Source organism: Chelmon rostratus, chromosome 16 (genome assembly GCF_017976325.1).
Source record: "Chelmon rostratus isolate fCheRos1 chromosome 16, fCheRos1.pri, whole genome shotgun sequence".
Lineage (NCBI taxonomy): Eukaryota > Metazoa > Chordata > Actinopteri > Chaetodontiformes > Chaetodontidae > Chelmon > Chelmon rostratus.
This window is the reverse complement of record NC_055673.1, coordinates 15,107,554-15,161,638: the sequence shown is the minus strand read 5'-3', so window position 1 is coordinate 15,161,638 and position 54,085 is coordinate 15,107,554. Positions and strand designations below refer to the sequence as shown.

Below are 54,085 nucleotides of genomic sequence, written 5' to 3'. Positions count from 1 at the left end.
TTATCACTCCAGATATGCTTGTCCTTTTCTTTTCTTTTTTCATAAACACTGACATTTAGAGTGACGCACTGGAATATTTCTGGCACCCGTTCTCATGATTTGGATATCACACAGCACTGATGCATCTGCCTGTGTACGTGCCTTCAATCTGTCAAGACAGTGGCATGGATTGTGATCTTTTTATCAATGAGAACTTGTGTTTTGCATGATTTAGAGTCAACGTGTCAAAGAAAGCGTGGAAAGGGGGAAGAAATAGCGCAACACTTTGGGGAAATTAGAAAGTTAGATGAGAGACTAGAACAGTCGGATTCAATAAATGAGATACAGCATGTTTGCTGCAAGTCAGCTTTACGTGAGTTTTAGAGGTGCCAGCAGGCAGATGTTTGAACAGAGCCAGGCTAGCTGTTTCCCCTGGCTTCCAGCCTTTATGTTAAGCAAAGCTAACGAGCTGCCTGCTACAGCTTCATATTACCCACACAGACATGAGAGTGTCATCAATATTCTCATTGTCGAAAGATTCCAGGAGGTACATCTTGACAAAAAAAAAAAAAGACAATGAAATAACATCCAGTCATTTTGGACACAAGACAGAAGATGATTGAGGAGTCGCTTTTAGGCTCAAAGAAATATCGAGCAGGAGCATGAACGGCACATCAGGGCCCTCTAAAAGACCCCCGCTGCTCACCATTGAACTCTCACGGGGCTTGAAAGCGAAGCCTGATGCAAAGCAGTAATTAAAGTAGCTTACTTTTTCCCTCCAAGGGCAGCTCTGTGCGCTGTGAGTCACTGTTAATTCTGACTTATTACAATATCCCCAGCCTACCAGACCACTCATTGATTTCCTTTGCCGTTCGGCTCTTTTTCATCCTCGTTTTGGCTCGTACTTCAAGTCTCTCTGTGACTCACTGGGTCGGCTGTAATACCGGGTGTAATCACCCCCAATTAAAGTTTTCCGTGATTGATTGGTGGCACCCAGGGAAAGCCGATATGCTGACATTGGAGATGGTGGCCAATAATTTCCTTCCCTCTCTAACACATTCAGTTTCTTTTTGTCGGCTGGTCGGCTCTTTGTTTTTCTCTGGAAATTTGGCCGTGCGTTTTGCGTTTTTAGGCCGGCTGCTACCTTGATGCTGTTGAAAACGCAGAGAGATGTTACTATTTATTTCTTCGCCATTTGTCATCACAGGAGTGGCGTTTGCACAAACATACTTTATGCATATTGTCTGTGAGACTTCAAACGCTGCTTTTTTTCAGCCTCAGCAATGATGTCTATGATCTTGGTTCTTATGTCACGCTGATGTCTTCTCCGTCTCCTTGATGTGCTCTACAGGATTCTTCCAAAAATGTTCTAAACAAGAAACACATGTTTCGTTTCTGACGTCCACAAAATCTAGAGCGAGACATTGAAATAGAACTCTTTCAGTTTATCATAAAGGGCCCTCTTTGCATGATAATACAGACCTCAGAGCAGGCAGAGAGTAGAAATGTCTGGGCCGACTCTTTCTGAGGGCTGTGGGGACTTCACAATGAGGCTTCAGGGGCTTGTTGTGCAAAGAGAGAGTGATTTGTAGCATAACCGCTCTGTTCTTGAAAAAGCCTCTGCTCTCGCTGACTGCTTTACTCTTTTCTCCTTGGTCACAGGCTTCCTTCCCCACTGCCTCTGTTCTCAATTTGTCTCTTATCGCTCCAAATGTTAATTGAATGTTTATTGTAACGTTTGCTCATTTTCTCCCCTTCCCTCACTCATTATTCCCTTTATTTCCATCTCTCAGATTTCTCTATTTTTAGCGTCCGGTCACAATATTAAAGGGCTGTAAGAGCGCTTGTGCTTCTATTTTAATTATCCTGCTGGCTGTTGTGCACGCTCGTGATAACAGCACCCATTTCTCTCACTCTGCCTGTCTCTCTCTCGGTCTGTTTACAGCTTGTAGCACCCAGACACAGTCCACTCGCTGACCCGACAGAGCGTACGAGGAACACTGTGCCCACAAGGGAATTGTAGTTAATGCCTTTCGGCTCAAGTCCAGCGACAGAATACTTCTTTAATTGCTTTCCCATAGCCCTCAGCTGCAGTATGCTTCCTCTCCAATTGCACATTGATGCAAGTTGGCAATGTAGGACAAAAGGCGTATCCTAATGGGATTTATATCGCAAGCAAAAAAAGTTTGTTGTGATCCTCAGTACATAGCAATTTATGGATTTTGGCCTATTCTATTATTCTATTCCGGTCTCTTAATATCGTTAATTTAAGCAGACTTGGGGAAAAGAAAACACAAAATGTAAAAATCTTCAGCCTCCAGTGATAAAGGATGTTGCTTGTGGATACGTTGATGGTGACTGCCTTCATTTCTCTCACTTTTTTCCCGCCAGATCAGCTCAGTGATTGATAGAAGATTAAAATTCTTTTGAAAAACTTCAATGTGGAAAAGAAGAGCAAAGGTTGAGATGTGGAGTCCTCCTGAGAAAGGGTCCTCTGATAATTGAGAGCATGCTGTGGAAGAATGTGCACATTTTTTATTCCTCTGGAACTGAAAAAGCAAGGTTATCTTTAAGATGTGAGTTATGATGTGCAGATGCAGAGGGGGGGTGGAGAGGGCCGTCCAGTAAGTCACCTAGATGACAGTGCGGGAATCGGCTCAGCCCATCTGTCACCGTCTGTCTTTGCTCTGAACTGGCTCTGAAGATCTCAAAGGGGATGTTTTCCTGTTTATGCAAATTCAAACTTTGACTGTTTGAAATGTTATTCTGAAGTGACACATGAAGGTGACTTTATAGAAAAACGGTACAGAAGACTTATCTTTGTGTGCTTGGAAGAGACTAAAATTCACAAAATAACAAATGATTTTGAACATAACAAGTATGTATGAATTTCTGCTGTTTTACACTGCAAATAAATGTTTATCACATCCTAAAAAAACACTTCTTATGACTTCTTTTATAGTGAAGATGTTTTATAAACCCCTAAAAAAGTGACTACACTGGAAACTACACTGGAACTACACTAGATCTCTTATAAGAGTACAATAACAATTTTTTTATGCAAAAAACGGGCCAATGGGTGCAGTTTTAATTACAGTGTACCAGAGAGGTTTTTGATGTGACCCCAGTTTGTACAGGCAATCTAGTTTAATTAATTATAAAGAGAGCCGTTAAATCTAAGCTGCAGTTTAAATGACAATTAATAGCTTTTAAAATCATCAGTGGGAATTGTTAAGCTAATTATCACAAATTATTAATCAAAAATTGGCCTTATAAGTCAGAGTTAGTTCAGTGTGTATAATTTGGTGGATAGAGCGAGAGGTTAAAGTTTTACAATTGGTACTTTGTGCTGATATAATTATTAGAATAACATTAAATTATGATAATCATAATCATCACAATCATGATTATTATTATTTATACATTTAAAAGTTGTCAGACATTTTTGAATCACATTTATGAAAATATGTATTAGCATTAGAAACACTGTATTATACAGGCTGTAATAATATAACATATTCATCTTCCATGAAGGCAGAAGTTTCTGAACCTGTTGAAAAACTATAGTTCAGTCAAAGTGTTTAACATGTTGTTTCCTCTGTAGGGAAAGTAGTAAAGTTTATGACCACACATTCTTTGTCACTATTCAGTCATAACACTGAGTAAGAATGACCCCATCAAGGAGACCACCAATGGTTTGATAGGTATCTGTCCAATTAAAAATTAACCATAAAGAGTCAAAAGAACTCCAGGAGAAGAAATTATACAGCTAATATAACGTAAAGAAGAGAACTGAAAGAACTCACATGTGTCAAGTTCCCACTGAGTTAATTACTAAATGAAAGGTTCGTAAGTCAGTCATGTTTTAATTGCGGTGAAATGTCTGTACATAAAGCAGTGTGGGAGCACTTACTTCAAGCACGTCTTCCTGCTCAAACTTAATTTTGATAGTGCTAATGGATTATTATGAGGCTGACTGTGAGAGAAACGGCACAAAACATCAGGCACATCAGTGTGCATCTATCCACTGATTAGTTAATATTGGGGCAATTTGCAGTGTACTTTGCTGGCCAGACTCTTCCCGGGCTCTAAATGGTTGCCATGAGCGTGGCACAGATAATGGTAATGGTATCAGACAGAGAGGAAATGGGAGACTCTCTTCACCTCTGTGAATATGTGACAGTTTGTGTGTGTGTGTGTGTGTGTGTGTGTGCTTCCATGAAGCCAGCAGCACACATTTCCTCTCTAGACAACCCACATGTGCAAAAAAATACCTTCAGCCGCCGCTGATAAGGACTCGCATTATGATAAAGCACTTTGAACTCGTCAACCTAATGAAAGCGCAGGCAGCTCAAGACATCCAGGGAAAGCTATTAAACAGATCTCCCACTTTCTTTTTGATATTAATGGTCTTGAATAGAAAATTCAAAGACGGAACGTTGAAACTGAGCCTGAAAGAAAGAGTGATTTCCTCATTTGGAGTTATTTTTACAGCAGTGGTGCAGCGTTACATTTAAAAGCAGCCGCTTGAGAATCAGGATTGCAAGTGCATTCGGGAAATACTGCAGTGGACAGAATGTGAAGACTTAATTGAGAAAATGGTCACAAATCATGCAAATGTAATTAATGAGAGGGAGCCAACTTTCAGGTGCATTCTGCATCTTGTCACTCAAAGCTGTGTCAGACTGTGGAATATAGTGATGCCAAATTGATGTTTAATGACACTTGCTGCACCCAGGTAGATGGAAGTGCGAAGAAAACCGAGAAAAAGGCTGCAGCTACTGGAGCAGATCAGTTTTCAGCGTAGAAATGTGCGTCCTCGCGTAGGAGAGCTGCATCCTTTCCATCCTCAATGATGTAATTAGTTCCATTATTCCGGGACAATAAAAATCGGCTCGGCCATGTCTGTTAACGATTTGGGAACCTTATCAACGTGGGCTCGCTTTCATTCCAGGCAATTGTGCTCAGGTGGCGGTGCTCAAGCATGTCATTATCCACTGCCTCAAATCAAGGATGAATTTATTTATTCATTTTGTTTTTTACAGTTTCTGAAAACTTCCAGCATTGTTTTCAGACTTTTTTTCCCCTGCTGCTCACCTGTCAGACGATGACATTCTGACAAACACATTAAGAAATATTTCCCTGAAATGGTTGTAATTATGGAAGGGATTCACATTGGGCTGAACAGTTAAAGGCAGCGAAGTCATTGGAGTTGTGCGTTTGTGTGTGTGTGGACATGTATTACTCATGGTTATGAAGACATAAATCTCACACTGGAGGGACCTGCCTTCCTTATGGGGACAAAATACAAGTCCCCATAACATAAATCATGAAATTTTAGAGTGAAGAGGTAAGGTTCGGGTTAAAGTTAGGTTTAGACAAGTAATGGTCATGTCTATGATTTGGGCACGTCTCCTGGAAATGAATGTAAGTCTATGTAATGTTCCTCCAAGTGATTGAAATGTGACTGTGTGTGTGTGTGTGTGTGTGTGTGTGTATGTGTGTGTGCATGCGTCTGGTTGGTGCTGCTCTGAAAATGTGCAGAAGAAGAACAGTTAAGAGATCTGCTCTGGTCTTCAACAGATTATCATTCTCGGGCTAAAAATAACTCCCGGTCTCCTGCGAGGGGAAGACGGAGTGTGTGTTTCAGTGTGTTTGTGTGAAAGCGATAGGGACGAGTGAATAATTGCCCTCTTTACCTCCAGGGTTCTTCATGTTCCTGTACGGAAGATCAAAGCCTCATTCTCACTTTATTCGGCTATCAACAGTTTACATCTGCGAGGGTTCTGTGCACGAAACAGGACATAATGTGCCGGTACAGACTTTAATTATTATATTAGACATTAGAAATATATGCAGAAATACAATGCTAAGTGAGTATTATCTGCTTATTAGAAAATATGAAAGAAAAATATTTTCTGTCACAATGTCACATTTCTAGTTGATACGAGTGGTTATTTTCCTCCCCTCAGTTTTGTGTTCAATAATAAGAGCTGACATTTCACAATGATACTTTCATAACAGCATTGTTTTCTCTGCATCAGTGTGAGCAGGATGGAATTGGTCATGGCTGTCAGTCACTCGTTTTTTTCAGCACAGAATAAAATAACAATCATAGTTTCAGGTTGAACTGAAAGCTTCACCTGTTGGCCTGCGGTGGCGACATCACAACCCCCCTACGAAAATATTTGTTATCGTGTTCCTGGCAGCTGTTGATTTGTCAGGCGGAGAAACGTATTTCTATTTTATTCAGAGGATTGGAGGCGAAACAAAACTGGCCACAGCATGTTATCTTACTCTCATTAAGAGAGAGAAAACTTTTGGCCAGAGAAATACAGCTGTGTGTCATCAGTGTAGAAATTATACAAGATGTTTTTCAAGTCAGAAATCTTCATCAGGACCAGAGGTTTAGAATTCATGTAGCAGTTTATTTACTGCATTCCCAGCCACTGTACATTAAAGACAGCTGCTTACAACAAGTAAACAGCTGTCCGCATTTGCCAATTACTTCCCATTTACTTTTTATCATTGTGAAGGACTTTTTGTTTGTCTTCATACATGATGTCCTCCGTATGCACAGTACATTTCTCTTCTTTGGCATGCAATCACACATAAATGCAGCCAGTAATAAATTTAGCAGAGCACAATTATGGATATGCTTATGTTGTGCTTTCACACACACACACACACACACACACACACGCACACACACACACACACACACACACACACACACACACACACACAGTCGTGTTTCCATCATTTTTGGTGACATTGGAGACTAACCATAACCATAACCATAACCACTACTTATCTAACCCTAACTTTTAACTCAAACCTTCACACTAAAATTTAATCATTTACATTACAGGGTCTTGTGTTTTGTACCCATAAGGACGGCAAGTCCCCACAATGTGACACACACACACACACACACACACACACACAGACAAAGAAAGAGAGACTGTAATCCCTGTCATTCACACTCACACTGCTCGATAACGTTCCGTCCTCCTCCTCCCCTCTGAAGTCATTTGCATACAGTTTACTTTTTGCTAAGCCTGAGAAAATAGAAACTAGGCTACTGTGTATTAGTCACCTGCAGACATGATGATGGCAGCTTTTCTTCACGTATTTTTGGATGATTGACCTGTGTTGCGCATACTTTTCTCTGCAGTTATTCTTCTTTCCATGGATGTCCTGACATTGTGGATTCTTTTCCTGCAGAAACAGAATGTCAATAATGGTGATATTGATATTGACACTACAGTAAATGTTTTGTATGGTGATGCACTGTGTACTGATTCTGGGAAAGGCTTACTGGCTTTCTTGGAAAATGTATTTCCATATCTGCTAAAGATTTTCCTCTGATGGAAACATGGCTGTAAAAAAGTTACAGAGAGGACTTTGGAATTTTGTATCCAGATTCTTTCGGAGTGTCATGTGGGGATGCGTTTCGCTGTCTTATTGGATCATGGAGGACTGATGTGCTTTGACTGAAATGACTGTGCTGTGTGTCTCTAATGTGCTTTCGCTGTGCCTGCTGTAACGGAGCTATTTCTGTCATCCTCTTTTTTTTATTTCCTCCCACCTAGCCTGATTTATCATGAAGAATGTTTGTTTCATTCACCCCGTGTACACCCCAGAGCTATTACTTGTTCCAATAGGTGCTGATCATTTTCCATGCGAATAAGCCTTTTCTGTCTGATGCTTTTTGAACTGTCTTGTTTGAGTCTGAGATTGAGTAGTAGGATCAGGTTGGATCTCTGCCCTTGGGGCCTCTGATCTTGTCCTCTGGGATCCATTTTCCGTCTGATTGCGATCCTTGAGCCAGAGGGGGTTATCTTTTAGTTTTGATTTGTAGCACCTCTTCTCTGCAAATGCCTCTAAGCTGCTCTGCACAGCCATATAGTACCTGTTACCTGCAGCTTTTTGCACTTTGATCCCTTTTATTATCAAGTAATGCCTTCAACGGGGTGCGCTTGAGTAAAGACATGACCCTTGATCTTGTTCAAGTGAAGGACTTCACGAGGGCTCAACGTGCAAAGCCATCAGGTGCTTATAATATCTGCAATAGGACGGGGAAACTGTCAAAAAAAAAAAAAAAAGAAATTCCAGATGGCTCCAGATGGTCGACATCAAGAGGACTTCAGCGATTCAGTGTATATTCACCTCCAGAATCTCAGTTATCCTGAAATACCTTTACAATTATTAAATTAACGGAAATATTTTGAGAAATAAACCTATACACTTTGTATACACCTATATATATATATGAACAGGAAATGGTGATAATTTCATTTGGTTGACAGACATGAGAGTGGATAAACATATTTCCAAAAATGTTGAACTATTCCTTCAGTGTTTTATAGAATTTGAGATGATTCTGAGTTTGAGTTTTCCCCACTCTCTGACTCTGAAACCAAACCTGGCAAAGGTCACACATCATTCGCCATCTGTCCTCTGCCCTCTTCGTTTAGGAAATGAGACAAACAAATGTCGTTGGTTGGCTAACAGATGACATGTACTCTCAGTGGAAAGTCAAGAGGAAATGAAGAGGCAGTGGAAAGGAAAGGTTGCCAGATGAAAGGACTTTGATCCCCTGAAAATAGCCTCCATTCAGTGGCAGATGTATGTAAGCACCTGAAGCTCTCCAACCCGCCTCTGAGAGGCTGGAGGTATAAAGTGACACTTAATCAGTTCAGGAAATAAACAAAAACTTAGTGGGAAGATGTCAGTGTCGGGGAGGGAGGTGCTCATCTGACAGAACAAAGCCTGAGCTCATAAACAGACTCTTTTGTTTACTGGTATCAGGAAGAGAAAATGCTGTTCAGTGGATTATATAACAGGTGGATGTATTCAATAAACCTGACAGCACAGCTGAGTGGTGTCTGTGCTTATTGGAAATCCTGCCATGTATAGTGACAGTCTGAACTGCAGGTACATTCTATTGTGAATGAGCATCATTAACTATGTCATATGAAATGTATATTAAAAGGCTTTAATATGCAGTTTTATAGTGGAGCCCTTGTTAGTATTGGCTGTCCGTTCTGACCGCCTCAGATTCCCATATGGCATGTGTCGAGGAAACGAAACCTTGTAAATGTCAACATGCATTGTAATGAAAGGAACAGCTGTACTCAAGATTGCTTATATTGTCTAACGGTGACACGAGATTCGAATGATTATAGCCTTTCTTAACCTGTACAGTGTGTGTGCAAGTTAAAGAGCGCTCCGGTGCACTGCAGCAGAACACCAGATAACGCTGGCATGAAACTAGGTCTTTAACCAAACGCCATCTCGGCAGTAACCCTCTGGGACGCGGTGACATTAGCGTGAATTAATCACCTGTATGCAAATCGAAGCATTGAAAACAGCAATCACACCAGTGTTTTTCTTTTGTCAGCCAGGCTGGTTGCATGGCTGACACTGTTTAACATTTGATCATTATATTCTCTAATGATCTGGCGCTGTTGATTGACACATTTGCGGCTACGGGGAAATTAGGAGAATGAAGTGCTGAGCTGAAATGATTAGATATCTATGATGAGCGGTGGAAGCAGCAACACCACTTTCTGCGCAGTATAAAGCAATAAGCTTGCAATAATCCTGTCAGACATACTTGGTGAAACCTAGAACTTTAAATGTGGACGTGGTAATGATGTCTCCCCTAAAGGTGCAGATTAAATTCAATTAGTTTATTTATTTGGGTGCTCTGTTGTGTGACACTGCATTATAAGACCTCCCACTCCAGCAGTATATTACACCTCCATTAAGTTTGGCTATTCCCAAGAAACTGATTTAAAAGAAAATGGTCATAATAGGAGAAACAAAAGTCCAGTTGTATTCTTGTATGGGCCAAGCTCCAAAAACACCGGATCCTACACTTCCCATAATGCAACCTGACAGCATCTCCCTGCCCGCCTCCTAAATGCCTGAAATGAGATGAGATGAGATGAGCGGTAGGCTACAAATGCCCCTTTAGTTTTCAGCCTCTCAAGCTGGAAACCGTATGTGCAACCCTAAATGCCACTTCAGTACCTTCCATTTATCACATGAAACACCCATTATCACCAAGGCGGTGGATCTCACTGTTATATGCATGTAATCATGTTTTTTTCTTGAGGCAAGGACCATTACTTCATGACATTTAAGTTAAGTTAAAGAGAGCAGAAAGAGGTTGTCTGAATGAGCTAAAGCCGGTCAGACAGTGGGATGGACTGGGCAGTCGGGCGGTTCAGCTGTAAATTGGTCTGAGACAGAAGGGAAATACTCTGGATCTTTTGGCTTTAGAGACCCGGTGGTCCCTCCGCAGATTAATTCAAAGACCACCGTGACTGTAGCCTTGAGAGACAGACAGAGAGTGAGAGAGAGAGAAGTGGGAAATAGGAGTGGGAGAGGCTTACAAAAAGCAGAGCATAATGGGTGCAGGTCCTGCCAGGATGAATATGGAGCGTGAAATTGAATGCAAGAAGGAGCTTGCTTTTGGCAATCAAGGTGATTCTTCCTCCTGACCTCAATTATTGTTAGAACTCAGTTTTAAGTAGCTATAAACAATATTTTTGCACTAACAATGGAGCATGTGACTGCTTGTAGTAACGAACCCACAGAGAGTTATCACACAGCTCTGCAGTTCCCCTCAGTTTTCTTTTTTTGTGTCTTTGAGCTCATTGTTTTGGTATTAAGGCCTGTTATTTTACAGTTTTGATTCAGTCTGCTCTCATTTTGTTATTTTTATTTGAAACAGGCAACCAAATGGCAAGGACATATATTTAGAGACGGTGGAACATAGTGGAACATTCTGGTGCCTAACTGCCAGATATTTCCTTTAGGGGCTGATGGAGACCAAACCAGAGCTAAATGGAGTTGATGGAGACCAAACCAGAGCTTGGATTCATCAGGTGGCAGCAACACGGCTCCGAATAAAGCCAATGTTTCTCCTCACCTGCTGGATGTGTACATCAGCAACTGTTTGCTCATAAGCTCTCCATGTCACCCTAAATGTTTATGGTCTGTCAGTCAAGTGTTTCGCAGACTGTTTGAATGTTTTATTCTTCATCCAGATGAGTTGATTTTATGTAGCCAAACGTTTTCTGTGACGAAGTGTCCATGAGCAAAACAGTCGGCACAACACACAGTTCCCAGACATGTTCCAGACAGATTGAATGTAATGCCCAATTTAGGCTCTTTTTGAGATGTGACAGAAATGGAAAAAGCAAGTTTGCTCGGGGATGTTACCTCACAGTACGCAGCAGTTATCCTAAGACGCATGGGCACACCCAAGACTGGTAACCACAGTTGAGTTATTAGCTGTTGGAGTTGAAAAGTGGCTCGGAGCGCTCCAACCTGTTCCATGTAGTCAGAAGTGGAGAGAAGGAAATGGTAAGATGGCTCCCATCAGTCTGCCTGGCAAACACTTAATAACACCAATTTGCATATGATGTATGTTTCTAGTACTCGAAATGTGTCCATGCCAGCTGTAAGAAAAATGAAAGGGAGGCGCCATACTTTAAAGCAACAACATGGGTACTGGATTAAGCTAATGTATCTGGATGAAGTCTAGACTATAACGAGGTGATATCCACCGGAGTCTTGTTGCACTGCTCTCCATGTTTCCTTTTCTAATCCTCCCTCACAATCCACGTCTCTCCCCTGTCTGCCCCTTCAGTTTCGCTCTGATCTGGGGGAGGAAGTGTGTGGGATGTCATGGCATTAGAGATCAGGTATAAATCAACTGTTTACACAGAGCCAGGGAGAGTCCTCTTATTACAGGAGGCTTGTTTTGAACAGCCAGAAAACTAGAGCACACAATGCTCCCTTCTTCAGTGCCCCCAACCATATTCCTGCCACATCACTGGTAAATAACAGGAAGGATTTGAGAAAGGTGCTTGAGCTCAGATGCTGGAAGGCATTTCGGGTGAGATGCGGTGGTAAATGTCTCTTTAAGGCAAGACAACAGAGCTTTTAAGAAAGGATGTTGGACTTCCAGCGAACATTTTGTGCACTTACTGGAGGGTAATCAATACCTTAAATTGTGAGAATGAAACAGCTTAAGGATGCATAACATGTAACTTGGATTAAACAGACTCACCTCCTGTAGACAAACTACATTATGCTTGAGGAGATAACTGTCCAATCAATCCAGACTAGAAAGGCTTTGTGTATTCAAATCATCTTAATTTGTTTACTCATCATGGAGATGAGTGTGCCTGTCATAATCTATTTGGTTTTCCACTGATCAACCATGCACATATTCTTGGGCTGTTTGGGATGCTAGACAGTAAATCAGGCCTCAACAATCCTTCACCGCAGCGGGGCCGTCATTGTAATGTTTGCTGTAGACCCATTATCATAGACAGAAATCAGCCAGAGGGTTTTGACCAATAAGCCACTAAGTCTGCATTCAACAGTGATCAATCAAAGAAAGAAACAAAGAAAATAAACATAGATTGTATGATTATCCAGTTATTTTCATCACATCAAACGCATTAGCCAGGCGACAACATTGCCTGATGGACTGTGAGCGTCTTTGTTTTGTTCCAGTGCTGAGACCCCGCTAACTAATCGACTGAGCTGAACACTTAGAGGGAAGACAGAGTGCAGACTGAAATTCAGTGTCCAGCGAAGTACGAAAATGCATAAATCGAGTCAGAAATTGCCGGGATTGGGAAAAATGTGCAAAATGAGACTGGCAGAACTTGACACAGCAAAACAAATGAATTATTTTCTAGGTCTCCATTAACTCCACAGACAGTTGTACATAGCTGTGCTGAATCAACAACTAGGAGGCGAGGCAGGACCATTTAATAGACGCCCCTGTTTTTGGAACATCATGTTTAACCCCCGTCCCCCCACCAATCATTTTTGCGTTCATGTATTTTTATTATTATCAAATTAGCGCAGTAACTCCATAATCCGTCTTCATACCCCCTGTAAGTACCCCTGGTTGGGGACCAATGCTCTAAAGGACACATCCTCAGAGGAGCCAACCCCTGACTTACTTACAGTACACATTTATCCTCCAGTGATCTCTACATGTGGACATGAACACATCAGATTCATGGCTAAACTTTAAATCAAACATTTTCAGAGGTAACAGCATCTTTGCATCCCAGACTTGCGGTACTGTAAACCTCCAGATGTTTTGTTGTGGTATTTTACAGTAAAATTGTAAGCATGTCCCCATTTATTTGGTCTTAACAATTCTACATTTTTTGATTTTCCATTGTGCAGCTTTTCTTTAAGCCTTTTAGTGGCTCTGTGTCTTGTCTGACTACTTGCTCATATATAACATAGAGGAGGTAAAAGGGCTGGGTCTATTCAATGTGAGTGTATTCTGTGCAACACAGACAGATTGGCTGAAAATATGATGTGTCACCATAACGGGAACCTGTTTAATGTTTAAAGGATGTGCTAGTTTGATGAATCTGCTGGATCTGCCCAGAGAGTCAGAGAGAAAGCTTTGAAAATGTTGCAGGAAAGGGGGAGAAAGAGGCGACTGGAGAGGGAAGGCAGAGCTTTTAAAGGTGGAGACTGTAGAAGAAGGGAGAGAGAGCAAGGAGAGGGGGAATCAGAGCGGGAGAGGAGGGGGGGCAGATGAGAGAGAGACAGAGAAACGAGGTGAGAAGGGAAATAGATTAAAAGAGAAGATATATGGAAGTGAAAAGAGAAAAGAGGCCAGAGAGGAAATGAGAATGCAGAGAAAATGGGGAAAATGTGGGATTTGGGTGAGGAGGGGGAGGTAAATGCATGTGAGGAAACGATCCGAGCTTGTTCTTTTTACCTTAATTGGAGAGACTGGCATTCGGTATATTTTTAGATAGATGATAAAGCCAAAAAACATGAAAAAATTTAAGCTGCAGAGCTTTCATCGCTGTTTACCTGTTTCACCTCAACACGAGCGTGACTCAAACGAAGAAATATGCTCGTTTGAAGAGGCGCTGAAAACCGAGCAGGGTGTTAGAGCCGACTGTTAAGTCCACACGACTTGGACTGATGTGAGTCTCACTTCTTTGAAGGGCATGTAATGGGAAAGAGTCATTTTTTAAAACATGTCTTCACTGCATGTTTTAGCACAGGACATCCAACCTGCATATACCAGCACACAAGGAATAGTTTAGTCCTGAGCAATTACTCTAAAAACAGTCCCTGTCTGCAACGGCACCCTGTGACTAATGTATAGTAAGAAAAGTCTCTGCAGAAATGTAGGCATAATGTGATTTCAAGGGTGGGCACTATGAGATCATATAACATGAGATCATACTAATGCGAGAGTAGATTTTGCTCTGCTGTTTATACTGTGGCAGTTTTTATTTTAGAGCAGGGCTGCTTAATGGAATTATTGGATTTCTGTAGGATTTTCAGATTAGTGTGATTAAGTCAAGAACTTAAATTAGTCAGACATTCCTATCTGGTCATTTTCTCATTTAAACGTTTGTCCACTGATCATTTACTAGAAAGTGTCCTACATCATGATAAATATAAAATTACATACTATGCAGTAATAGAGGATTTATTCATATCTCTTACTTCTATGCATCAGTGCTTTATAATGCTTATTTATCGATAAAACATGCAAAAAATACAGTTCTTAAAGAACATAATGTAACAGTTTAACAGATGTTTTTGGTCCACAATATTTCTAAACCGCATTCAGCACAGATAATATTTGTATATATTCAGCATGTGTGCACAATGCATTATCCTGCCTCTATATAAATATTTCTTCATTGTGTGTGTATTCACAGAAGGTCATATCAGTGCACCCGAAGCTTTCATTGATGTCTTTAACTCTGTTTGAAAGCACAGTCAGGAGGCCGTGCATGTTGTGCATTAAATATGACTTAATGGGAAGTGATTATGGATGTGTTGTTGAAGAGCTTTCAAACCTTAGTGGCAGTAAGCAGTTAAGAGAGTCCTTTGATATAGCTTCTAGGTCATGTAGCTTGTAGATTATTGAAATATTTTGCTCTCCAGACAAGACTTATATGACAGCCTTGCAGGTAATGTCCAAAATCTATCCATTCGTCAAACTAATCCACCTGAGCTAGCATTGTAATCCAGCTCGTCCGTCCCCGCCCGCAAATGGGACGCCAAATCACGACCGTGTGGCTGCTCCCTTCAGACTGAGTGATGGGCTCCGTAGTGGCGAAAAGTCAGGGGAAGGTAAATCGAGCCGCTGCATCCTCCATTACTGATGTGATGTCAGCACAAATCTGTGTTGTCACTGTGCCTGTGGCTGCTCACTGCAAGAGGGAAGGGAAGAGATGTGTGGCTCCGTCTGCTGCTGTCAGGGTGATGTAAGGATGACAAAAACAGCAGCAGAAGAAAGGGTAAAGGGAGGAGGAGAGGAGGAAAACGAGGGCAGTGGAAGAGGGGGGCAGAAGACCGAGGACATGAATAATAATTCTAATAAAATCACTTTTATACCATTTTTATACAGATTTGGGGAATAGCAGAGACAGCCCCAGGCCACCATGAAGAGTACAATTCTTAAAGAAAAAAAGTGCAAATGTTTTTTGTGTCAGACCTGAGTTTTAAAAAGATTTGTTTTTGGGGTTGACAATCAAAGAGAATCGAGATAATGAAGACAGATGATGGGTGGAACACACACACACACACACACACACACACACACACACACACACACACAGATAAGATTTAAGTCTGCCACACATTCATCATGTGCCTCGGTAAAGTACAGAACTCACTTCTCAAACGAAATCAATGTCTGCTCAAGGGCACACATTCAAGAGTCAAACCTGGGACTAAAACAGTTTTTAAACCTTTTTTTACAGTCTGTCTGCGTTTCCACTTAAAGTCACCACACAAGAATTAAATTAACTTTCCAAAGTGGTTTTGAGTTGAAGCAGTAATAGATGTTCCAAAAACAGATTGAAATCCCTATTTTAACTGACGTTTCACTTGAGCTACGGTAGATCTAATGCTAAACAGCATCAAGTGATGTATATGTATGCTGTGTACTATGAAGTCACTCATCCTGTCGGAGTGCTTTTCTGTGTCTTCTTTGAAGGAGGTCTTGTCTCTTTAATGAGCTACACATGCTCCAAGCCTCACTCTTCCTATCACATTGGACCTAATGGACCACAAAATGCTCTGGGGACGATATTCAGAGATGTATAAAGAGCTAATGTGTGAGGCAGGAAGACGCAGCCCACCCCTGAAAGTCAAATATAGCCCAGAGGGTTGAATTTCAGTAAAGTGTCACCTGTGCAGCCAAGATATTAAGATAAGAAATGTGCTGTTAGCAAATGTGTTATTGATGGACTGAGAGTGTGTTAGAATGTTGAAAAGTTGAGAGTGCTATCGATCATGTCCCCCACCGCTCGGCCAGAAAGCTTTAAAAGTAGTTTGAAGTTTTGGATTATACGCTTATTCGCCTTCTTGCCAAGGTAGCTGTGAAGAATGACGCCACTCTCTTGTACTTATTATGATGCTACCACCAGTTGCTAGTTAGCTTAGCTTATCTTAGCTTAGCACAGTGACCTCGAAATTCTAGGAAGCAATCTGTGCCTACCCAAGAGAAAGTCACAAATACCCCCTTAGTTTTCATACAGAAAAAATAAACAAGATGTATTGTGTTAATCAGAGAGCTTTAAAGGTGGTGTTTTGAGGATTTTGTCACTTCTGCAGAGCCACGCTAGCCACTTCCCTGTTTCCTGTTTTTATGCTAAACTAAGCTAACCATCATCCATCCATCCATCCATTATCTATACACCACTTACTCCTCTGCAGGGTCACGGGGGGGGGGCTGGAGCCTATCCCAGCCGTCTTGGGTGAAGGGCAGGTCAGCTAACCATCAGCTTGCTTAAATTTAGCTTCATATTTAGCATATCACAGTGGTGCCTTCAGCAAGAAAGCTTAAAAGTAGTTTGACATTTTGGAACACAAGTTTATTCTCCTTCTTGCAAAGTGAGATGTGAAGTTTGACAACACGCTTACGCACATGTACATACGCTAAATATGAAGCTACAACAAGCAGCTGGTTAGCTTAGCTTATCATAGCAAAGGCCTAACAGCGACCTCAAAATTCCAGGAAGTAACTGTGCCCAGCCAAGAGTTTAACACGTAACCCTCCTGAAAAGCCTGACTTGTCATTTTTATAGTCTGGTTCTTGTGGAGTAGGTGTTTCCCCCCTGTTTTCGCTCTTAATGCTAATCTAAGCTAACCGTCATCTGGCTTTAGCTCATATTTAGCATACAGACACCACAGTGGCAACCAATTGATCTTCTCAGCTAACTTTTGACAACAAAGTGAATGTGTGGCTACTGCCTTTATTTGGATCTGACACCACTCGGCACACCTCTGTTCTTCCTGACCACAACAAAACACAGTTAGCGAGATCTGTGAAACCTTTCAGTTTCACCGTTGACAGCTGCTGATGTGTCAACTGTCCCGACGTGTTTCTGCTGTTTGACTTGAGGAAACTCGTCTTTGTCACAGAAAATCCCACTTTCAGGCAAATTATAGGCTTGTGCACACCCAGAGGTGATTAGCCAATAACTGACTGGTGTGAATCCTCTGCTCTCTGGCTGTTGATGATGGCTTTTATAGATCTTTTCCTCCCAGAGGCCATTTTGGGATCCATACTTTCCCTTCTCTGTCTTCTGCTATCTCTTTGTCTTTGATTGGTGTTTCTCTGCATTCCTGCCCTACTTCTTTTCAAAGCGGTTTGTTGCCGTGTCCTTGACTGAGGTTTTCGGGATCCACATGGGTATGCTGCATAGTCTGTTGTTATACTGGAAATATTGCGCAGAGTGTAGGATTGAGCTAAAAATGGCTGAATACAAGCAATGATTGGCATTGGTGTTGAGTTTCCAATTAAGCCAGGGGAAGAGGTTTACATTTATAAGTGCAGAAATTAAAATGATATATACTATACTAGATATAAAGTACATATTAAATATTTTATTTTGTTCAGATGCAAGACATTAATCTTCTCTACCAGTTAATGCTAACAGGAAAATCTACAGGATGCACCAAATGAACTGAAGAACTATAACTTCAAAACGCGGTCAGATATTTCTGTTTATCAATTCGCTTGTTATTTTCTGCTCTCTGAGCTCTCGCTGAAGCCATCACACCACCTTCCTCCATTTCTTTACTGATTCTGAATGACAAATTTAGTTATTTAGTTTTCTAATGCTATTAGAATTAGCATACTGTCTGGCTGCTGCTAATGGTTGTTTTCATTTTTGACTAGGCTGCTGATTATTATAAAATAACACAAAGTGGTGGAGGATGCCCATCAACCAAAATGATGTCTTCAAAATACTCGTTTAGCCCTACAAACAGTATTTAGTCCATCACGTGATACAAAAAAGCAGCATATCCTCACAGTGTAGCAGCAGTAGCAGTATTTCTTGAAAAAATGACAATGATAATTAAAGAAATTACAGAACGAAACAAATTCAAATTGCTGATTAATATTCTATCAATCATCTAATAGATTATTAGAATAGAGAGACAGCAGGAAGGTCTATATTTTAGCCTGGTACAGAGAAGTAGAAGTCTCTTTATAGAGACTGGATTTAGGACAGACGACATCTGTGACTAGTATTAATGATAAGAATCACCCTCACATCTACCATCAATTACAGTGTTAGTTTTGTATTTCAAGAACTCATAAATGATAAATTTGAAGGAAATTTCAAGGGATGCCTGGTCAGAGATCAGCACTCCTAACCTTAAATTCTTTGCAGATGGATTTCCAGGTTTATTTGTCATCCAAATGCTAAGTAGACTACCATCAGTGTCCGTCTGAGAGCCAAAACAAATACGATCAATCCTGCTAACCTTTCACAGTGACTTATACAGGGCTTGCTCATGCACGTCTATCTGCTGAAAAGCCTGCCCCCCGGGCCACTGTGGCTTGTGGGGAACAACCGGTAGGTCGTCCTAACTGTTCAAACATGCGGAGTGATGGGCTTCCAACAGGGACTGCGCGAGCCAAAGCAAAGAGACCTGAAGTGAATTTTAATCTCACATTCACTCAGTTACTGAACTGAGAGATGTGCAGCCGTCGCCCCGCAGGAGCGGAGGATCGGCACAAGATGATTAATGGCCATCGACTATTTTAGCCTCCGTCTCGTGCTTTTTCTTGGGCCTTTAGCTCACACGGTGTAACGTTACTCTTCCATGCTGTTGGTTCATATATTGATGGCTACACCTTTTTCTATCTCTCGGACACAAACACACACACAGAGGAAAAGTGTGGCATGTCATTAACTGCAGTACTTCTGCTGCAGTGTTTTGCATTTCAGATTAATGATTTCTGTTGCTGTACCCTGGAGAGGCTGTAGTCCTGATTTGAAAGAGTCATATGTTTGTTCAGTCACTTTCACGGCAGCAGACTTGTTTTCTGATCGCTGTAACTTGTCGTTCTCTTTTCCCTCTCCAGAGATTTGCCTGTGAGAGGAAGATATGATGTTAGTCGGCTCCCTTTGGATCCTTTGGTTTCTCCTGGTGGTAAGTTCTCATATTTGAATTCAAGGAGTGCTTTAAGGCAGCGGCTCTCAAAACTTTTCTGTCATGCCCCCCTTCAGAAGCTTAAAAAGAAATGCATGCCCCACACGCCACAATTTTTATCGATCTAACAATAACAGAGGAAGCAGCAAATTAGGGTCAGTACGATAGTAACAGCAATTTGCTGTTTGTTTATGTTCCCTAAATAAATCTTTTGCATTCAACTTAGTTTCACTCTGGTCATCCACAGCCCCCCTGTACTGGCTCTATGCCCCCCGCACGCCCCACAGTTTGAGAACCAGCTCTTTTGGCCCATTATGTATTCTGTGCGCATGTGTTTTAACACAGGATTCCATTTTCATTACATGGCCATGTAATATGCTGTGGTCCGGTGGTTTTCTTTTCTCAGCAAAAAACGAAAAAGAAAAGAAAAATCTCTTGATTAATTCTCACTCTGCCTTTATAATTAATAATTATAGTTTATAATTAGCTCAGCTTGTTCATTTTAAACTTGAATGACCTGAAAGGGAGGATATGTGATCTGTGACTGCGTGGGTCTGTTCTCGATATCTCATCCTTACTCTTTTATGTAGATGATGCATGAGATGTTATTCATTTTACCTGTTTCTGTTTCTTTGTTCGTGGAAGAACTCTAAATTGCCCACTTTATGTCCATTGGGTTTTTTTGAACATCTCTCACAGTAGGTTACTTCATCGGATCAAATGTGTTGACAAGAAACGCCTCTAGACAAGACATGTGTTGATGACCAATGACATGTCTTCTCCTTCTGTTCAGTACTATGGTGGTTGGCATTCTTAAGAGTTATATTACTGCTATCTGCTGGATTGTAGCAGCTTCACAGTGCAAACTATTTAGTGTCCACCCAAATTTATCTCAATCAGGATGCTGTCCATTCAATAACCCAATCAGTTGCTGCCTGGTGCACAAAGGATCCCTTTGGAACAACTAAAAGTTAGGTATTTCTGATTATGTTGTCACGCATGCAGACCTGCGAACCAATTATGTGCACCCTTGCCCATAAAAATAGATTCAAAACACATGCATAGGAAAAAAATTGAAATTTAAAACCTCAAGCGTTCATTTGTGCCCTTCCAAATAAGAGTCTCTGCCTATTCCACTTAAAATTCTATATGTATTCCTTCTGTCCCGTTCACAATTCAATGCATCAACATGTCGAGTTCTACACATTCCCACTATAATGTGTCACAAGCCCAAACATTTATTGAAGCATAAAGCATATGCCTGTCTGTGAATCCTGAGCTTATAGGCAGGGTGTTGGGACTGTTGGAAGGAGCATCGATGGTTTGTGCCCACCAAATGTAAAACCTTAAACTGAGGCACGTACCATCTGATTTCAAATCAGAAGGGAGGGTTGAGTCATATTTACCGTGTGCTCCACTGACAAATTACTTCAATTAGCTTAATGGGGATGTTGCAACCATCACTCAAAGATGTTAACACTAGACAAATCATGTAGGGGTGACACATTTGGGCATTATATGTTGTGTCACTTGCTTGTGACAGGCAAAAGTGTCCTTTTGATGGACTTGCAGCTCTCTTTACAGATTACTGTGCACCATTGGCTTAATGAGGCTTCCATAATAAATGGTGTTTTCAACACCTTTGCTCTAAATTCTGGAAAGTGCAGAGACAATATTCATTTTGTACCAACAGGCTGAACACAGGGGGACGTGTTCAGTTTGGTATTTTTTTAAAGCTTGTACTGCAGAAACAGTCTTTCATGAGTCTCTCTGTCCCCTTTGAAAACAAAACACATTTTGTCCACTATTCTTCAGCGTCAGTGCAAAATGAAGTTTACTGTTTCCTTTGCTGTTCAGCATCAAGCTTGACATGGAGGTCCTGGAGGTCGTGGAGTATCCCTGCCAAATGTTTTATGCCTGATGAATCTACGATGTTCTGCTTTATGTTTTCTTCCCTTTTTTTTGAGTCGTGTTGTGTTGATTCAGGAAGAGGAATGGATTGCAGTAGGTGAGCAAAGGCCTTGAGATGAAAGAAGACTTTTTTCTCATTTTTTGTTCAGCTCATCTGTTGATATTGGTGGTGGCCTGGTGGTCGTATGTATGACGTCATTTACTTCAATGTTTGGAGTGACATCATATGTACGGCTGCTAAACTGCTACATGGGACATCAGCATTCTCACAAAAGTCACTGTTTTTTCTTAAGTGTTTTGTCTTTTACAAGCTTTTATCAGACAGGTAAGGAAGGTATTTTGGCCTTATGAGAATTCCTTTTCCCTCCACAAAGAGGCAGAGGTAGGAGGTTTGCATCTCAATTGTGATAAGACATGTGCAGACAATCTCCCGGGCAACGTATTAAAAATCCCCACATAATTCAGAGAATGCAAGTGCATGAGTCTGGCACTCTGAGAGGCTTAATTTTCAGCCAAAAAATTTGCAAGATAAGTCGCAGCAAAATGGGATCTTTATCCTTCAGTGAGCAGCATTATCAAAATCAGCATTTCGCACAGGCAGGCCTCTTCATCCTTAATGCTACCTCCAAATACAAACAATAGAGCCAAGATAAGATTCACTTGGAAAAAAATCAGCTGCTTAACTTTCGTGAGCTCCCAAACACACTTTAATGAGTTGGGTGAATAGTCAGTGAGTAGAATTTCAAAGCAGAGTGAGATCGTCATCAGATCAACTTCGAAGACCCAGTAGTAGATCAGACCCACACAACTCTCTATCGACACATACTGCGTTCCAAGTCAGTATAAAACATGCTTTCTTCCCCCCTTCCTCTCACCTTTGGTGTTGTGGTGTCTCCACAGCGCAGGGTGACGGCAGGCGCTGAGTCAACCTCAGACCCTTGGCTCAGGCCTGGACAGAGTATGACGGAGGAACAGGCGGTGAGCCAGGGTCAATTCAAGTGTCTTCAGCTGTCCAACAAAGACCACCAAGAGAACAGAACTGGTGAGAAGCTCAAATCATTTTACGGCCTCTTAAGGCCAAATGGATTTTCTCTGGGAGAGCATCAGAGGCGTAATAATGTTGTAAGGCAGTGGACTGGAATCAGAACACTATTGTTGTTCTTGTTCAAGGTAATGGCAGTGTTGCCAGCAGTGGTATAATTGCAACTGACCTGAAAGGGCTTTTGGAGTAGAAGGTGTGGGGTTATAATGGCTTTCAAGGCTGAAGAAAAAAGATATTGCTCCGACACATACTTACACCATAAACAGCTAAAGACGCAGACAATGTGTGTTGGTAATAACCCAGAATAGTCATTACACTTGTTTCCTTTGTTGAGGTGCGTTCTGTGGACGTATTTGGGATGGCTTCTTGTGCTGGGATGAGACACGTGCCGGGACATCTGTAACACAATACTGTCCAGATCACCCTGACCTGGACCCAACTGGTAAGAGAGATACACGCTTCTCACCCCAATCCACAGCAACAGGCTCGCTGAATCAAGAGTGGTGGGAAACCGAGAGGGTTTTCTGCATAACTTCTTAATTCCAGGTCAGCAGGCAGCTCAGACAGCCATCCAATCGTCGGTGTGTGATGAAGCTCAAAGGTCATGCGGCTGATTGCGTGAACTTAGCTTCAGGACGCTTGCAGGATTTAATTAATATTTTAGGCACCCTTTTTGATTTTACCAGATATTTCCATGAGAAAGTCAGCACACAGTTGGTTCATTATTAGACTGGCTCATTATTCAAGACCTGCAGATAACAATAAAATCATATTAAAGATGGTTTTAACATGTAGTGAAAGTGAGGACACTTTCAATAAGAAATTATTAGAACGGAGCAAAGTGTTAGTTGAGTCAGAGCACTGAGGTTGTGTTTGTATTAACTGGCATCAGCTTTTTCATACATGATTTCACACAACCACTGGCTCCAGATACCAGCTGACCAGTAACGTCCAATGAAAGCAAAGCAGGTACACAACATGACCACTAGAATTCTGCTGCTCCACCACCCGAACCTACTCCCTGCGTATAATTTTGGTAGTGTTTATTTAACTCAGATTGAATGTCCGCTTGTTTATTAAGGAGGGATTAGCTCAGATTCTTTGCAGTTCTTCTGCTCCCTCCAGCAGCCGAGCCTTTCCCACCAAATCTAACCACAATACAGAACAATTCACTATAAATGGCCAACTCCTTGATGCAAGTGTGTCCGACTTAAGTGCATAATGTGATTACTTTTTGTGCAACATGTCCCAAGCAGATATGATTTATGGTGAGCAGTGAGCAGATATTTCTTTAGTATTCATTATATCTCCTGTATATCATTTCTTTAACTTTTTAACTTAACCTTTTAACTTTTAACATTCTCATTTCACTGCGCTGTAACACCAAGTGAATTTCCTGCGTACATTTGGCAAATAAAGCAATTCTGTTTCTGGTATTTCCATATTTAAATGAAGATTTCATGATCAATCATGACAAAAAGTGACAACCTGCCAAATACTCTGCTGTGCTGCTTGTGCCCTTCTTGTGCCAATCAGCACTGTGCCATCTGGGAGTTCATGATCTGTTGTTCAGTCCACCACTTTGGTCCTGACTGAAATATCTCAACAACTATCAGATGTCATTTGGTACAAATATTCATGGTGCCCAGAGCCCTAAATACTTCAATTAGCACCACCAGCAGATCCAAATTTCCCCCTGTGCTGTAAAATATCTTTGACACCAAATTTAGTTTAAAAAATAATAGTTTCCAGAAGATGTAGCCTAATAATCTCTATGATCCCTTGACTTTTCCTTTAATGCCACCAGGGCGCATATTTTTGGTTTTGAGGGGAAAAATTATTGCACTGATTGCCATGAAATTTGTAGAGACAAATGTTCCCCTCTCGACATAAATTGTAGGCCTAATTACTTTGGCAAATGCTTGACTTTTCATTTAGCGCCATCATCAAGTCAGAACTTTTAGTTTATGACCAAATATCTAAAACTGATGACTTTCCCATCAGTCTCAGCTACTTTGCGTTCAGTGCTTAATATGTTTTATACATATACGTGTAAACATTACATTAACTTACTGGCATGTTAGCACTTCTTTTGTGAGTATGTTAGCAAGTTAACATTAGCATTTAGCTCAAAGCAGCAGCAGGCTCCTCATCAAGAAAAAATCACTGCAGCTTCTGTATGCTGCGATGAAGGAAGACTTTCACAACAGTGTGTGTAAATGACAACTAATATGAGAGATTTATATACTGGATACAGTGTAAACCATCTAATAAATTCTGTCAGACTGACAGAAAACTGACATTTATTTATATGAAAATTGATTGTGGAAATTGATTACGCAAGCACGCTAAATGCTTGGATTGACGTAAAGTCACTGCAGAATGAGCTGTTTTTACATTGTGAGGAATGCGAGGCTCAACAGTCTCTGTTGAAGAGATCCAGAGATAAGTCGTGTCTGATTTAGGGGATGCGGTGTGATGGAGAGAGGGGAGGTGAGGGACAGGGCAGAGGAGAATATAGGGTATATACGAAAAGAAAGAGGAGCAAATAGAAGAGGGATTACGACAAAAGACAGAGAAGTCAGAGTCAGGGAGATGGATGGGGAGCGAGAATATGAATGAGAAGAGAGAGAAGGTGTTTTTGTAAGAGAGGGCTCGTAAAGGATCTTCCCAAAATGCCTGTGACGCTAAGAGTCCCCTCATGGCTCCTTGTTTGAAAGCTGATGCTGCTGATACGAGGCTTCGGGGGAGACATACAGTTGGAAGCGGCTGTTGAACAGTTGATGAGCTGTCAGAGAAGACTAGGCAGTCCGGCTACGGTTGTTGTTGTCAGGAACAACGTGATCTCATTCTTAGCCCAGTCATGGCTCGGCAGTACATGTGGTTTTAAGCCCGACATTTGAGAGTTTGCCAGAAAATTACTCCAAAGAGGGAATTTTCTCTTTGACATAACGTTTGATGATGCATGCCAAGTTGAATTAACCGCAGCTGTTCGGTAATGCCAAGATCCGGGGTCCGATTTATGTGTTTGGATGATGCCAACATACTACTGCTAAAAAACAAAGACAGGGCCAAAGAATACAGAGATTCTCTGCTGGACACCAACGTCAAACAGAAGCAATAATGTGCTTATAAGTAATTCGATACAACATATTAAGCTTTCAGGATGATCTGTGATTGATATTTTTTTTCCTTTACAGAAAAAGTGACCAAATATTGTGATGAACGGGGGAACTGGGTCCAGGCTGGGTTCACGTGCAAGCCAGCTTCTGAGAACAAATTAGAGGTATTTGGCTGTTTCCCTGTAAGCAATGCAAGACTGAGATGAAGCTAGCCTCAGTTACTCTGACGCTAATTAGTATGTTGATCTTTCTCAGAGGGAAGTCCTCCATTTTTTAAGGGACGCTCCAGGAGAGCCCACCACAGACGCCACAGGGGTCAACACCGAAAAAGCCAGCGTTATGGAAATTATCCTCGAGAAGGAAAAGAAATGCTCAGAGAAAATGAAGCAGGATCCACCTTATAGCAAACCAGGTACTGATACTGTCAACAGATGTTGCTGTTTCATATCGACCCTATTTCCACATGATGAGTTTTCATGTTGGATAAACTTAGGAACGAGAGGCCTGTAAACATTCGCTGTTGTTTTTGCTGGGTGGTGCAGGTCTGTACTGCAGCCGTAACTGGGATGGCTGGCTGTGCTGGGACGACACTGCAGCGGGAACCTACGCCTCCCAAAACTGCCCTGAATATTTCAGCGACTTTGACCCCACAGGTGAGAGCAGGGAGACCCTTATCATTACCCTCTCATGATGAATTCTCCTTTAATCCTCTGTTTTCTGGACTTTATCACATAACGGTTCTTTTCAGAAAAGGCAGCAAAGTACTGTGCAGAGGATGGTCAGTGGTTTCACCATCCAGAGGCCAAGAGGATTTGGACCAACTATACACTCTGTGCAACCACCCATGAGAAGAGGCTGAGGGTAATGTACCATATTGTTGATGTGATAAACTACTTTGTGGACATATTGCACAGTTTTTGCATACAGGTGCTCACCAGTACTGCTGGGCCTCCCTGCAAGTGAAGGACATGACGCCTTTTCCACAACTATAAAATACGTACTTAGCTTCCTCTGCTCAAACCTCAAACCTTCAACAGACATGTGTCAGAGCAGTATAAAGATAATGGCATGTACAGTAGCGGAACAGTTCTGTACCGAACAATAGAAGTACAAGTCAAGTATAGTTTTGTATTTAAAAGTACACTTTGCATAGATGTAGAGCAGGTGTGTAGCTTTTGATATCGTTACTTAAATAAGTTTTAATAGCCCACTGATTGAAGTGCCTGGTGGTAAAGGGAAAAGCATTTGTCCATCACTGCAGAGACCAGCAGCGCTTGCGGCTCAGCCCCACCGGCCAGACTCAGCAGTGTTGGTGGGTGGGAAGCTGGTGAGGGATCACATGTCCTCACTATAGCACGAGCTGGTGTCTCCGTGTGGTCTGTCCACACCACCTCCATCTGTCTTTGCAACAAGTCTTTCAAGCTCAACAACAAATGAAGTTTTGTTACTGCCTTTCAATGCCTTCCCCTGTTAATTACTATGAACTGACTGTTGGCGCAACAACCTGTGAACCCAAAAGTTGTTTTTGCTTCAACTGGGCCAAAAAAACACTAAAACTATTTGTTGCAACTTTTTAAACCCTTTATAAAGGTGACTTATGTGGTAACAAACTTGCTGAGCGACATTATAATCATACCTGGTGCAGCTATCATGTGACAACTTGTTAACTTGTGGGAACAACATATTATTTCATGCTATCAATGGAGACGTGGTTTTGAAAACACCTTTCAACTGAAATTACACCTGTGGTTTTTGGTTTGAGCAGAAACAAGTTCACCTCCAGTGTTAGACATGATTTCACGTCAAAGTGAGACTGCAGCCTCCTTTTTTTTGCTGCCCTCTTCTGAGGAGATTAAACTTCTCAAACATTTGCGGGTCGGACCACAAATGGCCGCCACAGATTATTGTTGATCGGTGTTGATAATGGTCGGGAGTTGAGCCATACTTCTGGTTAATCCTCAGTTTGTCTTCATAATGTTTTCTGTAATGTTTTTTTTTTTTTTTCACAGAAACTGAAAATGCTTGAGAATGAATACAAATGCCTCCTGAAAATAAATCGAGATCCACCTTTTAACAAATCAGGTACTGATACTGTTGACTGAAACTCACTGTGCAACTCTGCTGTCAGATGCTTTCATTGGCCGTCAGCCTGATCGCTCCGTTATTGGAGCTTTCATGTTTGACGAGCATACGAACAAGAGGCCCGAGAACATTTCTAATCATGTTTTGTGCCTATGCTGTTGTCGCAGGTCTGCACTGCAGTCGTAACTGGGATGGCTGGTTGTGCTGGGACAACACTCAAGCAGGAACCTACGCCTCCCAAAACTGCCCTGATTATTTTTCTAACTTTGACCCGTCAGGTGAGCGGTGAAACTCAAGAGTTCTGCTCTAAAGGGCTTCTGATATCTTGTTCAACTCAGCTGATCCTCTACTGAGGACTAGAAAACAGTCATTGCTTCAAGGATGAATTATTTACCAAAATTTAATGGGACTAAGGTTTATAGACACAGTTGTAGAGATTTATAGAGGAGGACTGTTTATTTAGCACATAATTGTTATTTTCAGAAAAGGCAACTAAGTACTGTGGAGAAGACGGACAGTGGTTTCGCCATCCAGAGAGCAGCATGACTTGGACAAACTACACACTCTGTGCTGTCAACAGTAAGGAGAAGTTCAAGGTAATGTTTATGTAACAGCTATTCATCAGAAAGATTAACATAAATAGATGTTCTTGGTAACTAGGCTTTCCAGAACTGCTGGGTTTTCCTGCAAGTTCAGGACGTTTGGCTTCTTCTGTGATTATAAAGTAGCATCTATGCAGCTTCCACAAAACCTCAGACCGTGTACAGGATCGTACAGTAGCACAGGCTTCACAGGGGTAAGCCTCACATAGAGGCTGTCAACCAAAGAGATGCAGGAAAACACTCCACCTCTCCACAAATGTCTTATAGTTGTGAGTCCTGCTTGATCGTCACTCTATGTGTGTGTGTGTGTGCGTGTGTGTGTGTGTGCGTGCACGACGTTGACCTCAATAAAATGAAGGCAGCCACACAGCCCTCAGGAGACGCTGAGGTAGAGCCCGCTGCCGAGGCCACGGTCAGTCCCATAGTTAACCCAGAAGAGCAGGAAGTCGTGACTAAGAAAATCCTCGACAGCCAGTACAAATGCTTCGAGAAAATGAATCGAGATCTACCGTACAACAAATCAGGTAGCGGCAAGATCCACTGAGACTCATCGCAGCCTTCTGTTACGGCCCTTCTGCGGGTGGTTAACTTTCTCTGCTGCCTCGTCGGTGTCACAGGTCTGTACTGCAGCCGTAACTGGGATGGCTGGCTGTGTTGGGACGATACTCCAGCGGGGACCTACACCTCTCAAAACTGCCCCAATTATTTTGTCGACTTTGACCCCACAGGTGAGCAGTAGGACTCAAAAGTCTTGCTCTTTCAAAGGTGTTCTTCAAGAACTATGAAATATTAATTGCTTTGAGGATGAATTATTTACCAAGGCTTACAGAATCTAAATGTATGGACACAACTGTATGGATTTGAAGAATATTGTTGAAAAATTTGTATTTATTACTTAATTATTACTTTCAGAAAAGGCCACTAAGTACTGTGGGGAGGACGGGCAGTGGTTTCGCCACCCGGACACCAACAGGACTTGGTCCAACTACACTCTCTGCAATGAAAACACTAGTGCAAAGTTGAAGGTAATTCATTTAGGATAAAGTAGCCTGCTATCATGGATGTATTACATGGTGGCCACAGCGTGATGGGTCAGCATAATTTTTTCATTTTTCACATGGAGTCCTCTGGTATGTGGAGTGTGGAAACTGGAAATATGTAGTTCTGATGCAGTTGCTCATAAATATTGTACCAGACACCATTATTAAGAGGCATTTTGTTTCCAAGACACGTTGCTCTCCTATACTGAGCTCCACAGAAATATTTAGGGATGGAAAGTAGTATCTAAATACACAGGGAGCGATCACACCTGAGTCAGGTGAGAGTCCAAAAGAAAATCTGACATTCAACGCTGCACACTAGTTTGGTGCATAGTAGAGTTCATATCTCAGAGGAAGCAAGGCAGGTAAAGCAGGTTTCGTATCGTTCAAACAGACTTTGTTTTCATTGGAACAAAACCATCAAGCTATTCCCTCTCAGGTTCTCCAGTCGTAAGAAAACAAGGGCCTGGACTGAGGAGTCTCCCTGCAAATCTCAAGTTGACACCATCAGATATTAACAGCCCTCTTATCATCCACAGCACCAGGCTGCTGCACCAACCCTCTAACAAAGTTTCCCACGTTGAAACCAGACCAGGACACCACAGGACTCAATCCAGTATTTTTAAACCCAGAAGGGACATCAAAGACACACTAATCAAGATTTTTGGATAGTTTTTTTCTCACATGAGTTTTAATCAGCACTGCAATTCATTTATGATTAGTTATACGATTGAATCAATATTATCCCTGCTTCAGTAAACTGTCACACCGTACCTGTTGGACTGTTTGCTACAGGTTGATTTTGTCACTCTGACGTCACGTTCCTACTCCGCCACTCTTACAATCTTAAATTTAGCATCTCTCAACATTTAGATTTTTACTTTTTTTTCTGCACCTTTCAGCTGTGATGCAGGAGGTCATGAACGTCCTAACTGACTGAATATGGGACGATTGAAAGTGTTTTTGTCATTTTTTATGCATTTTTCTAACTCTGTCTACAAGCAGCAAGTGGCTGACCGTATAAAACTACACTGTGCCAAATTTCTCTTCACACCAAATGTTGATCAAAACCAACATTTGCACTGCAAACCATAAGTGCCTTTTAAGACATTTTTGCACTTTGTAGTTTTTGTTTTTTTAAATTGTGGCTTTTCTCTTGAAGATTTTTCCATTTTTAATACGGATGATTAGTCAATCTCTATATTGTTGACAACAGGTTTTGCCAATTTTTTTTTCAATTAGTGAATAACAAGAAAATTTAAAAAAACAACAACAACAGCTCTACTCTGCTCTCCCATCTGGAACAGAGAAAATGACCATTTGCAAATACGGGCAACTCGTAAACAAAACTCCCCGGGAAACCTGGGAGAAGTATAGTCTGTTGATCGATCAGGACCAGAAATCAGTTGTTCCATCTTTTACCACAGAAACCTGATCTTTGCTGACTCAGCCTCCCAGTTTCAAGAAACTTATGAGAACAAACAGCCTCAGCAGTGTGATCCCAAAGAGAAATACGGCTAAATAACCGTTCAATGATCTTCTGATAAGACTGAGTTGATGCCAGCTTTAGCTTTTAATCCTTTCTTTTATGAGCAAGGACCACACCATCAATGAGAGATGTGGAAAAAATGGTGTTCTACCCTTTGCGAGATTCTGCCACATTTCTCTGGATTTATTGACCCTGACTCTGTCACCAACAGCAGATTATCATTGTTTATTCATTCATTTATGCATCATCTGGCCGAGCATTCCTTGAATTAGTTGTGGTTTGGTTTCATGCCTGTAGGTCAGAGTTGTCCCTGATGGTCAAAGGAATTCACAAGATTCGCTCAGAGACAGACAACTTACAAACATTTTTTGTTGCTTCACCCTGGGTCCTATTGTCATACTAATATTTTATCCACCAGCTTTGCAAAAGGGGAACAATCAGACAAGTTTTAAACAAGCCCTAGTTAATATCTCACCCACTCTTATTCAAATAAGTTGTATCCATTGATACAACTTATTCAAATTAAGTTATTCAAATTCATTGTATCAGTAAAAGGCAAATGTTATACCAGCTGATGTACATTTCCAGTAGCTATTTGTCACACTAGTTCAACTTGATCTGCTGTTCTACCTGAAGCTGTGTGAAAAAAGCAGTTTCACAATTCAGTGACTTCAGAATAAGTTGTTTAAATGAAACAGTTCATCTGAAACGGCGGGATCTTTAAACCCTGTCTGATGTGGCTGTGTGATGTGTGATCTTGTGGCTGCGGTGTCGTCTCTGTTAGAAAACTTTGTCACCAGGCTTGATATTTAGAGGACTAAGCCGGTGAATAAATAGGAATGATACACAAAACAAAATGTATGAAACCCTGTTTGCAAAAGTCATATAAGGTTTGTTATTCCCTCCTGATGGCTGTGAAAAATGTAACATTAATGGTGCTTTGACAGACTGCACTTTGGGGAAAATTGTCTGGCAATTTATCATTTATTTGAGTACAAAATGTGTAACATGCGACACCTTTAAGTCACATTTCTTCTGTATGTCTTCACTGTAGCTAATTGTGATTTTTCCAAGTGGTATTGATGTACATGTTAATTGATATTAGTCGTGTTCGTCTGTTTGTTTTACAGTCAGCCTACATCCTCTTTTACATGGCAATTGTGGGCCATGCTTTGTCCATAGCCTCCCTGCTCATCTCTCTGGCCATCTTCTTCTACTTCAGGTAATGGTTTCAATGTTGTTTTCTTTCCCTCCATATAAGATTTAAAAACGTGAGAATCTAGCTGAGGTTGCAGTTATTGTTTTGATAGTGAGCATTACAAAGTTAGTGAATGGTGAACATGGTGCAAACGGCCGATGCGCTCTGCAGTGATTAATCTGCGGTAGCTTTGCCCTTAAAGGCTCGATCATCTCATCGCTGTGATCAGTGTATCTGACAGGCACACAGATGGTGTTCACTACAGTCTCCCCGAGCCATTTCATTACTCATCAGTCCTTTGATCTCAGCCTTACTCGCATCGTCAGCAAAATTTTCAATCCTCCTCTGCCCACACCAGCAGAGTGCATCTAACAGCTCTACAGCAAAAAGTTTCAGTGTTAATGACTGTTGATGCTGCAGTCACATTTTATAATATAATCAAACATGCTCATTGTTTATTCACTCATAGAGCTGCTCTGGGGCACGTCACAATCTAAAGACATTAGCACAATAGTCAGAAAACCACTACTATTACTATCTTCACTGCTGTCACAGACTATCAAACTGAAAATAGTCCTGCTGCTTCACTGGCTGTAATTTATACACAACTTAACCGCTGCTAATTTCATGCCAAAGTGCTTCCCTTGTCCTGCACATTTATTTCATGGATATTTAAGACTCAAACCTGGAGAGCTGTGAAGTCCACTGAACGCGTTGGTGCTCTGCTCTTATTAGAAAGGCGCACCTGAGTGCATTACTCATTAAGTTAGTTCATCCCAATTTACTGCTTAATCCCAGAGGGGGGATGTGCACATTTAATTGAGATACTGCTGTTGAAATTCTATTAGATAAGAGTTCAAAATAACAAAGTTGAAAAGAGGAATGGATGGGTAATATAGAGCTAACAAATGTGAAATTTAGAAATAATTAAGCCTGAGATAAAGTTAGCAGACTGTGCAGAAGTCTGTGTAAGTTTAAACTTCACAGATTATCTCCAGAAAGCAAATAACTTAATCAACATTATTTCTAATGGCACAATGAGGTTTATTGTTTTATCTGTGAAGAATCTGGAGCCAAGCGGGCAAAAATAATTTTATGTTCCATAACAATATTTGGAAATGTTGCTTTTCTGGCCCAGTTGTTCTCGAGTGGTGCAGTTGTAAAATTTGATGTGTTGAAGGGTGTTGACCTCCTAAACGCAGCTGCTATCCAGAGCAGATCTTGTAAGAGACCCTCAGTTTGCTGCACACTCATAAATCTAGCAGGCGTGTTTAGGGCAGGTGCATTACTGCAAAACCTCATGACCCGCTGAGAGTCAAACTCTTAACTCAGATACACAGCGTGACATTCACAATTCATCACGATGAAAGTCCTAACAAATTAAGATCTCCCTAAAGTAAGAAAGTTATTAGCATAGAAAATCTTCTATTTCTTTATTCTTTTTAACCATGGCTTGCCATATTTATTGCCAAAACACTTAAAATATTGGAGGCTTAATGCTGTATTATAAGATCCAGATGTGAAGCTTGCAGTGGAATGTGATGGTGTACAGCTGCAGCACTCTGTTATTTACAACTCGACGTCAACACTGTCAGGATTCCCAGTTAAAAATACTCCAGCGCGCCGTGGAAAAACAGAGGTGGTTGAACGGCCGACCTGAGGATGTTAAGACATATGACTGCTGTAAGGATTCAGTCTGTGTTTTGACGTCGCCTTTCAGATAAAGGCTCCTTGTATATAAGCATTCAGCAGCTCCTGCACTTCCTTTTATGTCTGGAACTAAAGGAAGACTGTTTTTTTCTGTTGGAAATAACCGTCGCTTCTGCTGCAGACAGTGAAAACCTGCAGTTGTGTGTGCTGTTTTGTCCTGGCTTGAGGAAATTTAGTGCTCTTCCTGTTTTTATTGGTCTCTTGGGTTTTTATGACTCATCAAAGATAAAACTGGCCATAAGCAGTGAAAGGATGTAACTTTTTATACTGTAGAGGACATTTTTATAGGAGGCTATATCCTGCAAAATACATTTGGTGCAAGGTTTCACTCAGCTTCAAACAAACAGGGTGTTTGATTGGTGCCCTGAAATTAAAACTTTATTCAACCATTACCGACAATAAAGCTACTGGATATGAATGACTCGCAACCATTTTTATTCCAATAGTTATTTTCACTTTGCCTGTCAACCGTTTCATTATGCTATTATTTCTGAGTGGCCGGCCAAGGTAATGAGGAAGCACCCTCGGGATCCATTATGCATTATTTAACAGGGTTTCTAACATGTACAGTGCAGAGCATTTAGAGGCAATCCAGCTCATTGATCCCAGGGATTTTTTACCAACCACAGAAAATGATCTTGGATGAGAGATCCCAAAAGGCCTGTTTGATATTTCAGTGCCGGCAACATCTGACAACCTCATTAAACTATTAACCTGCCAGCCATGATTTGTTTTTTTGCCCTGCTTACTTCATCAGTAGTTTTTTTTTTTTTTCATCACATCATGTCCTGCAATGTCAGCATGTTACAAACTCAATCATGGCGTCTCTCTCTTCACACAGGAGTCTGAGCTGCCAAAGGATCACACTGCACAAAAACCTCTTCTGCTCCTACGTGCTCAATTCAGCCCTCACCATCATCTACCTCGTAGCAGTGGTCAATAATCCCAAAGTGGTGGCCAGAAACCCAGTGAGTAAATGCATGCCATAGTGCAGGTGGAAGAGAGATGATAGTTACAGTCGTGCTACCATCACTATGAGAGTAGCTAAATGCTATGGTTAGCATGCTAGCATGCTAGCACGCTGACGCTAAGCAGGTATAACTATATTTGCTGTGTTCGCCATCTTGGTTTAGCATGTTAGCATGCTAATTAGCACAAAGTACTGCTGAGGCTGATGGAAATGTCTTTAGCTTTGCAGGTATTGAACAAATTACATTTTTGACCTGGCAATGACGCTAGCAGAAAAGTTCTTGGAGCAAAGGTTCTGTAATGCATCCTAAGGGCAACATAACTGTCTTAACCACAGTTTATAGTCCAAACATTTGTTGAGATGTTTCAGTCTGGACCAAAATGATGGACGGACAGACCAAACGGCACTTCCTTCCCAGGAGAAAGATGCTAGCATTGCTAAAGAGGGCAGTTTTAGCAGAATACAGCGTGAGGGGGAGGATTAGTTTCACTGTATTAAAATGAGATACAAATGTATTCATAATTTATGCAAAGCCAACAAATGCAAAGGAGAAAAAAAAATCATTTGCTCTACGAGGTCAGGCAATGTGAGGATGTGAAATTTAAATCTAGTTGCTCCGTATTTTCAGACTTTTAAGTATATCCTGATTAGTATTTCATCTCGCTGTGCCATGTGTTTGCATTGTCACATGGTCAACAGTTTTTTCTCTTCCACATTCTCCTGTCAGAGTTTTGGAGCTGCACTGAATGCATTATATGAATTCTTTGAAACCCTGAGGTCTGCTTTGGTAGAGATGATAAATCTGTCTCGCAGGAATGTCTCACTATCAGGTCTAAACATAAATTCATGTGTTACTTTTCAAGAACCACTCCTTTTTGGAAATAAAAATAATAAAAGCCTGTTAACTCAGTGCTTGCTGCTCCTTAAAAGTGTTTTTTCCAACTCCAAGACAGGATCATATGGATCATATCTTTCTTTTCATGCAGAGCTGAATACAATTAATCACATTCAGGCTCTAGAAATACAAGTTAATAAAAAACTGTCAGAATAATGCCTACTTTTAAAAACCTCCATGCCCCAATATGTTAATGTGCAAAAACTAAATAAAAAAAAAGAACTTCGGATATCGAAGAGTAGTACAAAAACAACAGATTGTAGAAACTGGCTCCCAGTGCATGCAATCCCAGTATCCCCAGTCTGCATTCAGCTGGAGCACCTCTGGCCAGACCAAGTACTAGAAACATCCAGGAGACAGTGGAGGTTCAGCTGGGTTTGGGTTTGATGTCTGGCTCACCCTGACTGCCGTCTTTATTCACATCCCATCTCTGAACGTATCCAAGAAGCAGCCAGGAATGACAGCCATCATCATCAATGTGAGGAAATATTTTGGTGTGTGTGTGTGTGCGATGGCTGGCGTTCAGGGCCTCCTCCCCATTTGTCAAAAAGGTCCGTGCTGAATTTGTTACTTTCCGACATAGAACTGTCAAGTTGTGCTAACTTGATACAACATGTCAAAACAAAATTGGTCACTGTGGCCCGACCTTTCAAGAGGAGAAGCAATCACAAGCACCACTGGTTGGGATTCACGTGTGCCTCATGGGAAACATTTTGAAATTTACTGCTGCCAAAGTGAGACTTATGAGCCTGTTTTCTGCGCTGGTGATTTAGGAATGGTGGATTGTGGTGGAGATTTGCTCTCGCAGAGAAAACAAGCTCTTTGTATTCTCTCTGGTGTGGTGATACAGAGTCTGGTTCAGCCTGCCAGCAGTGTGGGGGAGTGAATCCCCAAAGCTTATGTCAAACCAGGGAGGAGGCTGCACAACATGAGAAACATCTACATGATCTATAGCAGCTTGATTTGCAAACCAGAACATTGTCGGTAACTTTACACAAACCTTGGTGCGCTTCGATGCAAAACAGTTGTGAATCTGTGAAAACTGAGTGACCTCATTCTCTGTGCACCGATACAAGTCCGTGTCTGTTATAGTGGATATTGCTCAAGTGGAAAGGGAAATGTAGGAAAATTGAGGGAGAGACATATGGATAAAAGTTTAGACGTGAATGGCTGTTTTGAGCTAAGAAGACCCCTGAGAGCAGCCGTTAATAGCAAAGCCAACATCTTTGAATGAAACCGTGACCGTATGCATGCTCTTTCTCTTTCTGCACAGAAATGTGGATATTTTAAAGTGTGCATATGTTCATGCAAAGGTTTCTTCCATCTATTCTGCATATGCACTATGTGTTTCAGGGAAAACAATGAATTCAGTAATTAATAAGTGAAGCTTCATTTATTTATTTATTCAGACTAACTATCACTACAAACACTAATTAAAACAATTATAAAATGGATTTTTTTAATAACCTGGAAGCAGAACTTTAAAGTAGCTCAGAAGAACAAGTCTATCTGACTCTAATTAAATTGCAGTATTAAGGATCATATTACCTGAAACTAGTTAGATACAAATTTTTCCTGTTTTAAAAGGAGAAATAAGCTCTGTTCTGATATAAGAATCCAATTATAATTATAGTTTTTGAATGAGGTTTTGTAATTCAATATATTGTAAATGCTGTACCTCATCATTTAGCTTTCCATTGAGCGCATGGATCGCAGTAGGTACATCAAGAGTTTATGCTCTTGTGAAATGCAATCATTTAGTCTTTTTGTAGTTTTAAAAAAACCTTTTAAATTAGAGGCCATTAATTATTAGAAGTCAGGCTTGAGGTACGATCAGGGTAAATACAGGGGGGCCTAATATTGATCTTTGTGGGACACCCTATCAACTATTTTTGGATATAATTTTAAACCACCTGCAGCAACAGCCAGTTATAACCTGCATCAACAAAACATGACAAAAAGCTTATTTAACAAAATGTGATCAACGGTGTCAGAAGCCTGAGAGGGAACATTTTGTTTTTTACTAAGCAGTATGAAACAACAGAAAGTAGAATAAATGAGTAAAAAAAAAATCCAGAGTTGCATAAAAGACCATGTGAAATTAACTCACTATTAACTTTTGTGGAAGAACAGATATTTCTATGGACTTTTTGAATAGACGCCTGTACAGTCAGGTTCACTGAGGCCAGTGTGAAGCAGTCATTAGCAGAATTACAGCTTATGGTACATCCATAAGCATCTTGGTAATTATAGCATTAATAGAATGTGGTTTGACAAGATTTGCATAATAATATGTCATCAGTCAGATCTTTCAAGAAATGATAATAACAGTTTAATAATAATTCAAAATGAGACATGCTGTCGTCACTCTGTGCTGGATGCATGAACAGAAACCTGCACTGCACTGGATAAGGTACGGCTATGCACTTGCAGAACATGGCTTGCTCTCACCTCCTTGGGCAAAGTGGAACAAACACAATCAAAGAACACTCAAAGCACAAAGCAAAATCATCAATTCCACGTCAGCTCACCTCCAGAGGGGTTAAATAAATAAACATCCTCTCAGTCTGCAAAGCATAATACTGGCTAATGAATTTGTGCCACGAGTGCAGAAACATCCTTTTAGATCTTTTTCGTGTCCTGCTGAGATGATGTCAGGAGTGTTTAAATTGAATCATCTTAATAATATCGTTTTATGTCGAGAGTCAACAACAGAATAAATAAATAAATACTCCTGTTTTGGCTCTCTCTCTCTCTCTGCAGGTTGGCTGTAAGGTGCTACACTTCTTCCACATGTACATGCTGGGCTGCAATTATTTCTGGATGCTCTGTGAAGGCATCTATCTGCACACCCTCATTGTGGTGGCTGTGTTTGCAGAGGAGCAACATCTGCACTGGTACTACCTCCTGGGATGGGGTGAGTTTGATCAAACACTATTTGCTGTGTTATTTCTATTTGTTCTATTGTGTATCTGTTTTTGTGCCATCACTGGACTCAATCACAGCTCTAAAATTCCCTGAAAAGCACATATCACAGCCAAAATTCAACCCGTATCCACCCGATCCTCGTACAGAACACTATGTCAACCCGGACATGCTGACAGCTTTATTGGCCCTCCCGTCGCTTAGCGCAGAGTGCGATCCTGTTTTTCACCTTGTTCAGAACAGGAATAATGGCTGCAGTCTGTCAAACAAGTTGCCGATGGAACTAAATGGATGGTCATCATTAAAAATGGGAGGATAACCTTGAAGCCTGTTGTTGTTGCGTGAGTGTGAGTGTGTGTGTGTGTGTGGATGGAAGGCGGGCCGGTTAGTCAGGTCCATCTGTGGCCGACATGCTGCAGGGCCTCAGCGGTGTCTGAAAGAGCGGTTACGTGTGTTTTTATCCAGAGGCAAAGTAAAACACAAAGTTGAGCGCAGCCTCTAGTGTGTTTTTATAGACTCGATTGCTACATGAAATGAACTTTGTGGTGCTGTTTTTAGGGTTGGAGCAATAAAATTACGATTGGAAAGTTTACAGCGAGGACGCCAAAGCTGATCCACTTTGTTTCAGCCTCTCCGTGAATATAGTCAATATTTGTGAAGTAATAATTTATTTGATGAGGAAGTCGAGGGCCCACAAAACATCGGACCAAGCTAACCACACTTTCACTGTTGCGTAAATGACAAATGAATCTCACTAAATTCACTCAAGACCTCATATGGCTGCCATCTTTTTTCTGTCCAAGGCTTTCCCCTAGTGCCTGCATCCATCCACGCCGTGGCAAGGAAAAAGTATTTCGATGACAAGTGAGTAATGTTCCAGAAACTTCTGCAAATAAACAGGCGGTGTTTGCCTATGTGCTCGTGTGTGTGCAGATACATAGATGTGCATGTTTTTGCATGTGTATTCTGGGCAGCAGACAGCACTGACTGACATGTTTTTCCCTCTGTAGCTGTTGGATGAGTGTGGAAACCCATCTGCTCTACGCGGTCCATGGTCCTATAGTGGCAGCGCTTCTTGTAAGTCTGCTAATATAATATATTATGTATATAATAGGATATATTGTGTTTGTTTTTTCATATATATATGCTTTTCTACTTTCTGCAGGTGAACCTCTTCTTCTTACTAAATATTATAAGAGTGTTGGTGACCAAGTTAAGAGACACACACCGGGCAGAGTCCAACATGTACATGAAGGCGGTGAGAGCCACCCTGATCCTGGTGCCCCTGCTTGGAATACAATTTGTCATTTTCCCCTGGAGGCCGGAGAACCGGCTAGCTGGGGAGGTCTACGAGTACATCATGCACATACTCATGCACTACCAGGTAGGCACTGAGCTGACAGCAAGGCACTACAACAATCAGGATTTCCATTAAAGTACCAGGTAGGAGCTCAGTTCAAAGGTTGTTCAACAGTGAATTAAAAGGGAACGAAGTGATGCTTCAGTGTCCCTTTGGGTTGAGATATTTTGCATGTGTGGTCATTAATGAAAGGAAACAAATATCTGCAAGCACTCTAACCAATGCACATTTAATACTGAATACATAATAGTAACACTTATTTGCTAGCCCTGAACTCTCAGTATGCATGCAAAAGCGATCATAAACCCAGCCCACATTTGTCAGTTCCCTTGAGTCTCATCAGGCTTGAGATTTAGATGTTTGGTTTGCTTGCAAGTTTCCACCCATTAAAACCTTGTTTTCTGCCTCGTTATTGTTGTGATTGATTGATGCAATTCACTGTTGATTTACCATTTAAAGAACCAGTTAGACACTCCATTAACTTTATTTAACTCCCAGTTAGGCACTTAATTAAACAACATGCAGGCAGGCCATGAAATTTCCAGGTAGGCAGTCAGTTCATTCATTACCAGATAGGGACAGCATAGCTCTGTATTCCATTTTTGTTTTCTTACAAAAAGAGAGAAAGGTGCCGATAATATTCACTTTCTTTTCTCTTTAAGGGATTACTGGTGGCAACAATATTCTGCTTCTTCAACGGAGAGGTAAGCACTGTTCATGTATTTGTGTTTGGCCTCCCTGCTGCGTGCTGCTGCTGCACAATGTTTTGTAAAGTTAAAGACAGAGTTTAGGGATTTATGCACTTATTTGCTTTTTTTTTTTTTTGCCAAGATGAGAATATGGATACCACGCTCAGGTCTGTAAGATAAATATGAAACTAGAAGGAGACAGTTCTTATCTTAGCTTAGCATAAGGCTAGAATCATGGGATCAGTTTGCTTAATAGAGCTTTAGCGGTGAGAGTGGTATGAATCCTCTCATGTAACTCTGAGCTATAAAGTACAAAATCCCATAAATGTGTTCCTTTAAGAATACTGTAGCCTGGAAAAGTCAGTTTTTGGGACCATGCGTGACAACATAATGTTGTAGTTTGCATGGAGCTATTGCCCTTTTATAAAGGTTAACCTGCACATGTTAGTCTGGGAGCTGTTCATTCACGGTGCAATAAAACCATTCATTGCTTGTGACATTAAGTACGAGACATCAGACTCCATCAGGCAGAACATTTTCATATTTTGTTTTTCCAGGTCAGATATCTGGCGTCTAACATCTGCACCTGATAGCATATCAAGAGGTGACCCAAACACAAACTTGAAGTTGGGTTTTGGCTTTGAATACTTGAGTAAAATAGTTGTAATGTCACAGAGACACTACATTTGTCATTAGCCCAATTGTAGCAGGTTATAAAGCAGCATGCTGCTCGTCTCTCATGGAGCGGTCTTGTGCTGTGGCAGTAAAAGCTGAGGGGTCATGTCAGGTGAGGAGTAAGACACAGTTTATAAATGACTGCGTGGTTTCCAAGCCCAGCTGGAAATTGACTCACCTTTCAAGTCCTCCTGTCCGCCTTTCTAAGTCTGTCTGCAGCTGTCTGTCTGCGAGCACCCTTAACTTGTCTCAGCCACTTCTCTAAACGAAGATTACCAGTAAAGCCGAGATGCGGGGTTAATGGTGTTGTGGAGACCTTTCGGCTCCGTGGGCTCATTGTGTGGCAGACGCTTTCAAGCTCAGGGTCTTTGCAAAGCAGAGCACCAACAATACGTAATGTAAGGCTGAATAGGCATTTAGCAGGTTTATGGTAGTGTGAATATTGCTGTTACACTGTTTAAAATGAATGTGTTTTTATTATATTTCTAGAATTAACAAGTAAAATTGTGCAGTGGAATTATCTGTTATCCGTATAGACGACGAGAAAAAAACTGAGAGAGCAGCAGATGTAAATACTCAGCACGAGGTGTCTGGCAGATTGTCGGGTTTGTTTGTTTTTGTACATCCAGCCTGAAAAATAGGTCAGGTATTTACTCATGCATGAACAGCCAGAACACAACAGCATCTTCTCAAAGGATGTACACAATACATACAGAGTACAAACAATGTGTAGAGCGTACGCCTGCAGGACGAGCCCCTCTCTACGTGATACAAGGTCAACTGCAACAAGGGAACGAGGGGGTTTATTTGCTTCACCCGCATAATGACCAACTCAGCTCCCCTAATCTGGGCACAGGCTTCTGGGGCTGGTTTCAATTCTGTTTTTTTTATTTGAAAGCCAAACTGCACAGACCTGCCTTGTTTCTTCAGCGCTTCCATTGTGAACGTAGGTCAGTGAGACAAACAGCTCTCATGCTGTATTTGTGACATCAAGCAAGATGTCCGACACGGAAGCTGCTCTTTTTACTCATTATGACAATTAGTGTCATCATTTATGTAATTAGATCTTTGTGTGTTAAAATACCAGCAGTGATTGAAGTAACATTGAGGTGTTACAGAATCAAATGATTAGCGTTGCACTGCTGGTGGATCTGCTCTGGTTACTGGTTTTAAGAAGTTCACACTCCAGTTCTCATCCAGTCACTCAGTCAGTATGTGCGTCATGCCGAATGGATTAGCATTTTTGATAATCAGTTAATCGATGATCAAGGAAAATTGTCAAACATCGAAGATTTTCTGTTTATTCGGAGCGACCTTGGACAGGTGGCCTTATCTTACACACTGTACCTTTGACCAAACAGAGACACTGTGAAACAGCTGCAGGTTAAGAAGATGTCACCAATAACAAAATGCTGGTCACGACTCATTTCACACAGGAAGTGTTTGACTGCGTCAGATTGATGTGAGAAGGCAGCAGGCGGCCGCGAGGAGCTGCTCTCTTTTTGTTCAGCCTTATTGATAACGTGGGCGAAGTGAGGGAGAGGCCGCAAAATGTGGAACACTGAGTTCTGCGAGGCATTTAGGCTCCTGGAGGGGGAAGAGTTTGAGTTTGTTTTTGTCATCCTGAAGTTTACTAAACTTTTGAAAGGCTAACCATCTTACAGAGGAATTAAGAAGTAGAGGAGTAGAGCTTTTTGAAAACATTTGCAGCTGTCCCATATTCAAGACATTTCTTTATTTTCTGATTTAGAAGTTTGAAGTTGGGAGTTTTGTAAAATAGCTGAATCTAACATCATAAATGCTGATCATGTTCGGGGTAAATAGAAGGATTATGGTCTGTAATTCTTTGTAATGGTTCAATATGGATTTTTATTAATGTGTTTACTGAAGTCAAATGGTTGCTGCAAGATCATGTAAACTCATGTAAGACTGCAGACGCCCGTGCTGGGCTCCTCTTTTCCATCGAAATGGTTGCGTGAAAATCTGAATTTTCTGATTTGTTTAATGCTCTCAGAGAAAGATGTTGAACATGCAGTAGAGAAAAGTAACATCAATGGCCCCTTTTTGGACAATCCTGGTGCCAGTTCTTGTAAATGTTCTTGCAAAGTCTTGGCTGTGCACATCCGTCAAGCTATAGGCTTGTAGATGACAGATGTTTGTGAGAATGAATAAATAATTACATGATTACACATTTCACGCATACCTTAGTATGGATTACATCTCTCTTGCCTTTTATAATGCAACGTAATGATCGGCATACGCAACTTGGCTTTGTTTCAAGAACTGCGACTTTGGTGTTTACGTCTCCTAACTGGCATCTGTTAACAGGATTGAAATTTGAGTGATCCCCATATGCTGCCGCAATTATGCTCGCATCAGTTAAGATCACCGTAGCTTGAATTAATATTGTCACAAGATGGTGTTTACATGGGCTCCGGAACCGCGTATTGATTCGCATGTAAATTTGAGCGTCTGGTGGAATCATTTTGTGGTCAAAGGGGAGCTGAGAAGCAAAACAGACGAAAGTTTGGAATAGTGTGCGTGACGTGTGACTTTGACAACCAAGAACTCAAAAAGTAGCTCAAAGTGGCTGCATTCATGTTGAGAAACAGTCTGATGGAGTATGCAAGTACAAAAAGTAAACACTTACACAAGTATACAAACTATAAAACACATTTGAATCCCATGCAAAACAACACATTTCCACCTTTAGATGTAACCTTAACATGCTTGATTGCCACATTACCTACAAAAACGGCATCAAATATTCGGACTGTGATGACGAACCATCTCTTGTGCTTGTGTGTCGTCCAGGTGCAGGCAGCTCTGAAGAGACAGTGGATGCAGTATAAAACCCAGTGGGGTCAGAGGCGAAAGGACCACTGCTCAATGCGTTCAACGTCCTACACGGCCACCTCCATCACCGAGGTGCCCGCCTTCATGTACCACCACGACTGCAACAGCGAACACTTGAACGGGCGCCACGCGGAGGACTCTGAACTGGTGGCGTTAAAATCAGGAGAGACGTACGCGTGAGCCACGCCGAGGACACGGAGTGTGGCGTCGGGAACAAGCTAAGAAGAGCAACAGAGGCGCGTCCTCAGACAGAGGTTTGTTCAGCTCAGGACGATAACGCGGGTCTGGAAATAAAGAGCTCAGCGGGACGGAGACAGAACAGCTACAAAAAGGCTGATTTTACTTTGCAATGCTGTTGCGGCTGCTTTTTGAGAACTTTGATGTCAAAAACTTGTGGCGTGAGACAAGAGCTGCTTTTCGACATGTGTCACTTCCTAAAGCTGCTAACCTGTGTGAGCGCGCTCACAGTGACGGGGGCCTGTGATGTTGGCCATCTCCTGTTGGAGATGATGCTGCTGAACGGGACAGCGATGGTGATACTGGTTCTGACTGACATGACGTATCATGATGGTGATTTTTTTTTAGGTGAAGTAGAAAAACCAATCCTTCCTAACCTCGCAGATACCAAAGGGTACTGTATGTTGGTCACAGCTATGAAGGTGCGGACACGCACACACACGACAAACTTCACAAACCTGATCATATGTGCCATGATAGAGGTCAAATTCCAATAGACAATCTGTGCTGGAAGCTCTGGAAATGTGTACATAACGTATGTTCACTATGGTTCATTTGAAAAACAAAACAAAACGTTTTAATTTCCTTTTCTATTGATATTTTATTCTTGCAGAAGTACGTGTTCAGTGTGTGTCCTGTGATGCTGCACTCCTGACTGCTTTGTTGTTTTGCAGTTGCTGTAGTTGTGCCAATGCCGAACATCACAGGGCTGAAGCTAAATGCACAAAAAGCATATGAATAAAAAACCTTATTTAGAGTCGAACAGCCACACGGGTGGTTTCACTGCGTATGAGTCAAATATGCTATCAGTTGTGCCAATGATTCTGACAAGCAAGCAGTTCGTCCAAAGCGTGGAAGCTGCGCTGTCTGGTTTTATTCACAGTCATCCTTTGTCATGATGCCTTTAATCTATGACACTCTGTCCTCCGTGCATATTTATTCATGAATTTTGTAGCATTTTGTATGAATGAGCATACAGGGCAAAGAACAGGCTCGCTAAAGGTGAAACGATGAGGAGATCACATCCATACTGTCTGCACAGACGTAACACATCTTTGCCCGCAGGCTTGCAGACAAAAAAGATGAATTATCTACTGTTTGTCCTAAACGCATCCCTGTTACTCTATTGTCATTTTATTGTTGCTTTGTCATAGCTGAGCCATAAGCCTGTGGAGGAGTTATGAGTCTGGCCGCAGTGCATCTAAGTGTGAATACAAACAAATGAACACACTGAATTTTCTTTGTCAGTAGCCAATGTTTGAAAACTCACCAGTTTTCTTGGACAAATTGTGTCTTGCATATATTTAAGTTACCGAGAAGCCCAGTCAGCTTCTAAAGTGCAGATCAGATAACAGATGTTTAAATTCAGGCGGAGAAAACCATTTATTTTCCTAGAGCATGCAGCCGATAGCCAATAAAGCCTCAAGCCGGCTCAGACTGCTGTGATTTGTTTGTTGACCCCTTTAGAGGAATTGAACACAGAGAACTAAAGTCTTTGTAAAAGACACAGAGAAGGAGCATCTTCAAAGATAAGGCTGGGTATATTATACATTTCATACTTTTGTTATTGTTAACAAATTCCATGAAAAGACAAAAACAATAATGGGCTAGTTCTTCTTTCAGTACTTTCTATTGCACTCAGCATCAAGCCCATTTGTTCCTAATGAAGACCTAAATTCTTAAAAACAGGTGAAAAAAATATATAGTTTCTTTTCTTTTTATATGTTTTTTCTTAAACAGCTCGGCACAGAAGTTTTTAGGAAGAGTTACTCAAACAGGAAATAACAGCGTGTTTGTTGGGGACTATTTCCCGCCGTGCATTAATGCACAGTTGATGTATTTCCGGCAGCAGCACGGTGCACGTGCACAGAGAATATTCCAAATCAAACTGTAAAACCAAGCAGACGTTCAGTTTCGAAAATTAACATTCAGTTGTGAGAGCAAGAGCGCTGCACTGGGTGACGGACGGGAGTCACTTTCACTGACTGAATAATTCAAGAACAACCGTGTGGCGACGATGGCAGAGTTCACAACCCGACTCGGCCACAGAGAGAGAGATTTACACTCGGAGCAATCTGAAAAGACCCGTTTGGAACTGTGTCGGTGAGCAGAATATGAAAATCACCAAACCTGCTGACAAATTAGCCTGTCCAATACCGAATTACCCATCGTTCATTTGATCTCGCTCTGAGAAAGAAGTCATGTTAATGTTGAAATAGATATACTGACACAGGTAGTTATGGCTGTCATCGTATTGGTTTGCCCTCTGATGAACGTAATAGATCTTCAAATGGTTCGCGCTTTTGTGTTCTCAAGTTTTCAGAGCCCTAATATGATGAATGTGGCATTAGTTGAAAATAAACCACAGTGTCCATGTTCACCACAATGAAGAAACATGTCGACCAACATAACAGTGTGTCACACTGATGGGTTTTTAACAGTTTTTAAGGATATCAGGCCTTTGGTTTTGGTCTTTTTATGGGATTTGCTGACAATAATAAGAAGACTGAACGTCACCACACACCTGGTTTAATCTGGTCCTCTGAGATGACATTTGTAGTTCTTCCCACAGACTCACTGCATTTCCTGTCTATGTGGGTCCTGCTGTGTTATCATCTGTTAAATGTCTGGTCAACATGTATGTGATGATTTTGAGGTTCTCTCGTCATTCTCAACTGGAATAACTTTTACCAAGATTTGTGTGAGATGAGGTATTAGAGGGTTATAATGAAGTACGGTGTGAAATGTGTTTTTCCATGGACCTATAGAGCGAAGACTTGCACATTTAGTCACAAAGACTCTGAAGTGCTTTCTGCAATAAAAATATAACTAGATGAATAGGACCTTATGAATATAATATTTAATGGAGTTTTATCACTACTGTGAGCTAATTACATTTAATTGGCCTAATTAGGAGATCAAGTCATATAAATCAAAGTTATCAGAGCCAAACATACAGCTCTTTATCAGCTGTAAAGTTGCAGTTTAACCAACATTAGCCACACAAGATGAATTACCTTAATTCCCCCTTGAATACAACAGACATCTGGACCAATTGCAATAAGATATTCAATGACTATTTTGTTGCTGGCCTCATGTAAGGAAGGAGCAGAGTGTGACAATCAACAGAAAAAATGATACCATCTTATGCTGCCATAGTATGTTTCATGCTTCATGTGCTCTCAAGCGTAATTTTAAAGTATTTATTTTAGTACGTAATTCACCTTCCTCCTCATCTTTTTAACAGTGACTTGTCTTGGGTGTGATGCAAACTGTCAGACAGGATTATATTATTAACATTTTGGGTTTGATGAAGACAGATTCTGTATATTTTGTATGTTTATGATTATGTAAATATAAGCTGACACTGTGTATATAATAGATTTTTGCACTGTGAAATACTCTGACAGCTATTTTTGTTACGTTCCTGTCATTCACTTTGGCTTGTGTTCGTCTCTTTCTCCCCCTCAGCTCGGACTGGCATCATCTCAAAGCTGATATATATATATATATATATATATTAAAAAAAAACCCCTGCATTTTGTAAAAGACAAAATTGATTTGTGTTTTTTTTTTTAAGTCTATTTACCACCAGAATACAGACATAAAAGATTCTTTGGCGTCGCTCTTTATTTCCTGAGCAAATAGCAATCAGAGAAACCAGCGGCAACACGATGTTTGTAGAGGAGAAAAAAGATGAAAGAATACAGATGAAAATGGACAATCTGCAGCACTTACTTAATGATAAAAAATGTTTTTATCCTGTGGTTTATAAATGAGGTTAAAGACTCCAGAAGGAAAGCGAAATGTGTTCTTTTTCCAACCACACCAGCACAAACTTTGTTTCCAAGCAAACATGCTCTGATGGTTCAGCAGCATTTTCCTCACCGACACCGCTGTTGTCAGTGTTTCAGGGCTGAGAGATTTTGTATAATGAGTGTGCAGGGAAAACAAAGGCAGCCCTACTCCGGTGTCTTTGTGTTCCCGTGGGTTTGGCAGTGCCATGCAGACCCTTTGTAATTCTAAAGGTTCAGCTCAAATCACATATGTGAGTGGAACAGGACACAATTCAACACCGAGATGGATGGCTGTTGACACCCCGCAACAAATTAAGGTTGTTATCGCACTAACGAGGATGAGGTCTCCACTTTATGCGCATATTTTTCAGCCTTTCTATAGACAGCTACTGTATAATATGCAATTTCAAGCTCTGCTGAATCCTAATGGCACAGCCAAGAGAAGACGTGCCGTCCTATCATGTGATGACGAAGTTAGACGTGTATGGAGCCATCTCGTCGTTCTCCTGATGAATATTGTCCCCTGCCAGCAGCACAACACTGAGCTCATCAAAAGACGTCTTTGAATGAAAGTAGTCAGTAATGAAGATGCACTGTGTGTGAAATCGTCGACGTTGTCGTAGAGCCTCGGTTATGGGCTGTTCTTTGGTAGATTCAATGGAACAATCAAGCAGAAAGTTAAATGAGCACGTTGGCCTGGAAAACTTCAGCGCAGCAGAATGTCAGCCGCTGGCTATTTCAGGCATCTGAGAACGTTCCCTGACAGCGACAATCTCACAGTGGACTAGACAAGTCCAAAATGTGCCGCGTATGCTCACAAATGGGCTCACGTTGTGTGATCAAACAGGAGATGACAAGCGTTTCATATCTGAATCTTCATCTGTGTGCTTAAAATGTTTCAAGGTCACTTGAAACCGCCGTCTCCAGCTTGTGACCGTGGCCGCTCGGATCGCTGTTAGTGCGCTGAACCGCTTGTTCGCCCGAGGCTTGAGTATTTCCAGCTGTCTTGGTCAGGAATTCGTTACAACGGAGCCTCGCTGCAGCAGGCACAAGGACAGCGGAGAGAGGATGGGGTTTAACCTGTGATTTATTTATTTTTCCTGGGTTGGTAGCACACAGAGACTCCGCTGCCCCATCGTTCATCGGGCTTGTGATAGCGCCTCGTCTGGTTTTCTGCTTGGCACACACCGGTCCAGCTCATTCACGGCCCACGAGCAAACGTGCCTGGAGCGCTGAGAGACCCAGGATTGTCACTGTGTGGCCACAGATTCTGCTGTTTAATGAGCTGGCCATGTTTACAGAGGAATGTGTAATAAACGGCTTAGCAGAGGTGCACAAATTACTTGAGTCATTCTCAATTAAAAATGTGTGCACATGAATTAACAAATCATTAAAAAAAATGCTGTCGACATTTTAACATGTGTTTAAGAGAAATGTCCATATATTGACATTTTTCATGGTTTATTTTGCACTATATTATTATATCAGTGATGTAGCAACATTAATATGAAGGAATGAGGCCTAGAGCTGTTAGCTTGTTGCTAACACTCCTTACCAGAGTAAACCCAGCAGCCTGTAACTTCAGTTTCCATTGGACACAATGACAGTGCCAACATGCTGACGTTCAGCAGGCATAATGTTTGCAATGTTTGCTATCATAGTTCAGCGTGTTAGCATGCTAGCAGTTTCATAGCAATCTGTCCAATAGTTATCGAAACAGGCTGACCAACACTGGCGAAATATCTGCTGTATCATGTGAAATGTGTTGGCTGCTAATGTGAAGACGACCCAGAGGAGCTAACCATCAAATGTGTCTGGGGTTTCTGTCTTCATCTGCTCTGGCCTGCTTTTCTTTGCCTGTAAGTGTCTCAGGGAGGGAGAAAAGGCCTGGATCAAAAAGTGTGTGTGTGTGGGCATGTGCGCTTCAGCTCCACGCTGTGCATGAATGTGCGGATGCCTCTGCACGCCTGCATTTGTATGCCAGCTATAGCATTTTGAGCATGTGAGAGAAAGGACCCCCTCCTGTGTTCGGTGCCCGCCTCAAAGAAAAGAAATCAAACCATCAAAATCCCCTCTCGCTCGGGGACTAATCTGCATCGTCTCTGCGCTCTGCTCACGAGAGATAGGACTTTTGAGTCGTGATGGGATTCAACAGCAGCGGCTGCATTCAGCCATTCAAAACTGGGACAGTTTCGCAGTGGGGCAGAGAGAATGCAGGAAGATTATATACGAGGAATCTTCCTTCATAATTTTGCTGGAGGGAAAATCAGTTTTTACACTCTTCAGTTCGAGATCGGCGCAACATCCCCAGAAATATTAACGGACTAATCTCAGATGCCGTCATGTGATCTGTGCTGTTTCCGACACGATGCGCTCGCAGCACTTTTGCTCAGTTTAGAAGCCGAGTCGGCCTATTCACAAAGCCCAGAACAATCAAGATTTTTATTGGATTTTAAAATTGCACTTGATTGTTTGCCTCTTCAGGAAATTAGCATAGCAGAGTAGAGATTACCTAATAAAATAACTCCTCCTTCAGGATTACAATGCAACACTCATAATCTTAAATGAGCTTTGAGCTCTGAAAGCCTTTGATGTATTATTGGGAGACAATGCTCGCCACATGATAATGATCTCGGCCCTCTCGATTTAAACCCCTTTGATATTAAGAACATAAGTGCCAAAGCAATGCCCTAAAGCTGATCGCTGATCCAGCTGTGTGACCATACTCGCTGCTACATTCAGCTCAGTATCTTATTTTAAAGTGCAGCAGGAGGGTGAAAGACCCGAGGCTTTGTGGAAGTCATGATTTGTAGAGTCGCAGAACTGAGGCAGAGGGAGCATTTAGAAGAAGTTGATTTTTCCAACCTTCGATGAGCGAAGGAGACTTCGTGTGCTGCACATCAGAGCGCAGCAAGCCTCTGACCTCGCTAAACAGAGTCAAGCTGTCTCAAAAGAAGCCCTGAAAGAAGCCGGTGGATATCTGTTGAGTCACAGCAGGAAGCCCGACACGACCTGATGGCGTGGAGATGAGATCGACTCCTCCGCACGCCAGCAGCACAAAGAGACGTCTGGTTTGTTCTCAAAGCAGAGGTGAGCCTCTCAGTCTGCCCGAGGCTCACAATGCATCCTCGAAGATAACCGTCTCACTCATGTCTTACTAATAGCACTTGTTCCCTCATTATACACTAATAGGATTTGTGAGGCAAATTATTAATTATGAGGGCCCTCGGTAGAGTACATGCTGTGGTGGTGGAGAGGCTTTCCGTGGAACAACAACTGATTTGTGGCCTTCCTTCATCATTTGGTGCTCACGCTCACGTGCTGTTGAAAAACTCTGCTGTGCTTTGTGTCTGTGTGCACCGTAGGTTCATCTCTGCCAGACTTTTTAGCACAGGAAACGACAACAAAGCAATTATTCACACTCAAATAATGCAGTTTTCTAGATCTAAGGGAGCCAGAACACGCCAGTGCACTTTTACTTGTTTGTCTGCACGATTGTTGAGTAAATTAACAAATGTATTCCTGGCTGACATTACTCAGACTCATCCGCATATTTGTCTTTATCCTCAAATGGTCTTAAAGTGCAGCTATTACTCGGTGATGTGGAATGCTTGCTCAGTGTAAACATTCAGCGAACATTTACACAAACTGGGAGCACAGCTTTTTAAGAGTTTTTTAAAGCAGGAGTGTTAGGAGGCGTCCATAAAGAGAGTTTTTCAAGGATTGAGAACAATTTCATGCAAAATCAAACTGAAGGGCATTGTTAACTTTAATCACACCTCCTGTTGAGTGTATCCAACAAGGTCATTTCCCTCTTAGACCCTGTCGGCAACAAAATCGTAGCACAACATGGTCGATTGAAGCACGTTTAGCCAGGCTGGATAACTGCGCTGGAAAAAGTTCACCAAGCTGTTTTTTTCAGCCACTCTCCAAAAACCTCTGATCCCACGCGGCTAAAAGCAAGCAAGCAAGCATCCATTACCTCTGAGCCACAATTTCAACATCGACCGTGAAGAAATACGGACCTGCACCAGTGTTGCAATTCGCCGACACGCAGAGCTTACAGTGACACAGCCGAAAAACCAAAGTGCTTAAAGTTAAAGGGCCGCGGAGCCTCGTTAAACGCCGGGTTAGCGGCCAAAGTTTCCCTTCCACCCAAAGGCTCCGATTTTCCACGGTACTAAAAGCATTTGATGAGGGGTCCCAGCACAGCGGGAGAAGCACTAACTTATCTCTGTTTTATTATCCCTGCAGTGTAAATTCAAGTACGGTTTGAAGAGATATAGCCTTGAGAGGCGTCTGGAAATGAGAGAATGGCAATTGATATTCTTTGAGATGTTCACATGTGACGCAGAGCAAAGGAAAAAATGTATTTACATTGTACTTTACACAACATGGGTTACATTTGCCTCGCAGGTACGAATGAAAGAAAAATACGAAATAGAGGAAAAAGTAATAAATATGGATAAAAGACAAGCAAGAAAAGCATCTGTGTTGTCACAACCACGTACTTGTTTGGTGTGTTTCTAACAAACTCTGGAGCGCTCGTCCTGTTCAGTGTGTCACTGCGGTTCATCTGTGGAGTGAAATCAAAGGGGAACGACAGCGGGATTACACGATAGTGATGTGCGCATCAATTCAAAGGTTCAGGCAAAGCTGAGATGAAGGGTAATTGCCTGTGTTTAGTCCAGGCAACAAACCTGCACGCAAGTGCCAGAAGAACTGAAATGCTTCATGGAAAGGCAAAGAGGGAACTTCGTACTAAAACAACTGTTACTTGGCTTCTCAGACTGCTGAAGCATCGTTGTAGCTTTCTGCTTTAGAAAGCTCAGAGATTTCCCCCACTTCTTACACCCTGATAGGAAAAGTTCAGTATTTTGGGAAATATGCTTATTCAATATATTGATGTGCACTAAATAGGAACTTCAAAAGGAACTAAATATGAATGCATAAAGACAGACACTGGACCACAGTTCAGTCAAAAAGGTAACATAATCCACCAACTAGCACCTCTGACACTCACTAACAACATGTTAATCAACAAAACGTGCAGGCTCTAATTTTACTTTTAGTGTGCTGACAAATTCAGATTAAGCAAGAAAAAATGTGCAAGTTTTCACATGCAGTTTTATTAGTTTTGCACAGCATCCCAACTTTTTTGGAATCAGGGTTAAATAAGCCTTTAACTAATTATTTATTTAAGTGTCCATAATGTAAATTTTGTCTATTATTACAGTGACCAACAGGCCAAGTCTGGCAATGTGTATTTGGCATGGGAGTATTGTATCAGCCCATCATTTAAAACCCCACTTTAGCTTGAAAACGTGCATAAAAACATGGCCCAACCCAGACGCCAGTTGTGTGTGATGTTCTGTGAATAGATCTATCGAATAAATACTTGTGAATTTACAGCGTTCATGTGAGCATATTTTAACCACAAACAGATCCTGTAATGTCTTCACCGTAAACAGCCCACACACTCTGATACTTGAACGCACTTCATGCTTTAACTCACACACTTAAAAGCAACTGTGCGCTCCCCCCTCAGGGTTATATACTGCAGCAGGTTACGAGGGGACGGCCACTTTCCACCCACGGATAAGACATTGTTTGGTGTCATTTAAACCCGCCTGTGGCACCCCAGCCGGTACACACCACATATCACCTATCAAGCTTAAATCAAGCCCAGATGGCACCAATCTGTCTCACTCAGAAGGTCTTAAAATGTCCGCCAAAGTGGAAGATGAACATCGGCGAGTGCAACAAAACACGCAAGCGTGAAAAGTGAAACCGAGGCGAGACAGACCAGAGCATCCCGAAACACTAATACGGACGCTGGAAACAGGATTATGCTCAGAGGAAGAGAACTGACAGGGACAAAGCTGAGCGGGATTTTCCTCGTATTTATGAAATCCTTCTCTTGCATTTTGCTTAAATATTGGTTGTGTGCATGCGAGCAATTTACTCACAGAGCCCCTGACAGTATAATAAATTATAATGCTCATGATGAATGACTGG

General features: G+C 41.5%; 1 protein-coding gene across 1 annotated transcript; it reads left to right on the top strand.

The window, feature by feature from the left end:
* Positions 1–19,422: 19,422 nt before the first annotated feature.
* calcr (calcitonin receptor) lies at positions 19,423–44,213 on the top strand. Its single transcript, XM_041955454.1, has 21 exons — positions 19,423–19,467; positions 22,279–22,420; positions 22,755–22,862; positions 25,621–25,706; positions 25,798–25,954; positions 26,085–26,195; positions 26,291–26,403; positions 27,552–27,624; positions 27,792–27,902; positions 28,108–28,220; positions 28,585–28,750; positions 28,844–28,954; positions 29,139–29,251; positions 31,886–31,977; positions 34,505–34,631; positions 38,292–38,445; positions 39,257–39,317; positions 39,464–39,530; positions 39,619–39,837; positions 40,476–40,517; positions 43,992–44,213. Exons 1-21 carry the CDS (start codon positions 19,423–19,425, stop codon positions 44,211–44,213), a joined length of 2,433 nt encoding a protein of 810 aa, XP_041811388.1.
* Positions 44,214–54,085: the final 9,872 nt, after the last annotated feature.

What these genes read in the sequence shown, in the direction of transcription:
- calcr (XM_041955454.1), top strand. Translation starts at nt 19,423, where the DNA reads ATGATGTTAGTCGGCTCCCTTTGGATCCTTTGGTTTCTCCTGGTG. An exon ending in CCACCAAGAGAACAGAACTG is followed by an intron (nt 22,421 to 22,754) that starts GTGAGAAGCTCA and finishes TCCTTTGTTGAG; the next exon opens with GTGCGTTCTGTGGACGTATT. An exon ending in CAGCGACTTTGACCCCACAG is followed by an intron (nt 26,196 to 26,290) that starts GTGAGAGCAGGG and finishes GGTTCTTTTCAG; the next exon opens with AAAAGGCAGCAAAGTACTGT.